Genomic DNA, 72,089 nt, shown 5'->3' with positions numbered 1-72,089 from the left:
AAGCCCTAAAAGGAGCAATATTTGCTCTAAGCCCAGGATCCCAGGCACATGACATATCTGTATCCCTTCATATTTCATGGGAAATGAGGAGCTTCTTGCATTTCCACAGCCTCTCTCCATTAGCATGCATGATTTACTGATCAAATCCTCCAGTCATCTCAGAGCGTGTAAGAAGTTAACATCAAAGCCACGGAGGGGAGGGGATGGTGAGAGTTAGAGAGAGATGTCACATTAGTGTCTGGCTCACCGCATGCTTCTGCATTTTAAACCTTGTTCGTTGAGATTTCAACTTCATCACCGTGTTTCATAGAAAGAAAACACGCCACACATACTTCTAAAGTCGAAACATCCCCCAAACAGCCTCATCTTTTCGGTGAACTGCACGGGTCCTGTACTCAGCGTGCGGCATGCTCTGTGTTCTGCTTTGCAAAGTTTGGCGTTCTGTTCGGCTTCCCGTACTGTGTGGTGTTGGAGCACCCACCAGTAGGCCAGTGAACAAGGGGATTCGCTTCTATTGTGTGTGTCTCTTTCCTTCTTTTTCTCTTCCTCCCCAAATAAGAGCCTTTGCAAATTTCACCACTTCCACCAGGGAGTGCTTGGGAAGGCAGCATGATCTAGTGACCAAGGGAGTAGATTAGAACTCAGACCTGTGGTCTCTACTTGCTTCTGCCAGTGACCCATTGTGTTATCTTGGGCAAGTCACTTCCCTGCTTGTCACATTGTTTCCCCTACCACTCTTTGCCTGTCCTTGTCTATTTAGAGGGTAAGCTCTTTGGAGCAGGGACTATTTCTTAGTATGTGTTTGTACTGGACCTAGCACAATGAGGCCCCAACCTCAGCTGGGTTTAGGTTCCACAATGACATTAATACCCCAAACAAAATGTTAGGATGTATAGAGACAATAATACAGAGGCGGTAAGAAGGACATTATGTAATTCAGTGGTACCCCACGCCTGGAATACTGCGGTCAGTTCTGGTCCCTCTACCCCAAAAGAGAGATGACAGAAATAAACAAGGTTCGGCAATGCCTGGCAAGCTGGTTAGAGTCCTTCTGTGTATAGGACAGAGTGAAAAGTTTGGAACTTCTAGAGAAGGGACATGACAAAGGTATAAAAATAATAAACAGGCTATTTACCTTCTCTCATAGAACAAGAATAAACAGATTAGGAATTAAAAAAAAAAACAGACATTAATCCTCAATCTGCTTAGTGGGGGAATGAACTAGTTGACCTCTTGAAGTCCCTTCCAGCCCTACATTTCTATGATTGTTATGGACAATGAGAACAATCCACATTTAAATGAGAGGGAATGAAAAAATGTCTAAGGGATATACACCCTCCTGCTTTGGGGCATAAACCAATGCAGGGCGTAACTGACAAGGGTTAGGTAGAAACTTTGTGTTGGAGCAATTCTGTAATTGTAGGCTAGGGCCCTGATCCACCAAAGCATGCTTCACTCCCATTGAAGTCAAAACATGCACCAGTGAGGATAATTAACCATTGGGACACCTTACCTAGGGGCATGATGGATTTAAATAAAGGCTGGATGTATTTCAAAACACTGAGCTGTGGATCAACCAGAAGTCATTAGGCAGAGCTGGTTGAAAATTTCCTGACAGAGCAGTTTTCTGTTGGAAAATGCTGACTCAACAAAATTGAAACATTCCGTGGGAACATATAGATTTTGTCAAAACTTTTGCTGGCAAATAGGCGGGCAGGCTAGCTGGCCCTGCCTGGTTCCCTGCCAGCTTGCCCAGCTCCCAGGAGCCCTTACTCCCCTACAGCCCCGCTGGTGGACTGCCTGGCTGGCTGGCTCTCCAGGCTGCCTATCTGGCAGACAGGCGGGCAGGCTGCCCAGCTCCATGGCTCACCAGGCATCTGACTCCCTGGCTCCTCATGTGACCCTGCAGGTGACCCACCTCTGAGTTGACCAGCTCCCTGTGCTACCTGCCAGGCATTCAGCCAATAAGTTGAAAATTTCCATTTTGGTTCTCCAAATCTCTCAGAATTTCTTTCCCATGGGAAATTTGGAATATTTGATTTTTTTGGTCCCAATTTGTGATTTTTTTTTTTGGCACATTTGAAAATTTCAACATAATGGAAATTCCATTTTCTGGCTACGTCTGTTATCGGGCTAAAGGCTGGAATCACAGTCTCTGCCTGTGTTGTGCAGGAAGTTAGACTCGATGATCAGAGGACTCTCCTGACCTTCACATTTATGAACCCTTGCTGATTTGGGACACCTGTTAAATTGTGGCCCTGAGTTTCTTGCACCTTCCTCAGCAGCAGCTGGTACCAGCCAGAGAAAGGAGACAAGGCTATATCAGTCTGATCCAGGCTGGCTGTTCCTAGGCTGATAAGATAAATCATACAGTTCTGCCCTAGAACAAATCATAAATGTTCACTTGTCTTATGCAAAAAAAAAGGGATTTTTGCTGCCATGTTTCAATGTCTTTTGGCTTTGCGCAAACCAGTGAGAGAATTTGCAACAAAGCAAGAAAATACTTCACAGGCTTTTTGCAAATCCCATGATCGGGGGCCACCTTTCAATCCCCTGATGGTGTGTGCACTTACTGAAGCCTAAGAAGAATCGAGCACTTCAACCCAACATCATCCTGCCTCAGACCCTCCCAGGGATAAATCTTTGGCCCCAGCCCCTGCCCTATTCATCTGTCAGACACATGCAGTAGGTTCTGGGATTTCTCCCTCCCCACCAGTCTTTATGAAGGGACACCCATTAGCGCAGAAAGCTGCTTTGGTTTGGCCTCCATGTTACAGTCACTGGGAGATTTATGACCTGAGCAGCTTTGATGTGGGCCTCTGATAAGCATCAGGAATATGTTTGTTTCATGACAATGTCAGCCAGTAAGCTCTGAATGAAAGGAGTTTACGGGCAGCAATGTTTCCTGGAGCTATTCAGTCGGCTGTTACATACCAGGGGAAGGCCGGACATTAAAACAAAATCATAAAAAACCTTCCTGGTAGGCTTTGTAAACAGAGCGAGGCTTCTCCTTTAAGGGAGAGGATAGAGGAATATTTCCATTTCAATTGGGAGGGGGAAGGGGGGCAGCCTGGAACAAGACTACAGAAAGGGCTGTGTAGAATTTGTCAGAGGATTAGCTCAGGAAAAGAGAGAGTGCAGGATTCTTCCCCTTCACACTCCCTCGGCTGTTATTCCAAATTAGGCTGTTCATGTTCGGCTCCGAGGAGGGATAATGAAGACCAGAAGGGCAGCAGCGGCAGGGGCTGGGTGGAAGGGAGGAGGCAGTTTACAAGTCGAGAGCACATATGGAAACTCACGCTGGCCCGGACCATCTCCTCCTGTGATTCCTCGACAACCCAATGCAGGAGACCGTGGCGCAACCCCACGCACCAATGCAACACCAGGGGGCACCCACCACCCTCTACGCCCAGGTTCTCCTGCCCTTTTGAAGTGCCACGGGATCACCACAGTCAGCCTTCTGGTGTGCGTGACCGCCTCGTGGGCAGCCAGGAAGAGGGCGACTGTTATGAATGTGTTAGTGTCCTGCTCCTTTTTTGCAGCTTTCCTGGAAGGCGAGCAATCCCCTGGTTGGGCAATGATATATACAAGCGGCCATGAAGACACATGGGCAGTGATTAGATGGGATTTTTTAGGGGCTGGTTGTTTGATCATCAAGGGAAGCAGAGAATACTCTAGCCCTGGTTCAAACAGTACAGCAACATTCACATCCAAGGAATCTCACAAGAAAACCCAGTGTCATTTTGCCCTCAGCAAACCACTTGGTAACCAGACAGTAAGTGTCCAGCAGAGCTGGAAACATTCAAGTAACTGACACCCGTTTCTCAGCATTACATTTTATCCAATCAGGGAACAGAAAACAATACCATGTGACCTCAGTCCAATCCAAACTAACCAAGCAATTCAAATTTCAAAGACTCACAATGAGCAAGAATTATTTCCCCTTCTCCAAAATTAATTCAGCAAATAATCTCCATTAACAAACAAATCCGAGCATGGCGTAAACATCTCACAAATACAGGAAAAGAGTCTGAAAACACAGACTAAATTGTCCACCAAGAACCACTCCTACCATCCTGGATGCTACCTTGAGCATCATCTCAGGATCCCCGAGAGCGAGGCGGCATACTCTCACACAGCTCAGATGGCAGCTGAGGATGGGACAGGTCATTTTTATCCTAGGATCCTCATCTTCACCTGCTGCTCTCCTTCCCTTCCTACATCCCCTGGTTCCATTTTCTAGCGTTATTTATCATAGATAGATTATTTATTATCTGTATTGCGATAGCTCCTAGGATCCTCAGTCACGGACCAGGTACAAACAGAACAAAAAGACAGTCGCTGCCCCAAAGAGCTTTCAATCTATGTATAAGACAAGAGACACGAGATGGGCACTACTGGATTTCTAGGGTCACTCCCTCACTGAGCTAGAGCACATTTTTAAACAGAGTTCTAATACACTTTGTTCCTGTTCAGCCTGTTCCTGTTCCAGCCCAATTGGGTTAGGAGGCAGTTTGTCCAGAAGCAGGTTTAAACCTTGCCCTTGATCTAGCCATTCCTGAGCCACGCAGGCCTGTGTGGGAGAGGAGCTGGCTCTCCTTGGCTCACTGGGACTCAGGCCTTGTGGTACCGTCCCCAGGCTGATCCGGCCGCCTGCTTTGGAAGGAGCGGTAATTGCCTGGCGTTCTCCCCACACCAGGCTCTGCTCACTGTCAGCTGTTTCCATTTGATTTATTTGAGGTTTACACTCCACTCTGTAATGCGAAACCACGGAGCACATTTCTTCCTCCTCGCAATTAAGGCCCCCTCTCCTCCCGATGCTGCAGCGCACACCTGGCATAAACAGCTATAAAAAAATATATAGCACCAGCCCAATTTAAATGCTGGCCATGTGTCGTGACACCGAGGTGCACATCCAAGAGCAAGACAAAAGGGGGGTGCTGGCAGAACTGGGAACAGCAAACAGGACTGGGGGCCTGGGCCGCCTGACAGCGCAGCTGTGTGACTCTCCAAGGAACCCAGAACGCTATTGCTCTTTTGCACCACAAGGGATGCAGGGGCTTCAAACAGCCACCACTGCACATGCTGCCTAGCACTTTCTCCATTTATACTGCTCTGGCACCCTGTCTGCAGCAATAAAAAGGTGGCTCTCTTTTCTTTTCTTTTCTTTTCTTTTCTTTCTTCACTAGGGAAAGTACAGAGGCTTTCCAAAGGGAGCTAGGTACTTGGTTGTATGCTCAGGACTAGAATCACAGCTTGAACCCAGCATTATAACAATTCCCTTTTCAGTCCCCACCCCTTCCCACTAGGTATACCATACAGCCCTTCCTCTTCACTGCTGAGATTAAAACATGAGACCCACATCTAAAATGAGCTCATTAAAACGCCCTGGGCAGCAGACTAGTGTCGAACACATCTCCCACTGCTGCTGAGACTAAGAGCTGGAGGCACACGGGAGCTACAGAGCATCTACAGCCATTCAGTAGGATAATTCTGATGATGTCGGCCGGTACCTTCATAGGCCCCCATACTAAAGTTAACTCACTTCCTCCGTAATGGAACCAGACAATGCTGGGGAGAGAGCTCACTTCCACTCTAACAGCCATGGGAGAAGTGTTACTAATGTTGAGCAAATTTACCCTGCCTTTGGCTCTCACAGTGCTTGGCTTGCATCTGGCTCTGACATTCCCATCCCCAGCTGTTTCGAGGAAGCAAACGTAGCAAGGAAGGTTCCCTCTGGTGTTCGGGATTCCAAGGGGTTCCAAGCCAGCGGGATTGTCATCACATCAGTGTGAACCATTGGCCTGAGTCTCCATAGCATTAGCCCAGTGCTACGCCAGCACAGAACTGGAGGGACTTAGCAGGTGAATCAGGCCTCTGACCTCCAAAAGGTGCCATTACAAATTCTCCACGTCATGTCGGTTTTCAGCAGAAATGCAGCATCCTACCTTTCCCCTTCCTGCCCCGGTGCTCAGCACCCACCGCTCAAGCAGACTGTGCCAGTTGGAAGTCAGAAGCATCTGGCTTGTTAGAAACTTGATAGGCACTACTCATGGGGAGTTCTTTTCTTACGGGGACTGAACGTTCCTCCTGCCTTCTTGGGAGCACCATGTATCCAAGGCCAAGCTCCAGACTTTGAAGTAAAGTGATTAATGTTGGATGGATTTGAACTTCCCAATGGTAAAGAGAGCTACAGCAATGGTCTTCCTGAACGTAACTATAAGGAGACGAAGCCAGCGTGGATTCTAAAGCATGCTGTCTGCAGGAGGCTAAGTCCACTTGTCAGGGTGCAGTGGAATGAAAGACTCTCCGTACAGTTTGGAAGAGGAGACAGAAGTACACATGCTTCACCAAACCTCTGTGGTCTAGAAATCAGACTGGAACTGAAACCCATAAGAGCCAGGAAACCCATGCCTACAAATCAAGTAGCTAGGGCCAACATTTTCCAACCAGGGTCCTTAAATTTTGGCTCCTAAATCCACGTCTGACCAGCTAAATAGAAAGTGGCCTGATTTTTTTCCCCAAAGGTGCTGAACAATGGGCAGCCCCCAGTGAATTTCCTGTTTCTGCCTGCAAGTCTACTGTGGATGCAAAATTGGAAGCCAGGTAGAGGTCCTTGTAGAAATCAGGAGCACAAAAAAGCAGATGGCAAATGCTGGAAAATGAAATAATGCAACAAAACATCACACGCCGCCCCTCTTCCAACCCCTCCCCCAATGTGTGCCATTATCAGATTGCTTAATACCAACTGTCCCTTCAGCCCCATCACTTCCCAGACTAGAATAGGTGAAGCAGGCTCTATTAAGCAGGTTCTGAGGCAGAAGAGGGGCCGTTTGCATGTTTGTTTCCCTTGTTAAAGCTGGACAAAGGGGCTACCACTCTGCCAGTGGCTTCCTGACAACGATGCACAAACCCCAGCATTTGGGCTGCCACTCACCGCACCCAAAGCAAACAGAGGCCAAGCTGCACAGGAGTTTAAATCCGAGGTTTGCAGAATGGGGCACATGGGTGGCTGGGCTTGCTGTTAGTTCTCTCCTTAGCCAGAGTTAATAAACCCTTGATGGAGTAGAGTCGGGGCAGCTCGTTGTTTTTATGTATAATACAGTAATGCTTCGGGGCTCCATCTGAGATCAGGGCTAGGAGCTGTATAAACACATAGTATGAGACTGTCCCAGCCCCAAAGAATTTACAGTCTAAGGAAGCACGACAAAAGTCTTTGCTGTTCTAGTATCAGAGGGCCTTGTTGCAGTCAGGTGATCCACATGGTCCATTCCTTCGAATGCAGGCGTGCTGGAAATCTGCTGCCCCAATGCCTGGTGAACAGGGCTTTTTATAGCAACAGGGATCTCCAAACTCCAGTCAAAACTGATTAAGTGGCCACATTTCAGCCTGTTTTCAACATGGAATCATAAAGCAGGCACAGTTTTATTCACAACATGGCCCAGGATGGTCATGGACCCCAGCAGTGAGCCTGCACCGAGTTTCAGGCTTGTAATGAAATGCAGTGAGGGGAGTTTTGCACCTTAGGGGTTGTCTCATTGATATCACTTCAGCAGCAAGAAGAAATGGGCGTAAGCCACAGACTTCAACGCTATGTTTCAAGCACCCCAAAATGCAGGGTGTTTGTATCTGGGGATTTCATTCAGAGCCATCCTTTTTAGTGCTCTCTGAATAATATATTGTTCAGATGACTGGCAGTTCTGAAAAATAAAAAATAAATAATTTTGGTCAATCCCAAAACTGTTGGGGGTTTTTTTCAGAATTTTTGGTGAGTTGAAAAGTTAAAAAAAATCCATTTCATGTTGAATGAAAATTTTGTTTCTATTTCAGGCATTTTTAAACTTTTTATAGGGGAAATGTCTAAATGAAATAGCATTGTGACACAAAAGATCAAAACATTTTGTTTCAAAAATATCAAAACAACACATTTTTACTTTTTCAGATTTTTTTTCTTTTAGGTTTTTTCCCCACAAAAACAATTAGCTGAAGTTGACATGAAATCACCAAAAATTCCACCCAAAAAATTCCACCCCGATCTAATGCCTGGCAGTGATGGAGCATGGGCAGTTGCATTTCTAAAGCTCCTCAGATTGTTCCATTCCGGCCAAGCTTGCAAAGCCAGGCCAGACATCTGGCAAGAGCAGATTTTCTCATGAGATTTCTGACAGCTTGAATTCTGCTCTGGTCCAGAAATAAATCCAGTCTGGAAGCACCGTAAGAGCAGGCTCTCTCACTGCATTTTTGGCAATTCCAGTCCTTAGCTGGAAGCTCACAGGGGGGAATAACGTTGTCCCCGAACACCTCAAAACCATTAAGAAATGCTTGGTTTGAGTCTGGTTCTAAAATAATGGACAAAACCTTGGAGGGAGGAGATGTTCTCCTTTTGCCCTTCACGGGAAACAATTGAAAACAAAATAGGAGGCTTCTGAGATGCACCTAATCATTTTGGATAACCATACTTGAAGCAACCTCAAACCTCCAGCAATGGGGCTAAATCCTGAGGGGGTGCTAAGCAGTGCCACTCCAGCTGACTTCAGACCTGGAGAGCTGTGGACTTCAAGGAGATTTCTGATGTAGATCCAGGGCTGAGTGCTGTGACACAGACATGCCCAGGCGTACCCAAGCAAAAATGTTGAATTGAGACTTGTCAGCTGAGGCAAGGTGGGTCTCAGGGCTAACTCAATTAATATTAAGAACAATGGACATTCATGGAAATAGCATTTTGTTTATTGTCTGTACCAAGTGGAGACTGGAGTATTTACAAAGACAAATGAACCCTAGGAGAGTCCTCTGAAGATGGGGCCCCCTGGCCTAAGAGCCAATAGCCTGTAACTGTAGAAGAGCGGAAGAAATGGCACACGTGGCTCTCCATTACAGAGGAGAGAATTGGTTAGTTGGGGTGTCTCATGAGATGTGAATCCCAGCTCTCAGGAAAGGACAAGCACTGCAAGGACTGGGATCACTGGGTGAGAAATACCTTGTTAGACAGGAAAGTCACCTGTTAATAAGTACAGGCTACAGAATGCATTTTATGGTGTTCTTTTGACTCTTACCTGAAACCTTTTATTCCCAAATCCTTACACTTGCTTTTATTTGAATCTTTAACTGAAGGCTTGTTAAATAAACTTCAGTTTGGTTTTACTAATGACCAAGTGCCTTGTGCTAAGGAGAGTGTAGAACTGAGGTGAAACCAGTACTCTAGGGGGCCCTGCTTCCATGAAGGCAGCAGATCAGTGGCCATTGGGGTGTCCAGAAGGCCAAGGACTGGGCACTCGGGGGTAACAAAGTGGTGTGCGTAAACTGCAAGCCTGCAGGAGAAAAGAGTGCGGCTCACAGAACCCAGGACTCAGCACCTGTGTTACAGCCGCTGATGGCTGGGGAGAGCTTTCAATGGTGGGCGCAGAGAGGGCTCCCTGCTCCTGTGAGCAGCTGGTAGTGATTCACACTGTACACCTGGGGTAACCCTGAAAAGTGTTACACACACCCAGGGACTCTTAGGCCAAACTCCTGTCTCGTTGAAGTCAATGGTGGATTTGCCATTCACTACACTGGGAGCAGAATTCCCCCCGGTGCATGTGTCTTTGGGATGTAGTCTTTCTTTACACTGGCCTGAGAGCCATGCAGGCAAGGGAAGGGCGGGTTGCGAGAGGAGCAAGCCCCACAGGGATCTGTTCACCAGACAGGAGAGCGAAGGAGACCTCCAGCCAACTGCATGGCCAGATTTTGTGTCTGGGGAAGCGAGAGAGTCCTCCATGTGCAAAAAGAAATCTAAATGCTAATGCAGGCCGAAAGCAAACATCCAGGGCATGGTGGGGTTTGCAGAGGTAGCGAGAGCAGGCGCCTGCACTGCTTAGCATTGCAATTTACCCGGACAGGCAAGATGTCGGACATTCCACCACTCAGCATAAGGAAATGAAACTTTTTAATTGGACTCCACTTAGCAATCACGCTGGAGGGGTGTATTATATGTACTGCGTCTATTTACATGTGCTGTAAAAAAAAATTACAGCACATGTTCGCCATAGCAGACACATCTGGGCTGCCAACTTCTGCCTGTTATAACCTGAGGGTTTGCAGTACACGCAAGAGGGGGAGAGAGAGGGAGTGTCTGTATGTGTATGTGTGTACATGGGATTGGAGTGAGGGGAATATAGTGCAAACACAAATGCAGAGATGATTCCAAATCCTACCCAGCGAGTCTGCGGTTTTAGTTAAGGTCGCTGCGAGACCGGGAGCCTTTTCAAAAGGAAGTGTGCTGCCAAAGTATTAGCGAGTCCCATGGCCTAGGTCCGGTTCCTGTAAACATTCTGCTATGTGCATTCAGGACCTGTTCCTGACAGGCCAACAGTTTCATTGCTCCAGTCGAATGTCGTTGTCATAACAGTTCACAGCAACGGAGGGAGAGGCAATCTGTCAGGGAGGGCTTTGAATATCAGGACAGAGGCACTTGGCTGGCCAATGTACTCAGTGGCGAGCCAATGCAGGATGATGTGGTTGCATTTTGTGCAAGGGAGTGCAGCTCCATTCCTCCACATGAGTTGCAGAAACCATGCTTGAAGGTCACAAATACATCCATCATCAATGGTGGGCTCTGTGCCTGATAGGATGGTGGGTGCAGGAAAAGAAGCTAGGAATCCTGCCTCTAACCACTCTCATGCCTGCTGGTAATGGTGAGAAGAAAGCTCTTCTGCGTATTGATTAACCAGTATTTATAGTGACCAATAAAAAAAGGCTGCTCTTACCGTATAAATAGGACACAAAAGCTGAATTTGCTTTGAAGAACTCACCCAGCTGAGAAATGGAAGCATCTAATTAAGACTAAATGCTATTTTAAAAAACACACACACATTATTTTTAGAGACTTCGTTCTGACTGTCAAGCCCTTCTGCATAAATTAAAGTGAAAGGAAACAGAAGGCGTGAGGGCATGGAGACTTGTCCCTTTTAAGTGCATCTCAGCCCCGCCCCTGTCGATTTCTTCCTATGTCCTTCAGTTCCCTCCACTTCGTAAATATGCCCAGCTGTCCATCAAACTCATTTATATCATTTGGGCCTAATGCGTTTACCTGGCAGCTTATTCCATATGATTCCTAGGAACTGAGGGAGTTCAGCCTGCGTCCCCTGGTTTGTCTCAGTTTGCTGTTCTTTAGCGATTATCTCCTGACAGTGCATGTGCGCCACTGAAAGAGCTGCCTGCCCGGCAGAGGGTGCTGAGCACAGAGATACGGAGAGCTGCCGGCCCTGGGAGAGTGCAGACTGCAGCTAGCTTTGAGATGTGAGAGCCAAGGCACCTTCCACTAGTGCTCCTCTGAATGACACGGCTCTTGAGCACGTGTGTGGCTGTTGTAGCAATGCTGGGTACTGTTGGTGCAGTACTGGGGTATACTGTGCTATGCAGGGGGGCTGGAACAATGTGTAGAGTGGGGGTGCTGAGAGCCAGTGAACCAAACTGTAAACCCTGTATATGATGGGAACCACTTTAAGCCAGGGGGTGCTGCTGCACCCTCAATCCCTCTGGTGCTATGAGGGAATATTCCCAGTAAGGTGACCCCTGCTCTTATCTAGTGAGCTGACAGCCACCCACACACCCCAGAGAAGAGCAAGCCCGGACAGCAGATATGCCAGCCAGCCCTGCTCAGCATTAAGCTCATTGGCAAGCACAGATTATTCCCCCCCACCCATTATTCAGGGAACAAAACACACAGAAGCGCCAGCCCCATGGGTAATCAAATATGGTTTCTGTTCAGAGTCTAACAAATAAACATTTAATCAAAACATACTCAAGCACTTTACACAATTAACCTTTTATAGCCATTGGGGCTGGCATCAGGCAAACCGAACTGGGAGGGGAAGGAAGGGACACAACACAAGCCAGCTGAGGCCAACCCAGGCCCACACAACCACTCCTCCACCAGGAGACTCCTCCTCCCACTATCGTCTGCCTGGTGTGCATGGGAAGGAAATCACAAGGCCAGGGCATGGAACCCCTGGACAAAAGGGAACATGCCGGTGAAAACCCCTCCCCCAGCTCAGCCCTGCAGGGTTCTAGGTAACAGGTTATTACTGGGAATCGGACACATGTGTGGGACTGTAAATTCACATTATTCTTCACGGCCCGGGCCCATGTCCCACGGCATGTCTGAGAAATGGGCACTGCTGGGGCATGCCCCTAATACCGACATACCATAGTGGTGATGTGAAACAGGGCCCGTGCTCATGGGACTTACACCAGGAACCTACCAGAGCAAGCTACGCTCGTAGTCAGGCCAGGCCCAGCACGATTCAGCCAGGGGAGGCTCTGAGGAGGAGACAGTGGGAGGAGGGATTTCCCAAGGAGGTGAGCTTTATGAAGAGATTCTACGGTGGATACAGAGGCACTCGGCAGGTGGGGCCTGGGAAACGGCGTGGTCCTGCAGTGATGGTGGAAGCCAAGAACAGGAGTAAGGCAAGAGGACTGGGAGGAGCAGTGATAGGTCGACGGGGTACGGAGAGAAGGAGCGCAAGGATGGATTTCATCATCTTGCTGGTAAGGCACTGGACTATGTGTTCAGTTCCTGCATTTGACAGGCTCCTTGTGGAGCTTGGGAAGGGGCCCAAGGGGGAGAGCAGTATGGGATGCTGCTAATGCAGAACCGGAAGGGAGTTCGCCGCTGCTTTAGTGGGGAATGCAGGTTTCCCAAGCGAGGCGCTCTGTCCTGAGGAGCTGTGCTATCCCTACCTGCCCCCTACTTTAACCCCAGACCTTGGGCAAACAGCCTGTGGCCAGATTTCCCAGTGCTCATCACCTACATTTGGGGGCAAGGATTCCAACAGAACTCTGCACCCGGTGTGCTGCGCTCTGTTAACAACCTAGCCATGGATTTTGGTGCCTAGGCGGCGTTATGTTCCAGGCATACACACACACAGAGGTTAGGTAAAAACACAGCTCCTCTTGCTGGAAGGTTGCAATGCCACTTGACTTTATTTCTTCGCTTTCAGAACGATAACACACAAGATCCCAAAACCTGAACGAGAGAAAGCAGGCAGCTCCCTTGCACAGCGAGGCCCAGCTCATCTCACTTTGCTTGAGGCTGACTCTTTCCAGACTGATTCTGAATGCACGCTTTGCTACACAGCCCCCTAGCCTGCAAGCAGGACCAGGAATCTCTCCCTCCCTACCATGGGTAAAGTGACAGCTTGCAATTCCTCCAAGTGGGAGCTGAGCTTTACTGAAAAATCTGGCCTTACCTTCTATGCACCTCAGTTTCTTCCTCTCTAAAACAAGAATAATGACACATCTTCCTTTCACAGTGTAGCTGTGAGGACAGATCCAGCCATGCTATTGTTTATGAGTGTCTCAAACACTTCAGTGAAGTGTGCTGGATAAGTACCTAGGAAGAAGTAGGTGAGGATGAGGTCATGTGATGCTTTGTAGGCTCTAAAACCTGGCGGCTTAGATGAATTAGTTAATCAACAGCACACCTTAAACTGATGAAATTCCAGCCTTAGAGCTGAGCAAATCAAGCCCACTTCTTCTGTAACCCCAAGTATCAAATATAAATCTTCCTTTCTTATAAAGCAGTTTGATCTCTCTATTGATAAAGAAACACAACCTGGCAACCCCTGCACAACAAATATACAGTAGGAGTTCTGGAGCACAGGTGGGGCATTTAGATAAAAGACATGCCAAAAAAAGAATTAAAAAATCTCTTTTTGAGCTAACAATTTTGCATTTGTGTTACCCGTGAACAATCATTCCCATCATAATAATACCTTGCAATTATATACAGTGCTATTCAGTTCAAAATGAACAGCATTTAATATTATTTCACATCAAAGAGAAAGGTGGGGGAATACTATGTAAAGTAGCATTTATTTCTCTTCTATAAAGGACATAAAGTCAGAGGCACACAAGATATCAGAGCTCAGCTCTGTTGTATTCACCTAAGGACTTCTATAGCCCTCATCACCATGGTATCCAAGTGTCTCATAGTCATTAATAGAATTTTATCCTCCTAGCAGTCCTATGAGGTAGGCAAGTACTATTATCCCCATTTCACAGATGGGAATTGAACCCAGCTTTCCTGCATCCTAATCCAGGGAGCCATCCACTAGAGCAGCCTCTTTCACTGAGGACTTGTGGGAATACATGGGATTTTTCTAAACTGTGTTATCCTTTGGCTGCCTATGCCCTTTGGATAACATCCTTGCTGCCTTAGACTCTGGAGTAGCAGACCATACACTTTCATGACCCTTCTCCCTCTTTTGGTGTGATTTCACTTGCACAGGGGCATTGGATTCTGACTCTAACTGCAGTGTGCACAGGTGGTTGAGGGAACTGCCTGAAGACATTATATCAGTCAACAATAATAGAGATGTAGAAGACCTATGAGCTCTTCCAGTCCATCTCTCCACTAGATGAGCAGAGGCAGAGCAGAGGCTGTTCCCCTTGCTTGAGATGATGCATTTTATATTGATACTATGCTTGATCGTAGCCCAAGGTCTAAGGTCTCACTCATTAGTCACTGAAGGACATATTGACTGAGATGTAAGACCAAGGTACTGGCCACTGGGCCACTGAGATCTTCACGCCCATTCCCCCTTCCAAGGCAGGGTAAAGTCCATCCCCAACTATACAATGTTCCGGGGGCTCTACTGATTCCACACCTGATCTTAGCCAAAGGGCTCAGATTTCACCAGTTGCTTATTGAAGGCTTAGGAAGAGGATATCGTAGCAGTATCTTCAGGGGAGATGTAAAACTGAGGTCCTGACTTCTTGGTAGAACCTGGCCACCCTCAAGCTACAGGGCAAAGGGCAATCTCTCATTATTTGGGGTTAGGAGGAAGTGTTCCCTGGGCAGGTTATTCCATAACCACCTACTGCAGGGTTTATTGCACCTTCCTCTGAGGCAGCTGGCACTGGCCAATGTTGGAGCCAGGATACTGGACTAGATGGATGCTATCCTAGTTCCTAAGTCCCTTTGTGTATATGAGGGAGCACAGGTATGCAGAGGGAATGCATTTAGGAGATGTACCAGAGAATTAAACGGGGGAGGTGTATACACAAGGAGGAGAGGCCTGGGGATCTATGTACACCCAGGGCTATTCTGCCCTGTGAGTAGCTGGTGTGAATAAGGGGAGCAGACTGGTTTCCTCATGCTTTGATCATAGGAAATTTCCTGGCCTCCCCATACAAGCAGGACGGCAGGTTAAACAGGCTTGGCAGGCGGTGCAGAGTCACAGGAAGCATTTAATGTCTGAACAAACATTCTCTTTTCTATTCTCGGCTGACGATAACAATCAAATCCCCACCTGCAGGTGACAGAGAGAGCTGAGAACAACAGGATCTCTTCCCCTGGCTTCCACACTGGAGTAGGGGGACCAGACAGCAAGTGTGAAAAATCGGGACAGGCGGGTGGGGGATAATAGGATCCTATATAAGAAAAAGACCCAAAAATTGGGACTGTCCCTATAAAATCGGAACATCTGGTCACCGTACACTGGAGAGGATCCAGCCAGTCCATAGCAAGCCATGTCCTCTCCCATTTCCCAGAGGGAGTGACACCCCAAGCCAGACTCCAGGAGCAAATGCTCCCAAACCTCTTGCATCATAATCTACTCCCCACATGCTCAGTAAAGGTTTGTGACTTTGTTTTAACTAGAGCTGGAGTAAAATTTGAACCCATCATTGAAGCTGTCCTGGCAGCAATGTTCCGAGGTGTTTGCACCCAGCTTTTGGCTTAGGTCCATCTCTAGCTATTTCAGGTGTGGTCCCCTCACGGGCCATTTCCCCCTCTGTTGCTTGTCCTCGGCATTATGCCCTCCCGGTTACACAAGCTCCAGGAAAGTAATGAGGAGGGATCAACTGGTGTGCGGAGTGGAACTCGAGCTAATCTGGGGCAGATGCTCACTTCTAGCATCCCGCTGAGCTAACCCACTTTCTACACCTTGATGTGCCTTTTGCTCAGCAGAGCCAACCCCATGATTATATCATAGCTCGGCTGCAGCAAAAAGAGCTGCTAACACGGCTCATCCGGAAAAAAATAAACACCCCCAGGAGCTTTTACATCTCGCCTCCAATCTTTACCTCCATCCCTCAAAATGATCAGAGGAGGCTTCAGGGGACCTTGCCCTGAAACTGGGAACATATGTGAATTTTTACCCAGCATTGAGCAGGAACAAATCAGCACGTGGTGTGGCTGTTTGCCAGCAACAAAATGCCTCTTTCAAGGGGGAAAATGGACACACCGAGGTGTCAGGCCTCCTCTAGTGCAGCAGAAAACATCTGTTAAGGGCTTAAGTATTAATGACAGGCCTGAGTGAGTGGCATGAAGGCTAACACCTGCATTAGTGCCTGCCCCCCCTTTGAAGGTCAATGATGCCAATTTAAATAGCACTAGTGAGAAAATCTTCAATCAAGAGCTGCCGACTCCATTACTTATGTTCAAACTTTCCCCAGTCATCCATGTAACTGAAATAACGGAGGGGATTTTCTCCCAGTCAGTGCATGGGAAGGGTTGTTTGAGACCTTGTGTATAGGATCTCATAAATGCGCCGGGTTGGGTTGTTTTGTTTTGCTTTGCTTTATGTCAGTGTAAGGTTTAACTTTGGAGGCTTTTTCCCTTTGGCACAGAGATGGTAAGAGCTGCAGTGCAGGGAGCCTTCCTGCAGGAGGCACTGTGAGGACCCATCCTCCCCAGTGCCACGGGCTAGGGGACAGTTTATAATGAGAAAAGTTTGTACAACACCTGCAGTCAGAGATTCCCCAATACGGGGAAGGATTGTCTTGTGGTCAAGGCACCAGACTGGGACAACTCAGGAGATCCGGGTTCTATTCTTGCCCTAGACTCCCTGTGTGACCTTGAGCAAGTCACTTCCTCTCTCTTTGTGGCCTCATGCATTCCTCCTCCGCTGGAGCAGGAGTCATCTGTATGCCTTGCCATGAGTATCGCAAGTAGCAAGGTTTCTGGGCCGTGATGTAGAGCCCATCAGCCTGTGAGCCTGCTGGTAGCAGATAATCCCCCAAGAGCAGAGCACCACAATCTATGTCAACCTGAACGTCCTGTGGTACCTGAGAAGGGAAAAATGCAGAGGGAGGAAGCTGATCTCACACTGATGTAAATCAAGAGTAATTCCACTGGAGTCCACATAACCTGGTGTGAGAGGAGTATCTAGCCAATGGCATTCTGAACTCTGAAGACACCTTCTTGTGGCTTCCCAGGAGGACATGTAAGGCTCCATCCCCAACCAGGAGAACCTGTGGCTACCATAAGGCTTTTCCTGTGGGGCTGTGATGCAATGAAATTCCTGGACAACACAAGCCAGGTACGCATGGAGGAGAGTTGTGCTGTCCAGCGGGTATCCGTTAATCATATTTCACATGGGAGGAGATAACAATTGGGCATGTCACTCCTGAAAACCAGGAACTCAAAGCAATTTTACGTGAACTTTCAAAATGATGAACAAATAGCCCTGTCCACGTTATACAGCAAATAAATCACACCAAAATAATAGTTGTAATTCCCAAAAGAACACAGAGGATTGATTTTTGCTATGACACTCATCGTGATAAACTGGTGCAGTAGCACACAGGCACATCTTAAGTTGCAGCTGGTTAACCCCCGTCCATTTATCTCCCATTCCATCTGCACCATCTGTATTTACAGTGCCATTATCACCACTGTTAGCAATAGTCCTGGAAGCCACTCCAACCCATCCTGACACAGCAACCCAGCCCCGCTGCTTCTCCTTATCCCACAACAAATAATGGAGCAAGGCCCAAGCTGCACTTGAGAAATTGACCACACCACGTAGAACCATTTTAACCTCCTAGCACATTTATACGGCACAGGGGTCAGATCCTCAGCTAATGTAAATTGTCATGTCAATAGGGTATTTTACACTGCAGCTGGGAGCATCCTTCCCTGCGCAGGTAGACAGACACACACGCTAGCTCTGCTCGAGCTGGCATGCTAGCAAATAGCTGTGTGGCCAGGGGTAGCACCTGAGTACAAACTCATAGAAATGACTCAAACACTTCAGAAGTGTGCTACAGACAGGGCTGGGCAGATTTTAGACCTGTCTACACTGAGGATTGTTCAACCAAAAGGATTTTAAACCTGGTTTGAGCAGTAGTGATCTTGAGACTGGTCCAGTAAAAATGGGTCAGACTACCATAAACCACCTATAATCAGGTCTATGCTACAGGATCTAACCAGTTTTAAAAGCAGTTTAGCTAAATTGGTTTTAAAATCAGTTAGAAAATGTCTGTAGTGTAAACAGGTCCTTTCCAGGGCTAAATACTAGTTTAGTCTGAACTGATTTAGTGGACACACACAAGCTAAAATGGTTCAACCTGTCCTCCTGCTACTGTCCCATGGTGCACATATGGCTTAGTGAAATCTCCCAGAGTACACTGTTTCTGGGAGCTACACTAGGAATTGAGGGAAAGGTCCCAAGAGGCCATTTCAATGGCAAAGGTTTAGGACAGCTCTAGTGTGGACAAGGAGAAACCTTCAATGGATCCTAAACAGATTCAACCTGGCTAGCGTGGATATGACACCATGCTTGTGCTTAAACAGGTTCTATACAACCAGACTAGTTCTCTAGTGTAGAGAAGTCCCTGACAACTTATTCTGCCATTCTAATATCATTGTTTGCTGGAGGCCTTTGCTTTCATTGGGACAGTCACCCCCATTCCTGATACTCCGTTCATCAGATGAGAGAAGCAGTTGGCAACTTGGGTTATCTCAAACAAAGGAAAAGGAGCCCCCTTTAAGCATGTCTATGTTCCCTGGCTGTACCCAGTAACTTTTAAGTTCCCAGGCTGGCCTCAGAGCAGAGAGGCAGAAGATGTAACCCAAGTTCCAAAAGAGAATCAAAGGGAGGTCTAAAATTTTCAACAGGAAACTCAATCCCTCCCTGAAGCACTGGGTTGTTCTCCCAGAAAGAAAGCAGCAGTAGTGACTGTGCGATGAAACCAGCTACATGAGGATAACATTGTTTTCAATTTGCAATCACATTTAAAAAACTATACCCCTTTGTCGGAGCCTCACCAGGCCCTCCCTCCTCTCCTTTATTTGTCTTACTGCTGTTGCAGTGAAAATGTATTGGCTTTTCGGTTAGTGATTACATATCATCACCTACCCAATTTATAACACCATACCCCAAAGAACAGATGTAATAAAGCCAGGCCAGGAAACAGCAACGCTATAAAACAGAGCAGGCAACTCAAAGGTCCTCGCATGTGTGCAGGAAAGAAAGCATTACACACAGGGGTTCAGCAGGGTCTCACTTTGTGCTCAGAATGTCAGTATAGGTTGTGTGTGCGCGCTGGGTTATCTAATCCAGGAGCTCCTAGCCTGGGGGTCGTAAACAGGTATCAAGGGGTCACAGCCACCTGGCCTTTCTTGTATTGCTAAATGGGGGGAGGGCTCCAGGGTGATCCCCAGAATGGAAATGGGGGGGGCACAAGGTGAGAACCTCTGATCTAGTCCATCTCCCTGACAATGTAGTAACCAACACACACAAACACAAACACAAACGCAGGAGTCTTTTCTTATCTCCTAATTCTTGGTTTACGTCTCCCTCCCCACACATACCCCACCACAACTCCAGCATCCTCTATATTGCCCAAAAGAACAGCAAATCACCAGAGAGCAAGTAATATTCTATGCCCTGGCCAGGAGGACAGCTGAGAGTGCCTTCTTCCATGGCACCGTCAAACCACAATTGTCTAGTAGGGGTCACTCTAATGAGGGGCTGGCCAGCACCCTTTGCTGGGAACCAGCTTTTCAGCTGAGGGAACAATCAAATCTGCCTGGTTTGGACTTGGGTCATATAAATCCAGAAGACAGGGCTGGGGGGAATAAAGCTGGATCATATATATCTTGAGCTAAATATGGTCTGTACAATTCCTAGTAGAATACATGTTTTAATATCCTGCTGGCTGAACACCCACTATTATGAAGACACCACACTGGAGTTAAGCCCATGATGCGCATTAACTAGGGCCCTTTCTTCTAGGTCCAACGTGCCCTTTACTCTCTTTCAGCTACTTACTCAGCTTTGCTCTAATAATGCTATTTAGCATTTATATCACGCTTCCTATCTTCAAAGCTCTTTGTAATGCACTCACTAATCCGCACACCACCCCTGCGAGTTACTGAGCAATATCGTCCCCATATAACAGGGAAACTGAGGCAGAGAGGTTAAGTGATTTTTTTCCATCTTGGCCATATAAGGAGTCTGTTTTAAAGCCAGGATTAGACTCGCTCCCAGCCCTGTGTTCAGGTCACCTCTCTGTTTCTTAGGTGGCTTGGGATGAGGAGAACTGTTACTGAAATAAAATTAAAATGCAATGCCCTGAACCAAAGAGCTGTTGAATCATGAAAGCCATTTTCCAAGAGGACCTACCCAAAGCAACAATTTATCTTCTATTATTCCTCTTCCATAGAGACATGAAATCTACCAGCACGACTGACTAATAATAACCAGAGATAGACATAAAACCCCTGGCTCTGATAAACTATGCAGAGGCAAAAGGGTTTAGAACAACGTAGCATCTGTGCTTTGATAAAGCCAGCTTAGAAACGAGCAGGTCTCCATTACGGTGATTCCAAGTTTAAAAACAAATGTGAAGATCCTAACATTTTGTTATCTATAACTGTTTGTTTAATAATCCCGGGTAATAAAATGCACCTCTCAAGGGCTTTGCACAGATAAAGGAATGCAAATCAGTGATAAAGAGTTTTGAATCTAAGAGTTTCTATTGTTCTCTTTTGGATCATCGAGGGGGTTAAAACAATTTCCAGCTCTTCCTTTAGCATCCTGGGGTCAGGCTTGCTCTAAGAGGGTTTTTGCTAAAATCCAGGGGCCGGACTGAGTGAACTGCAGAGGAGAGCGAGGCGACATTTTTTGGACAAATAGTTTATTCGAAGAAAAATGCAGTGTCAGTCGACCCAAAACTACTTACAAATTGGACACAAATTGTTTTGACCTTTCACAAACTGGCTGGAGGAAGAGGTGCTGCTGCTGCCACTGGTCCCCCCATAACCTTAGGTTATAGCACTCACCGGGGATGGGAGAGACCTCAATTCAAATCCTCCTCTGGAGCAGACCTGAATTGGACTTTTTCAATTCACTACAAATTCTGATAATTTTCAGATTCGGAACGACCACTGACCCAGCCATTCAGTTATTCACCCAGCTTTGCTGCAGAGACCTGAATCAACGGGCTCCTCTTCACTAGAAAATTAGGTCATGTTAGAGGACGACCCGGAGGAGTCGTGTTAACCAGCACAACCTTGCAGCCAGTGTAAGCAAGGCCGGGTCACACTAAACATCATGTTAGCTCTACTCCGCAAGGTCATATTAACATGACAATAATTTTCTAGTGAAGGGAAGCCCAATGCGAGCAGCCATCTGCCCTCTGCCACCAGAGTTCTAGTCTAAAATGTCCTGCTGTTGCCACCACCAATTCAGCTCCACTTGCAGTAGCAATGGTGGGAACTCCACTGTAGACAGAGGTCCGGGCAGCCACTGGCATCTGCACCTCCAAGGGTGGGATTTTCAAAAGCCTGTAGGTGATTTAGGAGCACAGGTCCCAGTGTCTTCCCTTGAGATATACATTATATAGTCCCACTGACATTCCATGGGGCTTGTGCTCCTAAATCTCTTAAGCTCTTTTTAAAATCTCACCCCACATCATCTAACCCTGCTTATATCAGGTCTCCACAACATGGTGCTTAAAACCCCTCACCTGCAGTAGGGAACCCAGTCTTGCTAGCCTAGTATAAACAAGGCCACTGGGTGTTCTTCCAGGACAAGCTTGAACCAATCCAGCACCTTTCGCCAGCGTGAATTCACGTGAAAAAGTAAACAAAGCAAATCACATAGGAAGGGTCAAAGTCCCTGTAAACGGAAACCAAAACTGTCCGGGATGATGACTTAGGCGAGGAGTGATCTATGGATGATGAAAACAGCCCCTATCGTGTTATATGACACACACATGCCCACATCTGATATAGGCTCTGGGAAAAGAGTCTTATTAAACAGCAAAAAAGTTTGAATAAGTCTTGAGTTAGGGGTCTGATGCATTCATTGACCTAAGCCCTTGCAAATGTTTGGCAAATATGCCCTAAGGAGGTTGTAAATACGATGTAAAATACAGCCCTGTACACAGTACCAACACAAGGCCTCTGGCGCCTGTAAACTGAGAGGTTCTAATTCTGGCTCTGTTGACTTCAAAGGAGCCCGGATATCCTCCATAAGGTCTAAGTAGGACTAAGTGGTACATTAGCCTTCTGTACAGGGGTGACTTTCCCCCAGTGAGGAAACCAGCAACAGCCATTCCCTGCCGCAGCAAGTCCTATCACAGATGCCGACAGGGGGGCCAATCCTGGGGATTGTGTGGGAGACAGGAAGGATGCTCTGTGAGGCAGACATAGGGAGGGACAAGCTGTGGAGGTTCAAGCTCCCCAAATTTGGACTGGCAAGGGAGCCAGCAGAGGATGCTTTGATTTGATTCCAAGCTGTGCAGGGCTCTGCTCCCCGACACCTGTATGAACCATGTCTTGCAGGGTTGGCACGGGCCTAATTAGAGACTGGTCATTGTCCATCTAAAGGGGAAGAGAAGGAAATGCAGGTAGATATACATATGGAGCGATTGGCTGATATTTCATTCGGCCCACCACTGTCACAGGCACCAGTCAAAGCTAAAACCACTTCATCCTTCTGCCCTGGATATACAAGTCGTGTTGGCAGGAACCTCTCATCATGGCAGCACTGCATCAAGCCAGCTTTTCTGGAAGATTGCAGATAGGGGTGACATGTCTGCTGTTACGGCATTGGCAGCAGGAAACAGGGCCAGTAGTTACTGCCAGTCTCTTATTTTAAAGGAATCAATCCTGGGTCATTTGAAATCAAAGCCAAAAGCATAAGAAATGTAAAGTCACTGAAACGGAAAAGAAGCAAAAGTAAGCACTGAAAAATTCACTGCTAACGAGCTCATTATGGGACAGAGTTAAAGCCAAAATTAAATGGGATTATAATGTCCCAAGCAAAGCCTATACAAGACAATGTAAATTATCTAGAAAATATATCTAATCCATGTGCAAAAATACATACACCCTTACTAGACTGACCTGTGTTAGCTACCCTAGTCAACGTTTTCAAACCTGGCTGCCTACATCTGCACCCATCCTTGAAAACAGTGGGCAAAGATTTTTCAAAATTAAGGACCTAAAGATGGCCTCCATGGAACCTTCTGTGTGCAGTGTTTTTGAACATATGGCCACTAGCACCAGATATTCAAGGGCTCAGTACAGCAGATGCATGCTGGATGCTAAACTTTTTTGAAAATCTGGCCCCAATTTCCAGTGCTGAACATTTCAAAATCTGGTCCTGAGCAATTTGGAAAGTCAACACTGCAAACACTGATGCCCATGGTTCACTTTGCACACAAGGAGTCCCAGTGACTAATGGGACCATGTGGATGCATGAAATTTAGCACACAGGTGTTTGCAGGATCAGGGTGTAGTTTAGGTACCTAAATATGGATCTGAGACCCTGACTGTTGGCTCCTATTCTTTAAAACCTCAGCCTTGGCTGGTGTATATAGTTTAGAAACTGACATTATGCAAATTAGTTTGCTTAAAAAGCTAATCACTTTGAAAGGTCAAAACTCCCATTCATAATCGGACTGAACAAAAAGCTAATTAGAGGCCTTTTGTGTGTATAAATGAGGAAGGAGAATTCTGCGTACTCTCAGGAGCTTTGATGTTCAGAAGGGCTCTTGGCAGGATTAATTCCATCCTGAGGTATTTACTAGTAAAACACTCTTGCAGAGTGAGTGGAAATAATGACACAGAAATGGCAAGAGTTTTAAATGTGTATTAATGTAGCATTAAACTGCCATTATGGATTGAAGGCTGAATTTGAGAGAGGCCAGAGCCAAAGCTGGACCTTCGGCTGGGAGTATTGAGGATAGAGCATGGGAGTCACCATTAGAGATGTTAGAGATAGTTAGACACCTTGCCCACCCTCTCTGGCCAGCCCCAGCCCGGTCCCGACACTGTACTCTATCCGGCTCTCCATTACCATAGCATCTGAGCACTTCACAGCCTTTAATGTATTTAAAGACTCTGAGCACTGCTTTGTCACCCCATTGTACAGGTAGGGAACTGAGGCCCAAAGAGACTAAGTGACTTGCCCAAGGTCACCCAGGAGTCTGTGGCAGACTCTTCAGCAGCCGCAGTTCCTGGGAGCTGCTCTGAACGGGAGCTTCATGTCTCCCTTGGGGGCTCCCCTCTGACTGAGCTTGGGGAACCTTTATTAAGTCCAGGTGCTCATTCCCTTTAGCAGGCCAATGCTCAAACCACTGAGCTATCCCTCCCCTCAAAAGATAGGCCAAGCCACCACAATGCTGCTATTTTTAGCTCACACAGACCTAGCAAGTCGGTCTAAGTGCGCCGGGAAGCGCACCTCCAGCTGCAGGACAGACATTGCCCTAAATGCAGTCCCTGGCTTTAGGTAACCCAGCTCAGTGGTGTTTTGGAAAATGTAGCTGTTAGATCCCAAACCTGTCGAAAGTGATTTCACTGCTGTCTCAGGGGGCTGGGGCCCAGCTTGCAGAATTGGGACCTAATCAGGCTGTATTTGCATGAAGGCCAAGTCAGACACGCCCACAAGTTTGGGATGAGGCGTGTCTCAGCAGTCAGAGGAAAGGCTTTTGAAAAGAAAAGATTAAAACATGGGGCCAGGCAGGAGACAAACTGTGCTGCTGTCATTCTCCCAACAGTCCAGCTCACAGCACACAGACCGTTGGGGACAGCACAGGCTGGGACGGAGAACGTTGATCCCCTTGAAATGGGTTTTCACACGGGTGTAGCACGAGCCTTCCAGCTCTCCCCAGCTGTCATGCAGCACTGTCACTCCAGCTGTTACACAGCAATGGATTCCTGTTGCCAAGCTATGGATTTGGTTTTAATAACAGTTAGTGCAAACATTGTAAATTTACTGCTGCTAGAGAGAGTTTTTGAAAACGTCCAACTCTGGCTATAATTTTTCAACCGCACCAGCTGTTTGCGCTCTGTTCATACCTGACATGGTGCTTTGAAATAGCAATCATTGTATTTATAAGAAGGGAAGGACTCATAAATATGTCAGGAGTGGAATATACAACGCCATATTTCACCATTTTCTATTTTAAAATTGTGAGTTATGGCTACAGAAATGTGGACCCATTAAAGGTGATATGATGTATTTTGTGTCTTGTTCAGGAGCCCATCCATCATTGAGACAATAAAGAAAACCGCACTTACTTTTTTCCCCTGTCGTCTGTAATTTATGATGCCCAAAAAGCTGTAACCTTTTGGCAGGCTTTGCAGAAACTGCTGCACTGTTAGCAACTAAATAACCTTTTATAAGGTTTTAAATGTGTTGCTGCAGTCTCAATGCACTTGCCATATCGATCCAGAATATCCTGCAAAAAAAAAAGGGGGGGGGGAGGAACATGATCTATAACAGGATCGATAATGGTATATAGATTGTTGAAAGATGCTTCTAATGATTTTTGCCAGCCATCATCTCTGTGTGTTGCTCCCCGTCTTTTAGGCTTCAGCCTTCGCTCAAATTAATTAACCTTGCTGAGGCTCTCTGTGTTCCAGCATTAGTACAGCATAGACAGGGAGCATTGCAATGTGTTTGCAATGGCATATTTGCAGGCTGGAAATGAACCCAAATAAATAAATAAATAAATATTAATTAATTATTAATGAAAGGAGGCAAAGAGGGCACTAGTCAGGAGAGCTGGGTTCTATTCCAGCTTTGCCACCAATCTGCTGTTTGACCTAGGGCAAGTCAGGTCCCCTCTCCGGGCCTCAGTTTCCCCTCCCCACCTTTGTTTGTGTTCTCTATTTAGACTGCTGTTTTGGTGGGAAGGGTCTATCTCTTGCTATGTGTTTGTACAGTACCCAGCATGATGGAGCTCAAATCTTATCAGGGATCCTTAGGCCAGTGGTTCTCCGAGGTCTTCCAGGGGGTATGTCAACTTCTCTAGATATTTGCCTAATTTTACAACAGGCAACATAACAAGCACTAGTGAAGTCGGTGCAAACTAAAATTTCATAGACAATTTTTTGTTTACATTGCTCTGTATACTAATACACTGAAATGTAACTACAATATTTATATTCCAATTGATTTATTTTATAATTGTATGGTAAACGTGTGAAAGTCAGCAATTGTTCGGTAATAGTGAGCTGGGACACATTTGTATTTTTATGTCTGATTTTGTAAGTTTTTAAGTGAGGTGAAATTTGGGGGTACACAAGACAAATCAGACTCTTGAAAGGGGTGCAGTAGTCTGGAAAGATTGAGAGCCACTGCTCCAGGCATTACCATAATACTACTAATAATTTTGCACATAGGGAACAATAGTTTTATGTCCCCAAGTGTAGCAGGGTGCTGGTGCAAAGACACCTAATTAGCCCCTGCTCAGCCAGCCCCAATCAGGGGAAATAGATTGGGGCTGGAGAGAAGCCTGGTGCCTGGCCGTTAGAACTGGCTGCACCTGTGGGCCTGAGGATTCAAGGGCTATAAAGGCTGGCTGGCAGCCAGAAGAAGGGGGAATGGCCAGGGGAAGGTCAGTCTCCTGGTTGAGGGCAGACTTTGTTTAGAAGAGGCGATTATCAGGCCTGCAAGCTCTGTACATAGCATAACACTGGTGGTGGGAGAACATTGTGTAAATAAAGCCACTGGTGCTGCATAACTAGAAGCCGCTCTGAGCTTTATTGGGGCAACCAGTGGGCCCTAGGAAGGGCAGAGGATGTGTCACACCAAGACGTTTGTTCCAAGATAGTGACTTAGGACCAGTTCAGCCGTGGTACTTGAGGTGCCACTTCCATTTGGACCGTTGTTCTTATGACCCGAGCCCTGCTTCCATTGAAGTCTATCTAGGAACTTGTATGGCCCCTATCATCACAACCTCTCCCAAATACGTAAAAACTGACACCCAGAGCCTCAGCTGCGGCCTAGGAGCATCCAGTAGTTCCAAGTTACCTTTACACTCCACTAATCCTGGGTCACCTGTGAATCAGGCTCATTCTCTACTGGGAGTTATAGCAGTGGCCATTCTAACTTGCAATGGCATTGCCAGGTGCAAAGGAGCCCTGAGCATCCCCTCTTTTCCCCAGCCATGCCTCTACTCTGGCAGGAAGGGAGGGTGGGTGCAATAGATGCTGTTGGTCAGAGATGATTCCCCATTCCATCCTAGGGGCTGCCCTGCCAGCTTTAGAGAGGTGTTGCACTGGCAGTGAGGTGCAAAGCAGAATCCAGCCCAGAAAGTCAAGGGTAAAACTTCCATTGAATTTAATGGGGCAGGATTAGTCCCTTTGCTTGCAGAAGCCCAAATCCTTGATAAAAAGGGAGGTCTTGTGAATAAGGCATTGCAGTAGGACTTTGGAGACCCTAGTTCAGTTCTTGACTCTGGCACAGACTGGCTGGGTGACCTTGAGCATGTCACTTCATCTCCTCTGCAGCAGCTTCCTATCTGTAGAATGGGGGTAATAATACTCTCCTGGGCTATGTAAACTGTCTGCTCTTTGGAGCAGGGTCTGTCTCCTACTGTGTCTTTGTACAGCACCTAGTATGATGGGGCCTGATCTCAGTTGAGGCCTTTAGGTGCTACTAGTATACAAATAATAAATAATAATGAGCATGACACAAAACCCCAAGTCAAGTAGCACAAAATGAACACCTGGCAGAAATCACTGAGTGAAGTGGAAACAATTATGTTCAGATACAGCATATTTTTCCAGACTCTGATTTCTCTAGAGATAGGCCTGAGCCTCAAAGAAAGTGCTGAGCACCCACACTTTGACAATCAGGCTATTTAAGCTGTCTCATGCTGGGCACCCAAAATCACTAGCTTCTTTTGAAAATCTTGGCCTGGTGGAATTCTGCTGCTAAGCTAGGTCCACTCACAGACCCACTAATTTGTAGACATAACAGATCCACTTTACCGGGTTTAATTATTAACACGAGACACTTACAGGTTTTCAAAGCACTGAGTGAAAAGCAATTATAAGGCAGAAGTCGCCTGGTTCACAGAGCTAGTCAATCAGATATAAAAGAGAATACAAAATGAACTGAGGAAGCATGTAGCCATGTATTGACAGTGCACTGCTCCCATAAAGCATAACTCCGGTTACTGTCCCTTTGTGAATTGGTCTCTTTGTCATTTATGTTCTCCCCCCGCAGCAGCCACCAAATCATTATTAACATTATAAATAAAATGAGAGGGCAAGTTATTAAATCTAAAATATGTGGAGTTCTCCTAGAACTCACTGAGTAGTTCATAAATATGATGGCTTAATTTCATCTGTAATCCAAATGGCTGATGAAGCATTACATGGCTCTCTGTTAATTGAAGTTGTTAACAAAGCTGAAGAGAGAGATTATTATGTATAGACTTTTATCCTTCAGGGGTATCATCATAACAGATCATAAATGGAAATGAATTTGTTGCCTTCACATGCCACTGCAGGATCCCTGAACACAGCTTTATCTGAAATGGATGGACACAGACACCCAGCAAGTTTGGTGGATACTGTGCAGCTGGAAGCAACGTCTTTTGGATGGAATGTAAAACAAAGGATTTGGACACTTGTGGTCGTTAAAGTTTGTGAAAAACAAGGTTGCCAGCCCCATGTCCTGACCAACTTCCTTTCTCCCTGCTTATCTTAGCCCAGAAGTTTCAGCTGAATAAGGTATTCGCCTTCATTTACTATCCTAAACCCCTGTGAGTCATCAAAGAGCTGCCTCATTCCACCCCACACATAGACCAACTCTGCACAGGATCACCTTGCAATGCAGCTATCAGACTGTGATGTTTGAAAAGCTCTTTGAGCCCCTTCAGGATGAAAGACTCTATAGAAATGCAAGATCATTGTCATTACAAGGAGTGTACAATACAGGAGTAAAGATGGAAAATCCATTCCAACAGCCCATATACCCTGACAGAACTGTCCAAATGCAATAGACTCCTCTGAGTTCAAACTGGTTAATCTACTCCAGGGCATAAACCAAGTTTTTGTGCTCATTGCATACAAACCAAAAACTAGCACATTTTTCCAATTCATAGACAAATGGTCATTATTATTCCCATCTTAAGTGTCTATATTTTCAGCATGTTGCTTACAGTAATAATTGTTTCACTTCTGCAATAACGGCTTGTTAGTGATGAGCTATTTGTTTTATGGAGAAGAGGCCGCATGCTGTAACTGAGTATTAGAAGTTTATTGATACAACTGTACCTCTTCTAGAAGCTTTTGAATCTTTGTTTCTTCAACTCTGATTCCCCTGGGCACCAGGAGATATTCCTGACACTGAGCGCATGCACATGCCACCACAAAGCAAACTAACTAATCTAATCCTGCCCATCTCTATAGGATCCATAGCTTCTATTTCTATAGACACACATGTTCTAACCACCTAATGAAACCTTTTAAGCCTTATTTGATGTGTTGCATTTATATAGCTATCATGGATTCATATAGCTATATTTGTGTAACAGAGAAAGGATGATCTTCTAGTTAAAGGACTGGAAATCAGAAAATCTGCATTTCAGTTCCTGACTCTGCCACAGATTTCCTGTATGACCTTTGGACAGTTGCCTAATTATTCTGTGCCTCAGTTCCTATCTGCATAATAATGAATAATGTATCAGAGCAGGAACTGCCCCTTGCTCCGTGTACATAAAACACATAACACAACGAGGCCCCAACTGGGTTGGTTGTCTGTCCCCCCTCCCAAGCTCACATATACACCCTGCAAAACACCACACTGTCCTGTCACAGGGTCTCTAGCTGGGCCTGTCAGGATGATACTAATAAAGAAATAATATTGCATCACAGCCAAATGAGTGATCAGGGCATTTCTGCTGGTGGATCCAGGGTACAAGAAAATTATTTAAATAGGGAGGTGGGGGATCTCTCCCTTTACTTATTTAAAGAAATACTCCTGTACCCTATGGTAATGGTTTGAAGCACTTCCGTTCACACTGGTTATAGCTGGTGGGCTAAACGTCAACGAAAAGGCCAGTTTTCCCATAAAGTTATTGGCTCTTAAGAATAGGTGTGTCTCAAACTTTCAAAGTCCAATCCAGCCCCCACCCCATAGGGATTCCTCTTCTGGCCACCTGCAGCTTGCATGTTGGGCTGTGACTGAATCCCATTCCATGCCAGAATTCAAAGTAGGGTGCACAGAGGTGGGGGGAAGGGCCTTTGGCCATAGGATGCAAAGCCATGTATAGATCCAGCCCATCAAATTTGCTCACCGAGCAGAGGATACGCGCCACCCCATTGCCCCATTAGTACTGCCTCAACCCTAAGGTTTAATATGGAGCACAGCAGCCTCTTCGCTGTTACTGCTGCTACTGGTCTGCCATTGTATTTGCAGCACTGCAGTATGTATTTCTAAGCTGCGCCTATTCCAGGTGGTGTTATGAAAACACACAATGCTGTTTCCTTCTCCTGGATCCCGGCGGCTTTTTCCATCCAGCACATTATCCAGGAAATTCTCCTCTATACCTTTGAGGACTTACCACGATTATCTGGAATGTGTTACTTGCACACAGCAAATGCAAATTAACATCGTCTTCACATTTCGCTGGGGCAGTAAAGGGGAATGTTGACATCAGCCTGAAAGTAGAATTAGCTTTTGCATTATGTGGTGCGAGACGGAGGTGTTGAAACCTGCATGTGAGACTATCCAAGTTCAGTAAAGAACTGTTCTGGCAGCACTGCAAAAACATTGTACGGCTTCCAAAAGCCAGAGGTAAGCTGAGCGCTCTCTCTGTTAGAGGCTGTATTATTGCTTTTGCTGGCCTTTCAAAACCCTGCCATTTTGTCTAGTTACTTCTAATGTGCTGCTTGGTTTATTGCAAGCTCATCTCTTTAAGAAGAACAGAGTTACAATGCTGTCAGGCTCTGCTACTCTCTGATAAAGAGCTGCTTTAGTTCTAGCAACATTAGCCCCCAATTACAATCTCTCTAACGACATTTCTTTTATAACAGCCATAGGAACACTTTGAACTAGACTAGACGTGGACTGTAGGGACTACTCTGGGAGTCAGGCGGTTGCAGGGCAGTCAGGCTCAGTAGTCAGAGTTCATGCAAGGAGTCTGATCGCCAGGAGATCCAATCCAAGGGGAAGGTACAGCAGGGCAGCTGGCAGGGGGTCCACGGAGCAACTAGTAGGCAATGGCTTGTTGCTCAGACAAGGGCAGAAGAGAAGCAGGAAGTTTTATGTATAGTCACCAGCCAATAAAGGCCAAGACCATGTGGCCAATCAGGAAGCGGGTTACGGAACCCCAGAAGCTGGACCACCCACGTCTGTGAATTTCCTGGTAATCTAATGTCTTCGTGTGGCACAGAGGCTAAGCCTGCTTTCTGAAAGTCCAGCAGGCCTGGATTTGAGACCAGGGTCCTGACGCAATCCGGCACTGGCGGAGATGGGACTTAATCGATCTCTCCCAGCTCTAACTTCTGTGAGTCTGTGTTAACACCTTGCACACAAAGGTGATGTTTAAACTACTGGTGGCTCCTTAAACCAGGGCACGAAGATACAAGGCTATGAGCTTTTCCCATGGGCATTCATGCACCAGCGTCTAACCTCCAAGATCCTATGCCCAGTCCTGGCAGGGATGGTCTCTTTGGCTCTTCCGCAGTCCTGGAGGATTCAGAGTAGCAGCCGTGTTAGTCTGTATCCGCAAAAAGAACAGGAGTACTTGTGGCACCTTAGAGACTAACAAATTTAGTTCAGCATAAGCTTTCGTGGGCTACAGCTCACTTCTTCGGATGCATAGAATGGAACACACAGACAGGAGATATTTATACATACAGAGGACATGAAAAGGTGGAAGTACGCATACCAACTGGAAGAGTCCAATCAATTGAGATGAGCTATCATCAGCAAGAGGAAAAAAACCCTTTGAAGTGATAATTGAGATGTCCTCAGGACCCCACTGTGATGTAAAGATGCTGGAATGCTAACTCCATCCCACTGAGGGTATTTTCGTATCCCCTGGAAATCAACACTAACATTTGTGTAACAAAGTGGCTGGAGGTTTGGGGCACCCAAGATGAAGCAGATTAAAGGGGACTGATTTGCAGACAATGCTGAGCCCTGACCCTCTGAAAATCAAGCCTCTTTAAGGTGTCTCAAATTGGGAACCCAAAACTTCAAATCACTGTAGAAAATCTTAGGTGGGTAGAAGTCAAATACTTCATGCTTTGTCAAGAGCAGCTGCTGCAGTGAGTGCTAGGCTCTGGCCCTGCCCTTTTGATGTACCGAGGACTTTCATAGTGATGGTGGAATGGACATGTATCTGAAGTCATGGCAGATCAGGGTTTGACCCCGAGCCTGTGAACAGTATTGGGCAGCACTGCCAATGGGCTATTTTCCCACAAAAGTAGGTCAGTTTCAGTTTTCCACCTGCTGTTTCGGAGCCACCAGATGTGCTGCGGGTTTGACATTTGGCTCTTTCACTAATTACACTGAGAACCGCTTTACTATGGCTACATTAGCGCTTCAAAGCGCTGCCGCGGCAGCGCTCCCGCAGCAGCGCTTTGAAGCGCTAAGTGTAGTCAAAGCCCCAGCGCTGGGAGAAAGCTCTCCCAGCGCTGTCCGTACTCCAGCTCCCTGTGGGGAATAACGGACAGCGCTGGGAGCCGCGCTCCCAGCGCTGGGGCTTTGACTACACTGGCGCTTTGTAGCGCCGCAATTTGCAGCGCTGCAGCAGGGTATGTGCCCAGTGGGGGCCAAATCCTCGCTTAACTCCTTGTTTGTCAGAAACTGTGCTCGCTACACTGTTGTTATGGCAGGCGTCACCAGGGGGCACTGTTACACAGAGTCTTACACATTTTTCTTAGCATGCAAGCACTGTTCAGTCTTTGAAGAAATGCTGTATTGTTATTAGTTTTGTTTTTACGGCATCAATTGGAAGGTGCCATTGCAAAAGAGCAGGAGAGTTTGCTCTCTGCCTTAATTCTCCAACTGTTAAGTTCCTGGGGCAGAGTTGCTTCCTGGGTGCCAGGCATTGGTGTTTTGCCTGAGATTCCTGAGAGAGGGGATTGCCTGGGTGTCATTTGTGACCACATCTGTTCCAGGACTGGTGTATATAGTGTAAATAAACAAGTTACACTAAGAAAGAACAGAATTATCAGACACACAGATAAACATGGTAAGTTGAGGAAGAGTCAACACGGCTTTTATAAGAGGGAAATCATGCCTCACCAATCTATTAGAATTCTGTGAGGATGTCAACAAGTAAGTGGACAATGGTGATTCAGTGGATATATTGTTCTTGTGCTTTCAGAAAGCCTTTGATAAGGACCCCCACCAAACACTCTTGAGCAAAATAGACAGTCATGGGATAAGAGGACGGTCGTCTCATGGATCAGGACCTGCTTAAAAGATAGGAAATAAAGGACAAGACTAAATCATCAGTTTTCACGATGGAGAGAAGTAAATAGTGAGGTCCCCCAAAGATCTGTCCTCGCATCTGTGCTGTTCAACATATTCCTATATGATCTGGAAAAGAGGGTGAACAGTAAGGTTACAAAATTTTCATACAATACAAAACCACTCCAAGTATTTAAGTCCAAAGCTGACTGCGAAGAGTTACAAAGGGATCTCACAAAACTGAGTAACTGGGCAACAATATGGCAGATGAAATTCAGTGTTGATAAGTGCAAAGTAATGCACACTGGAAACAATCCCAACTGTAGATACAAAATGATGGGGTCTAAATTAGTTGTTACTACTCAAGAAAGAGATCTTGGAGTCATTGTGAATAGTTCTCTGAAATCATCCGCTCAGTGTGCAGTAGCAGTTGAAAAAGCGAACAGAATGTTAGGAATCTTTAAGAAAGGGATAGATAGCAAAACAGGAAATATCATAATGCCACTACATAAATCCATGGTACGCCCACACCTTGAATACTGCATGCAGTTCTGGTCATCCCATCTCAAAAAAGATATATTAGAATTGGAAAAAGTACAGAGAAGGGCAACAAAAATACAAGGTATGGAACAGCTTCCATACGAGGAGACATTAAAAAGACTGAGACTGTTCAGCTTAAAAAAGGGATGGCTAAGGGGGATATGATAGAGGTTTATAAAATCACTAATGGTATGGAGAAAGCAGAGCCATAACAAGGAATTTTTGCGCCCGAGGCAAGGGCTGGCTCCAGACTCTTAGGTGGCGGGTCCCTGAGTCCTTGTCCGAGGGAAGGACCCGCCGCCGAATTGCCGCTGAAGAATGAATGAAGCAGCGGCAGCAATTCAGCAGTAGCTCCTTCACTCCGACAGGGACTCAGGGACCCGCTGCTGAATTGCCGCCGAAGAAGCGGCGGCAGTAGAGCTGCCGCCAAAGCGCTGCCGATTGCGGTAGAGCTGCACCCCTCCACTTTGCGCACCCAAGGCAAGTGCCTCACTCGCCTCGCCCTTGTTACAGCACTGGGAGAAAGTGAGTAGGGAAGTGTTATTTACCACTTCACATAACATAAGAACTAGGGGGTCAACCTACTAAATTAATAGGCAGCAGGTTTAAAACAAACACAAGGAAATACTATTTCACCCAATGCACAGTCAGCCTGTGGAACTCGTTGCCAGGGGATGCTGTGAAGGCCAAAAGTATAAGTTGGTTCAAAAAAGAATTAGATAAATTCATGGAGGATAAGTCCATTAGTGGCTTTTAGCCAGGATGCAACCCCATGCTCTGGGTGTCCCTAAATCTCCAACTGCCAGATGCTGGGAGTGTATGACAGGGGATGGATCACTGAATAATTGCCCTGTGCTGTTTATTTCCTCTAAAGCATCTGGCCACTGTCAGGATACTGGGCTAATGGACATTTGGTCAGACCCAGTATGACCATTCTTATGTTCTTACGGAAATTCCCAGATTCCATATCACTGACTTCTCTTCCACCAGAAAACTGACCTACAAGGCCACCCCAACATCTGCTACTGATCAGCTCAGGGGTGAGATTATCAGTATAAAGGAGAACGCCTCCTGGTGTGGACTGGTTGCCTAGTGATTCATGTTCCAGTCTGCCAGGAAGCTATGTTGCTGAGTGATTAGAGCCAGGGAGGCAGGATTCCTGCGTTCATTCCCAGATCTGGTACTGACTCACTGTGTCACTTTGGGTAAATCACTTGCCCTTCCTGTGCCTCAGTTTCCACTTTAGTAAAATGAGGACAATACAGTCACACAGCTCTGCCTCACTGCTGGGCGCATTTCACTTCCCAGGTCCCAGGAGGAGGAGGATGCAGATGAAAGCATATCCAGAGCATTCCTCCAGGATGAACTGGGAGCAGTCTTCACACTTTCTGAAGGGAAGCCATATGCAACCAGCTCTAGCCAGACAGCAGGCATCCATCGTAACAATTGGGGCCGAGAGGTTTGTAAATGGGGAAGGAGGGAAACCCAGCGATGCCAGATGCAGGTGAAGGAAATGAAGGAGCATTATGTATAATATTAAATGTAATGCTATTCCATTTTCCATCTCAGTTATTATATTAACTGAGAACTTACGCTTGCACTTAAAAGATTCCTGTCGCATTTTATGAATGCAATGATCTCAGAGTAATTGGTGCTAGAAATATGTCATATTAAATTACAGATACCAATAAACCTTATTGAAACTCATACATGGTAGATAAAGGATACGGGCCAGATTTTCCATTGTCCCACTCCCTACGTAGGTATTTCCATCTGTGCAGAATGGGCATCAAATCAGAGGTAGCATTTCAAAATCTCTGAGCACCAGGGTAAATATCCACACAACTTGTTGTCAGGGTTTGAGGTTCCTTTGCTTTGGTACTTTGCTTCTTACCTTGGGCCACCAGAATGTGTGTGTGGTGACCTTCAGGGCCTCATGTGAACCCAAATCACTTTCACTTTGCACCTTGCGTCATCATTTACACAGTGTAAATTGGGTGTAAAATGTTGTACCATTCAGATGTGGTAGGTCTTTTCACTCCCTTGCACGACAGCACAAGGTGCAGGTCAGTGGTGATTTGGACCCTTTGGCCAACATTTTCACAACTGCTCAGCAACCCACACTTGGGGCCGGATTTCAGAAGAGCTCAGTTCCCATTTAGGCACTTAAATAAGTGGCCCGTTTTCCAGCGATACTCAGCACTTCTGGTGTGTGCTGTGCTCTGTTGACAATCCTACAAATCCAGTCTTTTCTCCCAGGCTTTTCCTGGTTGGGTGGGGCTGAGTAGGATTACTGGGGTTCTGGGGTGGAGATTTTGGAAGGAATGTATGCTATCGAGACTTGCCCTGAAACTGATTTCAATTATACCCTTGGTGTTTATTGAAGGCATTAATTAATTATTGTCTCACTATTTCCTTGTGCTCCCTCATCTATCTCCTTCTGTCTCTTGATTGTAACCTCTTTGGGGTAGGGACTGTCTTTCTGTTCTGTGTGTACACACCTAGCACAATGGGGTGCTGGTTAATAACTGGGGCTGCTAGACACTACCACAATATCTATAATAAATAGCAATAATTAACAATAATTCCCTTGTGCTCAGAGAACTGGGGGTGTCAGATGGCTCTGGGAGTGGCCAGTCTCCTGACTCTCAAAAGGCTTTTCACAGGAATCCCTTTTCAGACATTGCTGTTGCTCTGTGATGGGGTTTTTAAAACTGCATAAGTGCTGGAAGAACTTGAGAGGGACAGTAATAAACCAGAGTAAATAACAAATACCTGTAAATACCCCCCACACACACCCCTGAATAGGACACTTTGCTACAGGAAAGTATAAATCAATCCATTTGATAACCTCCACCTCCAAAGCAAACAGAGACATCTCCCAGGTGCTTTGGTTATCCCTTGGCTGGAATGTCGGTCACCTGCCAAACGAGCTTTTGCTCACAGACTGCACCTTACCTCTGCTGGGAAGTTTATATAGGTTCTAATCAGCATGAAAGTACACCCTTGCAACTTTAAAAGCTCTTATCGCTTGCCATACTTTACCCAGCAACCGGTATCATGATTTGATACCACTATTCTCATCATTCTAGGGTAGGTTGTTTTATCTGCTTCACCAGACAACACAGAACAAAGTTTGGAGCGTCTCACAATGCAGTGTCTGGAGTGGGACATGTACACAGTATTGCTCATATCCATAATCCAAACAGAGCCTGCAGAGGCCTTTGCAGAGGGCTGGCAGCTTATCTGCATGGAGTTCGTTGCTTGATGGTGTGGCAGAGCGGAGTGGTAGCCTGTAGGAAAGTGACAGGCATGGCTGAAATGGGACAGGTGTTCTGAAGGAGAATGCTGGTGGCTGGGGAAATACTGTTTATCAGCATCAAGATTTCATTTCTCCATATCAGAAGCGGAATGATGCAGGGCTGGGCCATATTCTGTGTCACTTCCAGGGGCGTGAATCCAGAAGACTTCCTGTACTGTGCACGCTCATTTGCACCGGTGCAAATGGGGTGTTAAACACCAACATTCTGATCTGGTAGCATTTCACAGCCGTTTGCCTTGGCATCATGGATTCAGACTCCATTAAAGCTCAGTGGTCTTATTCTGAATTTGCACCAGTGGAAGGGAGAGCTGAGTTTGGGTAGTTGCTGTTTCCTGGCCAGACTGAGGAATGCCAGAATCCTTTTCTTTATTCCATTCCTGAATCACATACCGAGATCTTGTCTAGATTACAAATTACACCAGTTTCACTAATGGCATGTTTTGTTATTGATTTACCTAAAATCAATAGGTACACTTAAATCTGGTGTATTTTAGGTTTAAACTAATTTCAGCACGGCCCACACGGACAGCTTCACCAGTTTAACCAAGGGCTTCTCTACACATGGAATTATTCCAGAATAGTTATGTGAAAGTGGATTAAACTAAACCAGATCAAAGCACTCTTAATCCAGATTGAGAGATTCCACACATAGAGTTACTCTGGAATAGCTATTGCACCTTAAATTCACACCCCACCTTAATCCAAATTAACTTTCTAGTGTAGACAAGCACATAATCAATAAAAAAACACCATTAGTGAAACCAGTGCAATTTATAACCTAGACAGAGCCCTATTCCCTCATTTCCTCTCCCCGTCACTCATCAAACAAGACAAAGCTCACCCTGCCTCTGCACTGCAGAGCTCTTGATACCATTCACTTTGGGTTGCTTTAGGGCAAATGTAATATTGTCCTTGTTAAGAAAGTCAATTCTTATTAAATAGAACATCTTATCAATTTTAAGCTGCCAGCTCCTGCTCACTGCATGGCTCTCACTTTCTTTTTAGCATTGTTCCTGGGACGAAGGCAAGCAGGATAGGGCCCTGTGTTGTTGTTAATACTCAGCACTTTATCATGCTTTAAACATTCAGCTCTCTCAAGCATTGTATCATTAATCCTCCTAGCAGCCCTGTGGGGTAGGTAAGAAATAATTATTATCCCCATTTTACAAATCGGGAAATCAAGGCAGAGAGGTTAGCATGTGTCTTGCCAAAGGGGACACAGCATGTCAGGGCAGCACTGGGCGGTAGACCTGAGGAATTCCTGGCTCATTGTGGAAGCCTGTGTTGCTGGTTGGGAAATGGGCGGAGGGGAAGAGGGAAATTACAAAAATGTTCCCCTCCAAAAAATAAATCCACAAAAATGTTCACAAAATTGCCATTTTTCATTGAAATTTAAGTTTCCAAACCCCTCTGCTCACATTAAGTTGTGCTGAATATAAACAGTGAGGCTTGATCCTCAGCTGCCAGAGCTCCACTGACTTCAGCATTGCTAGGCCGATTTCCACTGGCTCAGCATCTGGCCAGTGAGTCAAGGACCCGATCCTGCACAACTGACACTCCCACTGAGGACCAGATGGGCATGAAAAAGAAACACCTAGAATGTGACTCTTAGGCATTGATTATAAAGACCTTTAAAAGAGTAGCTGCTTGCTATGGTGCTCTCTCCTCCTTCCCGCCCCGGAGTTATTTTGCCTGCTCTCCCAGCTGCCTGGCAATGCAGCATGCTCTTCTCCCTGCGTCCTGACGGTGGTGGAAAATAATTGGGTGCAGCAGCACATGTTGTATGGCTGCTTTAATCCTGATCCAGGTGGCTGCAATCCAGTGCATGATTTACATTGCCCTGACCCTGAGCTGTCAAGAGGGAACAGCCAGATTAATGGGGTGGGCGGGTTAGTGTAATAATCGTTTGTTTGATGTGACAAGCCTGATAGGCGTTGATTTACTTACAGACTGATAGGCTTTTAATTGAGCACCTCCATCCCAGTCACATCAAAGGCAGAGAAGTTGACAAGAGGCCCCTTCTACTGAAAGCTCTCAATGACTGACAGATCCTGTATGCTAATTATTCAGGGGTTCTCAGGATTGGCCAAGCCATAGTCAGAAAAAGCCCCTTTTCTTGCAGAGGGTGTGTCCCTCCCCGCATTATCCAGTGCCTTCTAGTAAAGTAACACATTCTCTGTGTAACTCAGCAATAGCCTTTTGTCAGCTTCCAAGAGGGCTTTTTAAAGGCCCAGTGTCTGTTTCCTGCTGCTAGGAGAACAAGATGGATGTGTGGACAGGGAGTGGCATGACATGATCAGAAACGGTGCTATGCTGTAAACCCATGGATGGTGAGTTTATTTTGACACAAGCAGGAGTGGCAGCTGCCACTTGTTTGCAACTAAACTAATACACATGAGAGTTCTGATAGGGGGACGAGGCCAATCGGAAGTTTTACCCATAAACTATGTACAAGCTCTGAGTATTGGCTGACACTTCCACTAAAGACTAGGGAGCTTACACCACCCAACAGTCAGGCCCTTGTGTCTTGTTATTTGCTGTCTCCAAAAGCTCTTTGATTTTGTTTTTAAAAGAGGATTCAGTTTTGTACTATTTGGTGGTCACTTAATTCTTCCCTTGATACGATGGGGCAATGTTTTCTGTAGGTACAGGTAGGTCTTATCTGCACTGGAAAGGGTTTCCTGGTCTAGCTATGCCAGCAAACCCCCCTGGTGGAGATGCATCTGAAAGAACTTTGTTCCCAGTATAGTTTATAGCAGTTCCCCAAATAGAGTAAGCTATACCAACCAATGGATTTGTGCGTGTGTCGTTATTGACCCTACACTGGGGCTTTTGAGGGCAGGCCCGTCGGTCAGGAGGGGAATAAAGCCCACCTCTGACTGACAGCGATGGTCCTTTGCCTGGGTAGGGATTGCCACTTTGGGTTTATTAGGAGCCTGGTTTGGCTATCCTTATGCAACCAGAGTAGTCCCATTGAAGCCTCTTCTCAAGCTGAGTAAGAGTGGCACAGTATGTAAATATGTGTTTTCCTTATGCCCATCAGACAATATCACTGTGGCTCTGGAGATATTTAATCCAAGAGCACACCAGAGCCCTGCAGCCAAATCAGAGGCCTGGCTCTGTTCTGAGAGAAGTTTGTATCCTTCAGCATGAGGGGTCATATTAGTGTTTAGAACCAGAGTTCATGCAGTAGAACACAGTAGGTACCTGAGGAGTATATACTAGCCAGTATTGCCAATCCCAAACATTCAAAAATCATGAGATTGGCTTAAAAAACTCATGAAAGTGTACTTTTTATTTGTCTTCCTGTCTTTGAGCCTTTCGGAGGTCACATTTTCAAGCTTTTCTTCACAACCATGAGAGCTAGATAGGTACTCTTTTTAAACGACAATGCAAGCCAAGTTTCCCATGTAGTACAGACGCTCCTCTGGTTACGCAAGACCCGACTTACGCAAATTCACACTTACTGGAAAAGTTCCATAAGGCAGAAATAGGATTTTTGAGTTTGTGGAAATTTGTGTGTAACGTACGGGTATACGTTTCCAACTTACGCAAAATTCAAGTTACGCAAGGCTTTCCGGAATGGAATGATTGTGTCTGTATCATGATTCCATGAGCTGGAGCTTTAAAAAAAGGCCAAATATCATGAGACCCACGAGAGTTGGCAACGTTTGTGAGATCACTCTGAATACTTCAACTCAGCCCACGGAGGGACTTTAAAAATGTCCCATAGAAATATTGTGTAAAAATGCAATTAGCCAAGAACTTCTAGACCTCGGTAATCTGACTCTCCCCCCCGCCCACCAAATTGAGCCAGATGCTTGGGTTTTTCTCATCCTTCACTGATGTATTAAATATTTGACACAAACCCAGTCGCCCCCTAAACACGGCTACGCTTGTGGTTCCATCTGTATTAGATCATGAACAAAAGATGGTTTAAAGGATGTGGAGTGGGGGGCAGGAGCCAATATGCAGTTGTTTTATAGCTGATTTGTTATGTATCAGTTACTTTAATCTTTTTTATCTGGTGTATAGTATTTGTTGGGATTTGGTTACTCTGCTGAAAAATAAGTATTGTGAATTAGCTAGAGATAGGTAAAGACAAAGAAAGTAATACTGTATCTGTAAATGAGAAAAGTGTAGGACTTTAGTGCATGTATACTTTGTGTGTTCATGTGCAATGTGTCTATGTGTACATTTTCATAAAGTACTGAATGTGGTCTAAAAAAACCAGATACTTTATGTGAGACTTAAGGGAGATTATACTCTTACTGGGAAATTTAAGAAACTTGATATAAATCACTGCTCTTTTATCTAACCTACAGTACAGTGTATGCCTGAGTCTTTGGGGTAGGATTAGCTATGGATATTTATGCTTTAAAGTCTGATGTGTTTTTCAGAATCTAAATATAAATTATTTTTACTGTATCAATGATTAAATATTTTTCTTTGAGATCACAGAGTCCAAAAAAACAAATGTTTCTGAAAAGGCATTCAAAAAAACAACTGAGAGCCTCTTTTGTCATTGGCAACCAATAAAAATGCCTATTGTTATGAAGGGCTCATAAATAATCTGATTTTGGCATGCTTTCCTACCATACAGAAAATGAATAAATTAAACTTGATTTACAGCCTTTTTCATTTTTATTAGCACTGCTCCAAACATTTTATGTAACAAACATGCCAGATGAGCTATGCCAAATGGTTTAAGGCTCTGGTATTGATATTGTATAAATTAATTTGCATAGTTCAATTAACTAGTCCTGGCAAGGAAGAAAAGAAAACCAGAGGTAACTGCCTCTTTGCATTTGAAGACTAGAGGAACTCGCTGAATCAGAGAGCCCCAAAAGCATTTCATTCAGCTTCAGTCAATCCTTTTAATTTCTTTTCACTGTACTTGGTTTAAGTGTCGTTACAAACTTTGGACCAGATCCAGCACCCGTTGCAGACAACAGGAATCTTTTCCATTCGCTTCAGTGAGCTTTGCACCGGGCCTTTTGGACTAAATACCAAGAGGTGCCGAGGACCTGCAACTCCCATTGACTTCAATGGGACTATAAGTCCATCGCTGGATCAGGGCCGGTGTGCCTTGCAGGATTGAGCCCTGCTTGCATTTCAGTGAGGATCTAAAATGTCAACATTTTCCTAAATAGGCATCCAAGATGTCACAAGATTTACTACTAAAGCTTTCCAGCTGACAAATTCCACCTCTTATCAGAGAGCAGTTCTAGAGCAGATGTGGTTTGGAGAGGAATATTCTACCATCCTCTGACTTACAGCCCCCACCAGACAGTGAACTCCACACAGACAGGGACCCCAGGCACTCATGTGGAGCTGAGTGCATGATCGGGGCCATAATTAGTTTAAACTATGAGACGCAACTCAGCAGGCTGCCTCGTGGCTGTAGCCTGAGAGTTTTGCCCTAATTGGGAGAACAGGATGACTCCTTGTTTTTCAAGAGCAACAGTAAAACTGTAACTAAGCTGAAACAATTTTTTACTCATTCCAATGGTATGAACAGTAAAAGAATAACCACACACCTTCCAAAGCATGCCATCTGCTCAGTGCTGTAGTCTGTGCATGACACTGAGACTTGGATGTTAAAATTATTGCGGTTTCATGCATGGGCTTATCAGAGATTGCCCACATTATGAAAACGGAGGATTTCTATCCAGGCAATTACCTTTTTAGTTGGTATAGGCCAGGGTTCTCAAACTACTACTATCTGCTGGCCCTCAGAATGAAGGATTTTAAAATCAAGCGGAAAACATTCTCGTTATGTAATGCATAATTGGCCTGTGGAACTCACTACCACTAAATGTCATTGAGATTGAGAGCTCATTGGGATTCCAAAAAAGATCGGACATACACAGGTAACAAACATATCCACAATTATGTTAGATGTGTGTGGGTGAAAGGGGGGAATATATAAGGGATATAAAACCTCAAGCATAACCAGTCCCTAGGTTAGGAAGAAACTTATTTTTGAGGCAGGTTATTCCATAATTGTCCATTACAGGGGTTCTTAGCACCGTCCTCTGAAGCAGCTGGTGCTGGCCACTGTGAGAGACAGGATACTGGGCTAGATGGCACTGGTGGGATCCAATGTTTCTAAGCATAGTGGGTTGGGAGGGGAACTGATCCATGTGAGAAGAGCTCTTTCATTAGACGAGGAATGTGGAGAACCACCAGCATAGGCCATTTGGAAATGAATTTGAGCCAAAAAGTGAGACGTTCAATTAAACTTCTAAGGGCTCAGTGCTGCACATTTAGCACTGGGTGAAATTTTTCACTGGAAACTTTTTTTTTGCCAAAAATTGCTGATTAGCGTTGATCAAAACAGTTCATGCATTTGTTCAGATTTCAGCAAATTGTGTTGGTTGGGGGGAAGAAAGGGGTGTAATCAGAAATGTCAAAATGGTTCATTTCCACATTTTAAAAAAAAACCCAGCCCTTTTTGACTATTTGGGCTAGATTCCCAAGTGGACTTAGGTGCCATTCACAAAACTAGGACGGCGATGCCTCCTTTGTGCCCAACAGCACATTTTGATTTCAGGCAGACTCCAGACGATTTTATTTTGGTGACTTTTTTTATTTTTTGTAACTGCCAGCAAAACTAAAATCAGTATTAGCTCAGCTCTGTACGCTGTATTCTGTCTGTGTGTGTGTAGCTGGGGGCTTGTACTGCATGGTTCCATTAACTCTGGAAACCAAATGAGTTGAAACCATTTTGTGGATGTATTGGGTATATGGAAAGCTGTAAATACTCAGGCAGCAGCAGGCTTTCTAGCTCAGAGGCTAAGATGGCACTTTGAGCTTCTCCTCCTTTGTCACTCAGCACCTCCTTGCGGAGCACAAGCCCAGGGGCACTTCCTCTTGCCCCCACCCACTCCACGCCGCCTGTCTGACAATTTCAGTGGAGCCCGGTCTACAGCACACGGTTAAGTTGACGCAAGGCAGCTAACATGCATCACCCTAGCTGTGGAGTGTCTACGCTTACATTTTGCTCCCATTGACATAATAAACCATGATTTGAGGACTTCAATGGCTCAGATATAGGTTAGGGGTTTGTTACAGGAATGGGTGGGTGAGATTCTGTGGCCTGCATTGTGCAGGAGGTCGGACTAGATGATCATAATGGTCCCTTCTGACCTTAAAGTCTATGATTCTATGAATAACACCACCTCCCCGAGTGGTGTAGAGTCACGGTCGATGTAGTTAGGTTGACACAGTGTCAGTGTGGACACTGCGTTATTTACCTCAGCTGTTACTGGCCTCCAGGAGCTGCCCTACCCGGACCTCTGCAGCACCAGTACAAGCGCTCCTGGTAAGGACGCACACCGCCGGAATGGAGTGTCCAGATGCACAAACCATGGAATAACTGCAGTGGCCGTTTGCCAACGTAACGTAGGTCGACATAATTTTGTAGCATAGACCTGGCCCAAGGATGGCAATTGCTATTGTCTTCTAACGTGTTCAATCCCTTGTCTACACTTACAATAGTACAGCTGGAGTGCTGCAGCTGGGCCACTGGAGAGCTTCTGTGTAGATGCTACCTACGCCACTGGGAGGGGTTTTCCCATTGGTGTAGGTCATCCATCTCCCCCAGAGGTGGTAGCAAGGCCAATGGAAGAATTCTTCTATCCACCTAGCACTGTCTACACTGGAACTTAGATTGGCTTAACTATGTTACCTAGGGTGTGGATTTTTCACACTCACCAGAGATGTAGCTGGGTTGATCTAGTTTTCTAGTGCAGACCAGCCCTCCAGCTTAGCAGTAGAAGGGAAGGGGCCCATTATTCCTGCCTGTTCACACAGCCCGTTAACCTTTCAGCTCTTTAGCTCACTTGATTGAGCTTTGAAATCTGAACTCTGAGATCCATAGTGGAAATCCCTCATGTTCCTTCCCCCTCCATCCTCTCCACCCCTGCCAACTTGTTTCCGTCCTGAAAAGCCCAGCTGCCTACCATTAGCACCCTCTTGAAATCCCTGGCCTTCCCGTGAATTAGAGAGATTTACAAATTACCACTGATCAGGCAAGGGGTGTTTTTGTTTTGTTTTTTCACACTTCCTTGGTGCAGGTTCTAAAAGGTTTCTCCGAATATTGCTGGAAATGTATTCGAGGCTGAAGTACTCCCGGATCCGGCTCCTACGGAAGTCAATAGGAGACTTTCCATTGACTTCATGGGAGTTGTATAAGGCCCATATGAAATATACAGAGTTTGGGTTTTTTTGTGAAGTCCAGGAAAAGTGGTCACATGGAGGCTATGTTGTCACTGCCCAAAAAAGGTGAGATCAGCACAATACCCCTTACCTGGGTTTGACCTCCCCTCGCTACATTGCAGTAAAAATTACCTGTGCCTTTTCTTCACTCGAATTTTACAGTGAGAAAGTGAACGTGTTTTTAAACTGCTGAACACACAAGGTAGTATAGAGTTTACAACATGTTAAGGTGGTTGGGTTGAGTGGGAAGAGAGACAATTTGCCCTGTCTCCATTAGAGTTTTATAATGCATTGGCTACCACCTGCAAACACCACACCTTTAAATCCTACTCAATTCAAGCCCTGTGAGATTAAGATCTAAAACTGTAAACTCTTTTGGGCAGGGACTGCCTTTTCAATAAATAATAATGCCAAGCTCTTAAAGAGCACTTTCATCAGGCCAACTCAACACACTATACAAAAGCAGCAAAGAGTCCTGTGACACCTTATAGACTAACAGACATATTGGAACATGAGCTTTCGTGGGTGAATACCCACTTCGTCAGATGCATGCCGCGAAAGCTCATGCTCCAATACGTCTGTTAGTCTATAAGGTGCCACAGGACTCTTTGCTGCTTTTACAGGATCCAGACTAACACGGCTACCCCTCTGATACTTGACACTATACAAAGGATGTCAGGGTCATTATACCTATTTTCTAGAGGGGGAAACTGAGTCACAGGGTGGTGACGTGACTAACATATGGACAGCACCTAAATACATATAAGTAATAATACACTTGGATCATCTGGGGGAAACAAATCTGAATTGCATTCAGCCAACATAACACAAACCATTTTTCAATGAAGAACATCATTTTGCTCATAAAAGGCCCTTTAAAATAAGTGAGGAAAAAATAGTATTAACTACTATCACTGTGACCCCATGTCAGCCACTCAGAGTGTATTTTGATCTGCTGGCCATCTCTGCAGAACAGAGGAGTGGTGTCCCCCCAGCACTTTGATAAGTGTGTGAAGTTCTCCTCCCCTTGTGCAATTTATCCTGTAGAACTTCACACCAGGAAACAACTTCATTATATCAACAACAGGAAGACCCCACTGATTTGTCACAAAGTAAAACAGCTGTTAGTCACACATCAAGGGCATGAAGGGGGTGGGGGAATGGGCATTTACCTTTTTTTATTTTTTAATGTTCACACAGTTCTTTAATGTTAATCACTCTGAGGGAAGCAAGCTACCAGGCTATTCAAAAAGTAACCATGATCCAAGTGTGCATCAGTTAATATCTAAGTGTCTTGCTGTTTTTCCTGCTACATGATTGCTTTAGAAATAAAGATCAATTCCAACTTTAAAAAAGAAAACCCTATTTTTATCATTGCCAGAAGTCTATACGGTTTAAAAAAAAAAAAGAAAGCACTTGCTTGTCGTTTTACATCTTGCAGTTTTGTCAGTTGTTTTAAAACATGTCTCCTGTAATAAATAAGATCATTTCTAGGCACTTGTTCTGCAGTTACAAAGGAGGCCTTTAGATTGTGTAACTCTAGCAGTAAGGTGGTACTTTGAAAACTATGGGGAGAAATTGCTGACTTGTACAAATTTTCTTCCACAGAGTCAGCTGAAAGGGACTGTTACAGTCTGAGTACAGGCTCCCATCATCTCATTTACAGGGCGGCTAATAGATTTACCTATAAAATAGCAGGTGCATAACAAACCTTTTCTTCACTCTGTTATGTCAGAAAGCCGCAATGGATCACTCCTTGACACCATGCAAGGCACTGCATTTAGCCGCATGGAGTGGAAATCCATCAATCTCATGAAGAAACTTGCACAAGTACAGACAGATATCATCTTCCTTTCCAAATGCAAACGGGTGGACATCATACCTAATGGCCTGAAGGTGAAAAATCCATTGCTATCTACATACTGCACAGACCACAATGAGAGATTATGCCATACACTATCAAAGAAACCGAGGAACCACCTGATCAGCATCCTATACAGCAAACAGGAAAACATCAAAAAAGAGCTCTCCAACCTGGAGACTTTCATAAATAACCAACCTTCCATACAAACGGACTTTACTAAAATAAGACAGGAGATCTACATTACACTCTTCACCTCTCTACAAAGGAAAAAGGACCATAAGCTGTCTACAATCCTACCTGCCACATGGGGCCACAACAGTAGTACCCCTAACTCACCCAGCAATATCGTCAATTTATCCAACTACACACTCAACCCAACAGAAGAGTCTATCCTATCTCAGGGACTCTCTATTTGCCCCACCACCCCCATGAACATGATACAGTTCTGCGATGATCTGGAAGCCTACTTTCCCTGTCTTCGGCTCAAAGAATACTTTCAAGATAACACGGAACAGTGCACTGATACACAGATACCCCCACACACACACCAACAGCACAAGAAGAAGAACTCCACATGGGCTCCGCCTGAGGATCGAAATGACAGTCTGGACCTATACATAGAATGCTTCCGCCAACGTGCACAGGCAGAAATTCTGGAAAAACAACATCACTTGCCTCATAACCTAAGTAGTGCAGAACACAATGCCCTCCACAGCCTCAGAAACCACCCTGACATAATCAAAGAGGCTGATAAAGGAGGGGCTGTTGTCATCATGAACAGTTCATTCACCTGCACGTCCACCAATGTTATATTCGCCATCATGTGCCAGCAGTGCCCCTCTGCTATGTACATCGGCCAAACTGTACAATCCGTACGTAAAAGCATAAATGGACACAAGTCAGATATTAGGAATGGCAATATACAAAAACCTGTAGGAGAACACTTCAATCTCCCTGGACACACAATAGCAGATTTAAAGGTAGCCATCCTGCAGCAAAAAAACTTCAGGACCAGACTCCAAAGAGAAACTGCTGAGCTTCAGTTCATTTTCAAATTTGACACCATCAGCTCAGGATTAAACAAAGACTGCGAATGGCTTGCCAACTACAAAAGCAGTTTCTCCTCCCTTGGTGTTCACACCTCAACTGCTAGAAGAGGACCTCATCCTCCCTGATTGAACTAACCTCGTTCTCCCCAGACTGATTCTTGCCTGCATATTTATACCTGCCTCTGGAAACTTCCACCACATACGTCTGACGAAGTGGGTATTCACCCATGAAAGCTTATGCTCCAATAGTCTATAAGGTGCCACAGGACTCTGTTGCTTTTTACAGATCCAGACTAACACGGCTACCCCTCTGATCCTTGCCTCCACTGTCCCTGCCCCCTCCCCCATATACACACACTGCCGCCTTCTCCTCCTCCTAGCCTAGACCTTAGGTAATAAATAATAATAGGAGATATACCAATCTCCTAGAACTGGAAGGGACCTTGAAAGGTCATCAAGTCCAGCCCCCTGCCTTCACTAGCAGGACCAATTTTTGGCCCAGATCCCTAAGTGGCCCCCTCAAGGATTGAACTCACAACCCTGGGTTTAGCAGGCCAATGCTCAAGCCACTGAGCTATTCCTCCTCAAACCTTATTCTGCAACGCTCATTCAAGTTAAGATACTGGTATTTCCACCTTTGCTTGCTTTCTTCGCCATTGGGCCTGATGCAGATCTTACGTACACTAGCATCAGTCCATGGACCACAGGGCCGCTACTCCTGATTTACTCCAGTGCAAGCCAGCATTTCTAGCAGGGAGAATGGAGGTTCACCCATTTTCTTGGCCATGTCCCCGAGCCTCTCCTTTCATCCAGGCATGCTGCCAGTGCATCTAGGACATGGGCTGCTGCATCTCCAATCTTCTTCATGATCGGACCATTTCGTCTTCAAAACAAAAAGGTGGAATATGAGGGTGCAGCATTTCCCACTTTCTCTTCTGGGCCTTCTCTACAAGTAGCCTCTGTTCCCATGAGGGAGTGAAAATAGATGATACACACAAAGCCCCAGTATGGCTGCCTTAGCCCTAAAGCTACAAGTGCCATTTCTCCATATTTCTAGTACTTTAGCCCTTGATTAGGATGACGTTTAGGGCATGATCCAAAGCCCACTGAAGTCAGTAGGAGAACCCCTGCTAGTAAAATGGGCTTTGGAGCAGCCTTTAAACACATGCTGGAGTCCATCCTGAGTCAGGAAAGCCTCTTAGGCATGTGCTTAATTTGAAATGTGCTAAGTCCCATTGAACAATGTACTCAGAGCTAAGCGGGTCTTTCCCTGGATACAGAACGCTTTCCTGAATTGGGGCCTTTGTAACAACTACAATGTATCTTCCAGCCAGCGCGCTATACCCTTTACCCTCTCCTTTCTTTGCAGTCTCCTGGGCAAATACAGTTCTCCTCTTTTGGCCGTTCTTCTAACCACTAGGGGACTGGCTCCATGAGAGGGTCTCCTGATATAAGTTTAGGGTGTGAATGTAAACTGAGCAGTATGACTCCCCTGTGGACTCTTATTTAGCAATGAGAGTGGATTTTTCCAGTTTAGCTTAAGCAGCTTCCAAAGCGACACACTAAATTGGAAAAAGACACTCATAAGAGTGTGTCTCCATGGGGAGTTACACCAGTATAACTATAGATGTTTAAATACACGCTACCCCTTATATCACTATAACTTCCTATGTGGACAAGCCCTAACATTCAAATACCTCTTCCCCTGGTTCCAAATCTGGGATTTGTTATTTAGCTAACTTGTTAACTTTCCACAACTCCACCCATCGGTTTAAGAGAAAAATGCTTACGTCATTAGCTAGCACAAATCCAAACTGCAGTAGATGCAAATCTTGAAGCTCAGGGCAACATTCTGCATATCAGCAACACAGGAATACGCTGTAAATGTCAGGGGTTCCTTGTTGAACGACAGGGCGGACATACAGAATGAAAACGTCCAGTTTGAAAACTCTGTAATCGGTTGACTGAAGCTATGCAACCTTATTGGCTACAAAAGCAGGTAGGTAAGTGAATATTGTTAAGACAGTAAGCAACTATGTCAATTCAGTTATTTATTACCGCTACAGAGTGGAGGCCAGTGACTACCTCAAACAGTAATTTCTGGAAGTCAGGATTACTGTCCTATCCATCATAAATGACGTGCTTCCTATGTTAGTAACTCTGCAGACAGGTCTGGTATTCAGGGAGTTTTTCCAGTAGTCCCTGTACATCACTCACTTCCCAGTCTGCATTTTTTGATTTTTGCTCCCCTCCCCACAATGTATTATATTTTTCTTTCCTTTAGAAAGCATGTTGGGGTTTTTTGTGTGTGTGGGTTTTTTTGTAATGTCTTAAACTGCGGGGACAAGGCCGGAAACAAGTACAAGGAGTGATGGACGCCCTAATCTATGTGTTTAACAAGAAGACTTGCCAAAGGGTAATTACAAGTTGCTGAAAGATCTTAAACACAAGAGGAAAACAAAATTCCCTGTTTGACATACATACTTTGCAGTTTGTAAATATATAAATAGCTGCACAGGGAGATATTATTGCATGTTGTTGGTATTAGAAGGTGTGTGTTGTTGTGGATTTGCAAAGAAAAGATCAAACAATACAGAGGGGAACACTTTGACTAATATACATTAAAGCTCTGATCCTGCAAATACTTGTGCACATTCTTAACTTTACACACAAGTAATTCCATTTATGTCCTTCAGCGGAACTACTCATGTCCATAAAGTTAAACACTATAGATTAAGTGTTCTCAGAACTGAGTCCTGAGCTAATACAATTCATCATAGAACAATATCTGTTGGAGCCGATTTCCTGGGTGTGAAACTTTATTTAAACTATGACAAACACCTAAATATTTATGGCCTACATTTTCTAGAGGTTTTAGGTGCCTCCATTTTTGGGTGGCCAGATTCAGGCACCCTTTGAAAATCAGGCCCCTTTAAAGGCACCTCAGTTTGGGCAACCAAAATCATGGCACCCAAAAATCATTATCAAAATCCCTTGCCCTAAATTCCCAAGAAAGCCTTTTTTGTTTGTTTTTGTGTCACTGTTATTCAAAACGTTTCTCTTTATTTAATGCTGTGTGTGATTCTTTTTCTTAGCAAGTATTCTTGTTTCAACTTTAAAAATATAAAATATATATATCTTGAAGGCATTTTTTTGTGGCACAATGTGACTTTTTACAGAGCTGAAATGAATATGAAATAAGATCTTATCCCCCTTCTCACCCCCCTCCCCCATTAATGATCTGCTTAGGGAAAATAGCACCCAGACAGATTTAAAAACCAAGAGTATAATCAGAGATAATAAGTCCCCATAATATTAGAATGTTAAACAGGACTCATCATTACCTGTGATGATCTTTTGATGACGTTTTATTCCCGCAGATACAAGTTTGATCTGGCAATTTTGTTTCCAATGTACTGATAACTGCCACACGCTATTCCTGCTAATGCTCCCCTCGCTCTGCACTTGTTCTCTGGCTTAGAACATTTAGAAAGAAAAATAGCCCCTGCTTGAGCCTGAAAACTGTCAGTACAATTCAAGCGTTGGAATGCAGCACCTTAATTATCTTTAGAAACTCAAATGCAATCTATATAATAAACCCTCACTTTGGGAAGGGGAGAATTTATTTTCTCTACTAACTTGTCTGGTTGGGATTTAAAAAAAAAAGGGGGAAAACCTTGTGTATTTCATTCTGTGGTGCTGATTCAGCACTTCATTTACTCTAATATTACAATGGCATAACTCCATTGACTTCAGCAGGCTGCATCAGCATCCAAGCAGAGTTAAAGCAGGGGCAACCTAAGCCCTGTAATATTTCTGGGGTCCAGCATATACAGTCCTCAAGATACCATATCTCTGCTCCCTAACTTCATTTGTTTGTTTGTTTGTTTGGAGAGACATTCTTGCAAGTGCCCATTGTAATAGCTGCTGAATCCCAGCCCACATAACGAACTAAAATAAAATAAGGTGGGACGTGTGGTGTTGTTGTTGGCATACAACTTGAATTACTTGGCGGAAAGGTTTTTTATTTCCTTCTTACTTGAATGGCTCCTTTGAAAGGCAGACCTCTCCTTTTGCATTTTTTGTTGTTCGGATTGAATCAATCTTGCGGTCAGCTTAGGAAAAAAAGTCTCACAATGAGGCAGAATTGACAGGTCTGACAAACAGAGTGATTGATTGTGGTTGGGAAAGTGGTCCTTGAAGTGAGGCATGTAACACAGAGATGCCTTCACTCCACTGGGGGAAATCCAGCAAAGCTTTTTTTCCCAGAACACTGAGCACACAGACTTTATAATGGGTGGCCGTATGAACTTAATAATAGCAACATTGTTGTAACATAAAGCATCTGCCAGGACCTAATATGATTAATTATACGTCTCTCTCTTGTGCTCTCTCTCTCTTTTTTTTTTTCCCTCCAGGTAGCTGGAATTTGAAAAACACTCTGCAAATGTAAAAGTGTAACTGTACTGCCGAACTCTGGTTCCCAACAGTGAATTCCCCTGGCCAGTAAAGTGTATATACATAGTTAAGAAACACACTGCTGAAAGGTTGTTCATTTCCATTCTCCACAACTATGCAGCAAACAATTGCCATGCAATGTACTATTGGCAAATTATATGCCTTCAGCCAGAAGTACATGAAAGAAAACATGAAAATGTCAAACATTCAGAGTTATAAATATGTTAGTGATATACTATGCCAACCAGAGAGGCAGGGTTACTAGTTTTTCAATAAGTAATTTGTTCCAGATAAACCTTGTTTTTAATACTGCAGCAATGACATCACCCAAAATGTACTAAGTGAGTGGTTTTCAACCTGTGGTCCACAGACCACTGAGGGGCTGCAGACTGTCTAAGGTTTCCACAGGGGCCCACACCTTCATTTGAAACTTTTTAGGAGTCCACATATTGAAAAAGGTTGAAAACCACTGTACTGAGTAGTTGTTCCTTGGCTTTTCAGCACATGACCTGTCTGTGCAGAGAACACACAGCCTTTAGTGGGTTTGGTGATTGTTTCATTGCCTAAACAAATGGAAAATAAATTATGACGGCTGCCAAAAATAATTAGATAGATAATTGGAATGTGACTTCCAGTTAATTCTAAAGAAATCACATTTTTGTTCTATTGGCCAAGACAGGCCTCTCAACTCAGGCCTCACTCAAATCCTACAAACTCTCATACAGGTGTGTTGCTTAAATGCCAATCCTAAAAAGATTTACATATGTGCATAACTTTATGTAGGTGAGAAGTCTGGACTATTTAAAATTAAGCACCTGCATAAATCTTTGCAGGATTGAGAAAGGCCCCAGTCCTACAGACTAACTTGCTTAATTTTACTGCTCCCACTAGTTACCTTGATGTAAACTGGAGTACTCAAAGTAATAAAGTTTTTAGTAAATTTGTAAGTGTTGGGAGGATGAGAGCCTTACTTTGCCTGGTTCACTGGGCTATGCAGTCAGTGCATACACCTGGATGATTTCACATGTAATGATTACATAAATGTAATTATTAGTGAATGTTTGTCAACAATCTGAAAACAATAATAATACTTGGTGTTTATATAGCACTTTATGAAGTATACTTTAAATGCAGCGATTGCATACTTTATTTTATACATTATAAAACAAACTCCTGTACAAGATTGCACAACACTACACTAAATCCAATAAACCTAATTACTGCACCGATTTGCAATTCGGGAATTAACCTGGCAAACAAAACTGGAAACTGTAAATAAAGCTTGGCTTGGAATGAAAAACCTCACAGCATTCCAGAGAACAGCCTAGCAGCCCATCGAGGTGACTGTCACTGCTCCAATTACTAACTCAGGGTGCACACTCTTAAAACTTGACATTGTCTGGGGTGTGCCCTGTTGCAGTCACCTGCTCTGTACCTTTTCGGAGGGTTATATTTCACCACCTGTCCCAGGCATGGGACCGGGGCCTCTCTAAGCCAAAAAGCAGTACGCGCGCCCCCCCCTCCGCCCCTCCTTTTAGCGCTGTCATGATCTTGATTAGCTGGGATGGGATGTGCTTTTAAAGGGGGGCGTGTCTCGTCCCTTCTATGGGTGGAAATAGGTCTGGTTCAGCCTGGGATCTGGCATTGTTAGAGCTAGGGAGAGGAGGGCCGCCCAGGGCCCTTTAAGTATCTCCCCTCCTACCACGCTAAGCTCCCCCCACGGCGTCTGATCCCGCCCCGGGGTCCCTGGCAGGTCCCGGATTGGTGGGGAGGGTTGGTCCCTTTGAAGTGTGGCTGCTGATCTGGGCTATTTGACGTGTTGATAGGGGAAGTGGAAGGTTTTTGTCTTACCGAGGCCGGTGCTGCTGCTGCCGCCACCGCCCTGCTCAGCTCGGCAGCACTGCGGAGCTCGCCCCGCAACCCCCGGAGCTCGCCTCCCTCCCTTTCCCCTCCCCCCTCACCCTACCCCACCCCGCCCGGCTCTCTCCCCCTGCAGCCTCCTCCAAATGAGCGGTTCGCCCGCTGGATCTAACCCAAGGACATCGCAGAGCAGCGGAGGGGAGAGCGCACCGTCCCCTGCAGCAGCAGCAGCCTGTCCGGCACTCTCTCACCTGCCCCCGGCGGACCCCCTGCGCCAGGCGAACCGGCTCCCCATCAGGGTCCTGAAGATGCTCAGCGCCCACACCGGCCACCTCCTGCACCCGGAATACCTGCAGCCTCTCTCCTCCACGCCCGTCAGCCCCATCGAGGTCAGTCCCGGCCGGGGGCCCCCAGCCATTCTGCCTACCCGGGGAGGGCAGAGCGCGCTGCCCCGGAGCCGCGCCTTTATCCTCCTGCCCCGGGCAGGGATCGCACCCGGACCGGTCCCCGATCCACCTGGCCAGCCCCGGTCCGCTCTGCTCATCGGAGCCGCTCCTCGTCCCTTCCCCGGTCCCTTGGTACGAGCTGGCCGGTGTCCCGAAGCGCTGCCCTGGGGCAGGGCGCACAGTGCCTCCCCGAAGTGCGGTGCGCCTTTGCGCGCACGCCCCGCAGCTTGGGATGACACCGGGCCTCTTCGCTTCCCTTGTTTCTCTCCCTCTCTCGGCGCTAGGAAGCTCCGGGCTCCTGCGCCCTCCTGGGGGCACGCTGGGGTGGGTCGCCCCGCCCTGCGCCTCTCTGGGAGAGCCTACGGAGTCCGGGCGGCTCACACGGCACCGAGGTCCCTCTCCTCGATTTAGCTGCCAGGTTTCCAAGCGAAGTTCCGGAGCGGGGCGGGTGGAAGGGGCAAAGCCTCTTTACCCTGCCGGGGGGTAGAGCAGCAGGGCGAGCCTTCCCTTGGCGAGGGTCCAAAGGAGAGAGACGGGGCTGGGGCTCCTCCTGCTGGGGACCAGCAGGGGCTGAGAACCCCGAGACCACCCGGAAGGGGGGGTTGGGAAAGGACTTCGCTTCCCACCCCAGTCTCTACCCAGCTGCAGGGTGCCAGTGGGGCTGTTACCGCCAGGGTCTCCCCGGAGCTGTGGGGGTCTGAGAGCGCCCCGGGGCTGAGCCCTTCTCTGTCCCCGGCTTTGCGCTTGGGAGCTGCGGACACCACCACCCCCAGACTCCGCCCGGCTTTGGGGGGCTGTGCACGCGGCTCGGTGTGAGCCGCAGGGTGCGAGCCCCGGCTCCCCGGAGCAGCATCACTGCGCCCCGGGCTCACCCGCGCTCTGACCTCTCTCCCCGCAGCTGGACGCTAAGAAGAGCCCGCTGGCGCTCCTGGCACAAACCTGCTCGCAGATCGGCAAGCCGGACCCGCCGCCTTCCTCCAAGCTCAACGCGGTGACCGCCAACGGGCTGCCCGGCGCGGACAAGGAGTCGGGCGCCCGCTCCACCTCCTCCGCCCTCAAGCAGCTGGGCGGCGGCGGCGGCGGCGACTCCCCGGCCGAGGACAAGTCCAGCTTCAAGCCCTACTCCAAAGGCGGCGGGGACCCCCGCAAGGAGGGCGGCTCGGCGGGCGCGGGCCCCGGCGCGGACAAGGCAGGGTTCCGGGTGCCCAGCGCCACCTGCCCGCCCTTCCCGCCGCATGCGGCCGCCGCCTCCTCCCCGGGCGGGTCCCGGGGCAGCTCCCCGCAGCACGGAGACTGCAAGGGCCAGGAGGACAAGAAGGAGCCCGAGGCGGCGGCCAAGCCCAGCCCCGAAGCGGCGCCGGGGCCCGGGGGCAGCGGTTTGAGCCGGCCCGGCGGGGGCGCAGGGAGCGCAGACACCGGGGCGCATGGCGAGGCCGCCTCGGGGCGCAAATCGGAGCCTCCGGCCCTGGCGCCCGCCGGCCACGTGGCCCCGGTGTCCCCCTACAAGCCGGGCCACTCCGTCTTCCCCCTGCCCCCTTCCAGCATCGGCTACCACGGGTCCATCGTTGGGGCTTACGCCGGCTACCCGTCCCAGTTCGTGCCCGGCCTGGATCCTACTAAAGCCGGCCTGGTGAGCAGCCAGCTGCCGGGGACCTTGGGCTTGCCCGGCAAGCCGCCCAGCTCCAGCCCGCTGACCGGGGCCTCCCCGCCCTCCTTCATGCAGGGATTATGCCGAGACCCCTATTGCTTGAGCTACCACAGCGCCTCCCACCTGGGCACCAGCAACTGCTCCAGCTGCGTGCACGACCCTGGCAGCCTGAAAAGCGGATACCCCCTGGTGTACCCCACACACCCCCTGCACTCCGTCCACACCACCCTGTCCTCCAGCGCCACCCCGAGCCTGCCCAGCCACCCCCTCTACACCTACGGCTTCATGCTCCAGAACGACCCCTTACCCCACATATGCAACTGGGTGTCTGCCAGTGGACCCTGCGACAAGAGGTTTGCCACCTCGGAGGAACTGCTCACCCACCTACGGACCCACACGGCTCTGCCCGGGGCGGAGAAACTCTTGGCTGGCTACCCTACCTCTGGTCTTGGCTCAGCGGCATCCTGCCACCTCCACCTCCCACCCACTGCCCCAGGGAGCCCCAACACTTTACCGGGATCCCTGTCTTTGAGGAGCCCACACACTTTGGGACTAAACAGGTACCACCCTTATGGCAAGAGCCACTTGCCCACAGCCGGTGCTCTGCCAGTGCCCTCCTTGCCAGCAGCTGGACCCTACTACTCTCCATACGCGCTGTATGGCCAAAGACTAACTTCAGCTTCCGCGCTTGGATATCAGTAACTAAAGCACCCCCTCCTCATCCTCCCTCGCTCACCTTCCCTTCCTTGGACTGTGTATTTATTTACTGTATGTTAGCTTAAAGCTGGGAATATTAAGTGCATTAATATACCAATGAATCAATGGTAGGCAAAAAGTCTGTGTCTAAAAAAAAATCCTTTCCTTTGCAGGTGTGGGGCTTTTCTTTTTCCTTTATTTTCCCTTTTCTTTCTTCTTTTGAAATTCTGTTTTATTGTGTCCCCTCCCCAGGAAGTCCTTGCATGGCCTCTTTTAACAAATACATTTTCCCCTCCCTCGTTTTATCATTTTGAAATTCTGTTTCTCTTTGTTTGTACAGTTAACAGAGATGTAATTATTTTTTTTGTAATGTATTTTGGGGAAGGGGCAATGGTAGTGGGGAGGGAGGAAGGGCAGCTGGGAGAACGTCTATGGCAGTGCTACCCCAGAGCTCTCTTCATCCCAAAATGTGGCACTGTCTGCAAAAGCCAAGGAGACCTACTGATCAGGACAGTGGGTGGACGATCCCTGCTTCTTTCTATGGTTTGGAAAAGGACATAGGAAGTGCCATACTGATTCAGACCAGTGGTCCTCCATCTAGTCCGGTATCCTGTCTCCTGCTCTCCCGTGCTTGGAAAATCTGCCTTGCCTTCCAGCACCAGTGGGCTCCTGTACAGACCTAGAACTAGTCTACCAGTCAGCCTGGTCTCTGGACTCCCCAGATAATACTGAAGGAGTCCACTGATGTCTTGGGATGAGCTGTAATGGCTGCGCCACTGCAGATGACTTGCTTTCGCTCGCTGATCCACCACAGGGCACCTGATCAAAATTAAAAGATGTGGATTATGAATTTGGTGTCCGTGACTCGCTGATGGGGGCGGGGGAGAAGAGACCCTTCACAGCCGCAGAAGTAGCTAGGAGAGAGCTGCCCAGCCTGGTACAAACTGGGTCATTTAATCCAGCGCCCAGGGCCAAATCCATCTTGATCTGATTTCTACAGGCCCAGTCTACATACCAAAAACCCCCATCCCCAAGCCCCAGCTTTTCTTGACCTACAGGAATGAACCATGAATGGGGTGCAGAGCCTGCCCCCCTCCCATCCCCAATCTAACGCAGCAGGGAAGGCTGCGGATCATTTTGGGTGAATAGAGCTCCATCTTGGTAAGTCTTATTTTGTTAATAAATGAATACTTGGTTATATTCACCCTGTGGTGTGTTCTCTCTTGCATTTTCTCGCCCATTTCCCCCACCCTCTTGTCTTTATACAAATCGCCTCCATTAGCCAGGCACTTTCTTTGCAGCAGCCGGAAGGTTTTCCGTGAAAAGTGAGCCCACTAACTGGCCACAAATGGTTTGGGGAAAGAAGGGGAAATCCCATAATGTTGTTGTGAATGTCACTCCTGAGTGCTGCGGCTTTTGTTCCCTGTAACAAATGGAATGGTGTTTGGTGCAGTTTTCATACAGGCAATACGAAAAATGAAGGGCAAGAGATTGTAACTGAAGAGGAATAAGAGAGCTGCAGAAGCAGCTGGTGGAGGGTTTTTTGAGAACGGGGTGGGGAAGAGTTGGTGGAGGTGGAGGCTTGAAGGGTTACAGCACCACCTAGTGGCAGAGAGACGCCCAGTAGCGAATTTATTTCTCTACCCCTTGTCCTACTTACACCTATTCTACCTGCACCGCAGTGATGCACCTGGAAAAGCGCAAGTGCAGCAAATGAATCCCTGCTGGCACTGCCTGTGTGCTCGTCTGAGTAACACCAGTTATAACGGTGCCTAGCAGCTTCCGAGTACAATTTATATGACCCTATACAGCATTTTACAAAAAAATTTTTGATCATCTCAGCAGCACGCCGAGTTAGAAAATTATCCCCAATTTGCAGATGTTGGGCTGGGGGAGGTCAGGGGTGAGAGTGCTTAGTCCTAAATTGAGTAGACCAGTCCCTCCTGGGACTAGATAACTGAATCGAATTAGAGTCATGGAGTCCCAGGCCAGAAGGGATCATTGTGATCTAACACAGGCCATTGAACTTTTCCAGAACAATTCCTAGAGCATTAGGGTGTTAAGGATACCATTATCACCATTCCTGGCCCGATTATAACGGTCATCACTGGACAGTATGGAGCTAACCGTGCAGAAAGGGATGTCTGGTACCTTGGTTCATTATTAATATATATGCTCGTGTGGAGGTTTTGCTCATGTCATACCAGGCATGGTTATAGAGAAAAGGGGTGGGAATGCTTTTAAGAACCAGGAGCAGCTGTATGAAGATCCAAAGCCCCTCAGAATTTCTCTAGCTATTCAATTCCAGATCATCTCTGTAACTGCAGCCATGAGAAGGAATTTATATATGGCTGGAAAAGCAACATAAACGTGTTCCCATATCTGTTCCTATACCTCGGTAAATGTAGGTGCTGCAGAGAGCGATTTTTCAGTGTGCAGGCAGAGCGAATGAGAACAGGTTTGATAAATGAGTCTGAAATCCATATCCTTCCCATCCCCATCCCGCTTGGCAGAAAAGATTACAAGCTGCCCAACAGCATCTGCGCCAAGCTCGGAGCAGTTTGCAAAATGGAAACCTGGGTTGTTTTGGAAGGAAAGGGTGGCTAGTTGGCTGGGATGGGAAGGCAGCACCTGCCTCTGCCCCCTCTTCCTGTGGTGGGGAGATGTTCTGCCTTTCCAGGGAGAGAGGCCTGTTTCTTAGCTGATCTCATCAGGTTTTAGCAGTAGTGGGATCTCCATAGAAAGATCTATCTTGCTGCACCTAATGTGCGTCTCTCACCTGCAATGCACTCCGTCTGAAGGCTTTTATCCTGTTGCATAGGGGTGAATCATGGAATTAATTTTAGTTAATTACTCTCTGTAATAAGTGTCTTGTGCCCTGTATTTAAATTTCTGGGTGTTCCTCCAGCTGAAGAGAACATGCTTAAACGGGCTGCTCGCTAAACGCAATCTTGTAATTCCACTATTCATCCAAATTGTGCTGCGGGCAGGCAGCAGTCTGAGCAAGAGAGCACACAGAAGCACTTGAGATACGCTGGGGTGTGGCCAAGCTGTCATTCCCCCTGCTCCCTGATTGCTGGCCATAAGAGACTCCAGACAGTTTCCCATGTCCTCACTCTAGGGAACACCACCACCCCTAGGCCTTTCAGGGACATCATGGTAACTTTGGGGCTTGGAAGACCCCAGACACACCCTGCCTTTCCTTACTGCAGGAAGGTTTAAATGTGCTTACGAGAATTCAGGGGCAGGAGATAGCTGAATAACTACAATCCCAGGGGCTTCCCATCTGTAAAGCTGGCCCAGTTCCCCCCCCCCCCCCCGCACTTTGAGCTACATTGTCTTGCTAAGGCTTTGCCTAAGGAGCTGGGGAACTGCCCACGTGAGAGGAGGTTGTAACTTGCCAACCACCAGGACTGCAGGTAGAACTGATCAGGGAACAATGACCCCAAGTCAGCACTTGGTTCTGCAGTCCTGTGCAATGTGTATGCTGTTACCATCAATAGAGATTAGGTGTATGCACCCAGGCTGCAGGACAGAGTGGGTCTTTCCTGCCTGCCCCATTCACCACAGTCCTTCCCCCAAAGGATTTCCCGCTGCAGCTGCTTTTCACAGGGCCAGGCTGGTAACAGTTTAATGGGAGGGTGGCTTCTCTTCCCTTTCCTTCTGCTCACATTTTCCCTTACACCCACCTTCCCTCAACTTGAGCTCTGACTACAGGTGAATAAACTGCCTGCTGGTTCTGCTTTCTTGCCTTCCCCAGCTGATGGCACAGAGGAGGCCACAAGTCACTGGAAATAAAGGGGACCCTTAAAGAGGAGACTGTCATTGCCCGGAGGGCTGGGTAGAGAGAAGGTGTGTCATGAGGATGGGCAGCATTCCAGCCTGGGTCAGTTTTCAGTGATGTGGCCCAGGTGCTGAGAATTACAGCATGGACACTTTTTTCCTGATTGTTTTTTCTCATCTCTTGCTGCAGTCGGGGAAGTGGATGGGAACTATGGGGAAGGGTGAATGGTTTATCCGAGTTTTGATTTCAGATTAGTAAATTCCATGGTGTGCCTCTAAGGCACTGGAGAGAGACTACGCTGTTGGCTGGACGGAGACCAGTGCTTTGCGCTAGGCATGGCCTGCAGCTAGACGTGCCTTCTTGGGAGTGGTGCAGCAGCACGTGTGTGTGTCTGTAAGAGCCTACAGTCCCAGTCCTGCATATGCTGACCTTTACACACCAGAGCTGCTCTTTGAGGGTAAGGCATTTTCAGGATCAAGGCCTCTGTTTGCCAACCATGATGCAGGGCTCATCTTTTCAGCAGAGCGATCACCTGAGCTTGGTCTGACTGTGGAGGTTTTCCCTGGATCCAGTGGGAGGTGGGAGGAGCTGCTGGGGCTGTGCAGGGTGAGCCATGTTGCTAATGATTTGTCAATGCCGTCTAATCATCATGCCCTGATGCCCCAGCAATGGGTATGTGATATATGGTTAAATAATAAGGAAGCTGTGAATAACTGCAAGAGGTGGGAGGAGGGGGGCTGAGTGGGAAAGGGTGTGAAGGAGGAACAAACTGCTTTGTCTGAGCATTTGCACCATCATCTCGGGCACAGCACATGGTGGTGGTGTCTGACCATGGGCCTCTCCCTCCTGCCCCAGATTCTCCTCTGCCAGGAGCCTGCAAAAGCTGAAGAGCCCATGATCTTGCTACAGCCTTTCTGTGTTGAGCTACTGGGGTACCCCACGAATGGGGGCTTGCACAAAACCCCAAGAGAGAAGGGGCTTCATAATCCAGGGCTCCTGCCATCACAGGCTTTTACTACAGGCGTTTTATTCAATTGACTCTCCCCACAGTAACAAGGTGCTTTAATTATTGCCAGAGCCTGCAAGTGAAGGCCCCATCCCATTTGCAGCAGCATCTCATCATGGCAGGAGGAAGTGGATCAATGAGAGGACCTAGAAGGAGCAAAACCCAAATGATCTCCATGATTAGCACAACTGGCAGGAGAGTTCCCAGTAGGACAAGGGAAAAGCTGAACTGACCGGGGCCCTGATTCAGAAAGGGATGCCAGCACCTAACTAACTCTAAACAGGTGAGTTGTCTTACTGAGATCAATGGGGGTGCGTCAGGGCTGGCGACTGGGAGGTCTGAAAGATCCATCCTGTAGGAAGAACAAGCAGAGCTGCTTTAGCTCCCTGCCAGATCAGTCCATTCCTTTAGGAATAATTTCCCAGGTTAATGGGATGGAGAGAGTGGGGCCAGATGGATTAGCCCTCTGCAATGAAGTTGCCATTTTTCCTGGTTCCCTTGCAGATCTGCCCTTTGGGGGACATTAAGCCCCCATTTGAAAATGCAGCCGACTTGAAGAGTTCCTTCTCGAGTTTAGACGCCCCATACAATTCAACCACTGGGACACAGTTCTGATACGTCCATACACCAGGATTGCAACTCTCTAAATTCCTTGGTCTTCATGCAGGAAAATTCCCCATGGCAGTTGTTTCCTAAAGACTGCAGTACTGGCCCAGACTGTGTAAACACTGCAAAGTCTCCTCTGATGCCAGTCAACACTCTGTGACTTTCTCTGCTAGGAAATGATTGCGTTGCCAACTCCCCATCTAATGTACGCCCTGGTTACTGCAGAATTCATCTTCTAATAAGAGCTCTGGGATGCACTTTATTAATTATTCTAACAATCTGCACTCCACAGTTTCAGTTTGATTTGATTTCATCCTGTCTTTCTGCAAAATATATGGCTGGGTGCATCGGATAACGTATGGCTTAATTTAGAGTTGTATGGGTTTGAATTACCATTTTCATAATGTGCTGTGCATTAATGTGTGACATCATTTACACAGAAAAATGTGCCTGGTTTCAAACTTACTCTGAAAGCAAAAACCACCTAAAGGCAACACAGTGAACCAAAAATGAGCCTTTCAACCCCAGATGGCAGTGGGTTTTGTTGGAGGGGAAAGGGGGGAGAATGTTGCACAGATAACACAGGTGGGTGTTAGGACATTGGTAAATGCATGTTTGGATCTGTATTGGCAGCAAGCAGCTCGCCTCATTATTGCATAACAACAACTTTTCCAGCTCGCCCTGAATTGCAGGAGACCTCCAGTGGTTGACTCTCAGTTGACCCTGCTCCCAGCTCTCTCCCATGAATGGCTATAATAACACCAGCTGTCCGTTACTCAAACTCTGACTGAGGAGGAAAAAGCACTGATTATCCAAATACAGTCATTAAAGGGGAAATGTGTTTTTAGGACTGTCAGAGTGATTAATGAGGGTTAGCAATCCTTGCAAATGCACTTGTTTAGTCTAACTGGCAGCCTCTATTTTCCCATTGATTTATTGCAGCAGTTGCTGAGGCCACAGCGTGTGTGTGGAAAGAGCCAGGACACTTCACAACTGTGTGCTATTTAAACAGAAAACATGCAAGATTTTGTTGCCGGGGTGGGGGGGAGGAGGATCAAATGAAAGGCATGGTGCGTTTTTGCTTTGACTCTGCCTCCGACCCAAAGTGAACAAAGGCAACATTATACCTTGTGCTGGAAAAGGAGCGACTTGGATGCACATGCAGAGCAGTTCCTGCATGCTGTGCTCCTTATAAATATCCCCATTGGTAAAGGCTGAAGTCAAGCTGACCGCAGAATGATCTGCCCACCTAATAAATATGTGAATGAAAGCGGAAGGCGTATTTTTTTTCCTCTCACTTCTGCACACGGATCTCTGGTGATTTTCAGGTGAGGCAGCAGTGTCTGCCCACAAACGCACACAGCATTTCAAAGGACAGAGCAGGGCACAAAGTTATGTGCCCCTCAAGAGCGTCTGACACACACATGCCAAGTGAAGGACACACGGGGATGCTGGGCAGAGGCGAACGGGGGAAGACTAGGCGTTCTCTTAGCCACAGAAATAAGCTTTTCTTTTCTTTTTTTCCCCCCATATTAGTCCTGGTGGAAGCAGCAGCCCTGGAGACTAAAGTCCTGCATTTATCCCCAGAAGTGGGACAGGGTGGACAATGCCAGTCCCATGCCAGGGTACCCCCAGTGCTGACCTAGAAGGGCTATTTCTAAGGGGCAGAGGGGAGATCAGTCTCCAGGGTCCATTCAGTCCTCTACTGATGCTGCCAACAGAGAGGACGCTAGTGCTAGGCATTGTGGTGTCTTTATAGGCCAGCAAACATTTGCCCATTGTGCTGACTCTTTGGTTGCTAAACTCACGGGCCCATATTCAACTTGGTGGCCTGGAGCTGATCCGAAGAAGCTCCACATGTAACAAAACAAAGCACCCTGGAGATAACGCGGACAGGAGGGACGTCCTGTAGGTGGCCCAAAAGGGAAATAAGACCCCTTGGCTGCAGTGGTGCAAAATGGCAGTGTTCTGTGCAAGTACCCGGAAGGTCAGCATGGCACAGTGCCACAGCTGCTGCAGTGAGCGTGAGTCCTTTGCCGAGCTGCACTGGAGCAGTTGATGAAAAGCCGAGAGGTACCAGAAGGAGTTGGGCTCCCAGGACCCCTGGTTACAGGGAGCAAAGCAGGTAAAGTGGCAACACTCAAGGGAGTCCTGGCGGCAACAGACAAGTAAGGAGAGGGGGTGTGTAACAGCCAACATGTAAATTGGGACTTGCTTAAAGGACAGAGAATTCCGTTCCTCCGTCAAGCGGGTGTGTAACTCTCGTTACCCTTAATGGGAGCTGTGCGTGCCATGGGGAGAGGGGACTAGACCCTGTGGTTTGATGAGTACAGGAGCATATTCCTGACAGAGCCACACCCACAGTGGATGTTATACAGGGTTAGCACATGTATTATTGGCCACAGAATTATCTAAGATCAAGGCAATCGCATCTCATGCTTCAGGGCTGCAGGAGACTAGAGGAAATCCCCACCCAAGCCCACAGCATTGCTGATATGGCTAGCTGGGCTCATCTTCAACCAAAGCACCACCCACTGTCAGAGACAGGATTCTGGACTAAACAGATCATTCACCTGGTCTGGTAAAGGCTTTGCTATGTTCCTAGGTGTTTAGGGGTTCAAAGGTCTGAGGGTGGGGGTGGGATACATGCCTGTGTTCTACTTGGGTCTGTAATTTGGAGTAAAATAGGGTTCAAATATGCACAAAGCCCTGCAGGACTGGATCTGAGCATAGCAAATCTGGGGAGACTGTAGGCAGGGCTGGGGCTGAGTGGAGCTGCATGCACTAAGTGCAGGCACAGAGGAGAACTGGAAAGCAGTCAGTGACTTATTCAATGCCCAAGGGTTTGGGCGCAGCTCATTCCAGCTGCAAACACAGCATGTGGATGGAGAAGGAGCTGCAAAGAGTAAGCCATGGAAGAGCAACAAAAAGAACCGGAAGGGACAAAGTCCAGAAGGCAGCGGTGAAGGAGCCATGAAGACAAGGAAAACACGGAGCATGTAAGAAAGATTTCACCAAGGCTTACTGGGGAATGGCTACTGTCATTTCCTTGATTAAAACAGATTTATCAGATGGATTCTTGGCATGTGTAAATCAGCATAGCTACACTGAAGTCAGTTGAACTGTGCCAATTTACACCAGCTGGGGATTAGACCCATTGACTTGATAATGATAATAATAGCACTTAGCATCAGGTGATCTCACAGTGATTTACAAAGGAAGTCGGCATCATTATCCACAGTGTGCAGAAAGGGAAACTGAGGCCAGTGATTTGGCCAGTGTCACTGATCGGGCCAGTAGCAGAGAGGAGAACATAACTCAGTCCAGTGCTGTACCATTAGGCCACACTGACTTCAGTGGAGCGATCCTATTTACACCAATGGGGAGTCTAGCCCATTGTTCCTTCAGAGGTTGCAGATAGAGTCACATTACATGTGGAAAAAACAGCATTGGTATAAACATGCGTCTGTTAGGATATAAATCAATCTCAGGGTTACTGAGAAACAGCCCGCGGGTTAATCCATAATTGTCCTCGCTGCGGTTACTTGCACCTTCCTTTGAAACATCAGGGACTGGCCCCACCTGGAGATAGGAGACTGCACTAGACAGGCCACTGGTCTGACCTGGTATGGCTGTCCCTACAACAGATATCTGTCCTTTGATGCAGTCATTCAGCTGGTGGCAGTCTGGAAAATGCCATTGTCTGAAGGGTTAAGCCAGTGGTTCTCAAACTTTTGTAGTGGTGACCCCTTTCACACAGCAAACCTTTGAGTGACTGTGAGACCCCCACCTCTCCCCGTAAATTAAAAAAAACTTTTTATATTTAACACTATTATAAATGCTGGAGGTGAAGCAGGGTTTGGGGTGGAGGCTGACAGCTCACAACCCCCCCAAGTATTAACCTCATGACTCCCTGAGAGGTCACGACCCCCATTTTGAGAACCCTGGGGTTAAGCTAAGAGGACATGGAGATAGCATTACTACCCTGTTTCTCTGCAGAATGTAGCCTTGTTAGCTTTCATTCAGCTTTACACGGCAATGTTTGTAAGTGATATTGTTCATTATTGTGATGCATGGTTAATAGTTATTCCTCTGTTTACTATCATGACAAATAACTGAAGAGACGTAATTCCATATATACAAATGTCTCAGCTAAATGCTCACTAGAGATCTCTGGGGGAGACATTCAGCTGACAGCTTGGTTTACAAAGTACTGTATAGTTCTTTAGCTTAATTCACAATAACAAACAGATTTCCACAGACCATAATATTTTCTAACATGGCAATTATGAAAACTACCCAGAGAAGCTTCGCCATGACTTCATACCACCTTAGAGCATGGGATCTGAGAAGCTAAACCAGGGCTTGCACGCTACATAAACCTGGCAGATCTGGCCTCTGCAAAGATGCACTAACCTCAAAGACACCATTGTGTCACAGGCTGTTAGAGGCTCTGGTGGTGGGGCCCAAGACAGAACTTTACTGACGTTGCACCCGCTGACAGCCAGACTGAGCATTGTCAGCCAACCAAAGCAAGGTCCTACACTCAATTTGATGGCATGTCTCTGTTTGGATATTGGGATGTAATGTAATAACATTTGAATGCCGCAGCCAATTGAATCCGAAATTGTAGAGAATGTTGTAGGCATCAGTGGTTTTGATTTTAGTGAAAATCGGAGAACTGGAAGGAGGAAATGGAGGACGCACAGAGCCCTTGGCATCTGGTTAGCAGTCAGCAGCTTCAAGCAGGTCTATAATTGCGCATAGGTCAAAGGCCCGGCTGCTGGTTCCATTAACACCCAACGAGTAAACAACAGCCCCATCTCAGTAATGCCCATTCTCCCAATAGAGTTTAGCATGCTGACACCCTGAATGACTTACCGCCAAGAAAGAAAGAATAATGGAAGTGGGGGAGGAAAATGGGGAACCCCAGAATAGAAGGAGGGGGAAATGGGGGCATACAGACCCATTGGTGGGGGTAGGGAGAATGGGGGACCCTGGTATGGAGAGAAAGGGGATATGGAGGACACACAGAGCCCCGGCATATGGTGGAGGAGTGGATGGGGGTTGCAGAGCCCCTGCCATGTGGCATAGATGGAAATGGGAGGGGGCACACAGAGCCCCTGATTGAGGAATGAGGTTCACGTGCGGGCACAGAGAGCTCCTGGTGGGGTAGCAGGACAGGTGGTGCACAGGCATCCTGCTGGATGGAGAGATGCCAGGAGCCCCTGGTGGGCAGAAAGAGCCTGGCTGACAAGCTATAAAGCACACACCGCCTAATCATTATTATTTATCTTACCGCAGCCCCCCGCAGCCCCAACAGAGACTGGAGCCACGGGAGGTCAGGCCACAGCGAGTAAGCCTCTGCCCAAAAGAAGCCTGGTGTCTCAGTGGAGGTGATGAACAACGGCAGGGAGGGGAAATGGGCCTAAAGAGGGGAAGGGACTTTCCCGAGGACACAGAGCCAGGCAGCAGGAGAGTCAGGAAGGGAAGCTAGGTGTCCTGGTTCCTAGGCCAGAGGCTCACCCGCTGCACACGCTGCCTGCAGGGGTCAGGCTAGATGGTCCCTGCTGGCCTTATCAGCTATGAATCGCTCACTAAGGAGATTTCACGCCTGCTCCTTCAAGAGCCAGGGATTCCCAGTGAGAATGCAAGGCTGTAGCTTTAAAGAAGCAAAGCCTGGTGGTAGATATAAGGCCTGCTTTCTGCCAGCATCTCCCTGCTGCCGAGGGACTAGGGGAGGGAACCTGGGACGGCAGTGCTGAGTGTGGAGGAATGTAGGGACTGGAGCCTTCATAGCTTTTATTTGCTTTTCCTTGTTGTTGTTTTTTTTGTTTGTTTTTGTTTTCTAAGAGCAAAACTCTTGGCTTCTTTTGTGTGCTACAACTGCTGACTCTGCTCTTCCTGTTTACTCAATCTCTTTCCCTAAAGCACCCACAGCCTATGGTTTTAATTTGGGGGGGAGAAGGGAACAAACTTTCTTATAGTAGCTGGTAGTTTGCTGAGGGAGAGTGCGCGAATCCAGCTACACCTCTACCCCGATATAATGCTGTCCTTGGGAGCCAAAAAATCTTACCGCGTTATAGGTGAAACCACGTTATATCGAACTTGCTTTGATCCGCCGGAGCGCGCAGCCCTATCCCCCCAGAGTGCTGCTTTACCGCGTTATATCCAAATTTGTGTTATATCGGGTCGCGTTATATTGGGGTAGTGGTGTATTTATTTACTGCCAGGGCCTTCCTGCTAGCTGACTGCACCGGTTTTATGAGTGGCTGTAATGCATGCATGGAAAGGCCAGCATGGGTAATAATTAATGGGTCAGTGGTAGGTAAAGGGCTAATAGACTGTCCACCATGCCTACAAATGTCAGATTGCTGGGTGCAGAGCCAGCCATGCTGATGAAAGCCATGTCTTTACTAGCGCTCAGATAAGTGACTAATTGTTGCTGAGGTGATTGTTACCTTTGTAGCTTCTCGTTCCAATTATCTGCACAGTTTCAGTGACATCTTTTGGTCTGGAAAATAAGAGTCCAGGTTTCCTCCCCCCCGCCCACCCCCAAGTGGAAAGAGTCATGAGTAAACTGCTGATTTGTCCCAGACACAAGCTGATCTAATGCTGTAAGAGTGTTCTGGCCCACCCCAGAGAGTGAAGCCCTGGCCTTCCAGGGGTGGGAATGGAAAGTTTTTATCACAGCAGCCCTTTGGGAAAGTGACTTGAAAAGAACTTCAACCCCCTTTGGGCTGCAGATCCTTTTATTAGGTGATGACTGAATTGTATGTTGGAAATGTTTTCTTGGTGTCTGTCTCACTAACGCTTCCAGCTGTACAAAAGTATTGTGTGCTCATGCCATAGCATCAGAATGCTACTAGTCTTCATCTGCGTTGATGATGCCTGAAGGTTAGTGGCACAGAGAGGGAAAAGGATCCTGCTGTCCTTTCGAATTCATTCTGGGGGCAATCAGTTGTGGCTCAGTAATTCACGCTGCATCCACATTTCTGTTATAAGCCCTCTTTTCACCTCCCTCTCTAACCCTCTATTGGAGTAATATGAAAGAGAGAAGATAGGTGAGGTGATATCTTGTACTGGACCGTCTTCTGTTGGTAGAAGGGAAAAGCAGTAATACATATATATGTTTTTAGTTTTACAGAAGGTAATACTTAAAATAGGAGATGTACCATGTTGCCAATTTGTGTGATGTTTGGTGTTTTTCTTAAAGCTCTGGCTTGGAGAGCTATGTTATTTCCCAAGAATCTTAGCTCCTTTTTTGGTAAAGGACATCTCTAGCCCTTGTGGTTGCAGAGACAAGCTTGAAAACCTGCATTATTCTTTTAAATCTCTTGATTGAGGGGTGGGGGGAAGGGGCAGACTCATGATTTTTGAATGCTTGGGATGGGCAATACTTCAACAAGAAGAATTGTTTTCATGAAGATTTGATAAGTGCTCATCCACTCCCTCTTCAAGCAGCTCATCCCTCATGTTCTCTCCCCTTCCGTATCCCTCCTTGCCCTGCTCACCCCTGCATCGGCCAGGTTTTATTTACCATTGTACATGTCAGATGAATGGCGCAGGATGTGGACCCAGGTGAAGATGTGAATGGTGGCAGCAGGGAAAGGCGGGGATGAGCTAATGAAATGCAGTCAGATCGCTGGAGGGTCATGCCACACTGTAACCAGCGAATGGAAACACTCCGTGGGGTGGGTAGGGGCTGGATATGGAGAAGCAACTCAAGGGGAGCTTGGACAGCAGGAGTGGAAACACCTGGCCCCCTTTGCATGTTGTTTGTTCCCAAGTCAGTCTCTTATGGAAGGCTTTAGCCCAGTTACCAAACATTGGTCTGGTCTGAGCAATGAATTGGAGCCGGGAGCCTCACTCTCTGCTGACACCAGTTTAAATCATGCATGCTGAAATCAGTGGAGCGAGTCTGCAAGTCTCTAAGCCCAGGGGCCATCTCTTTGTTATACACGTGAACAGTGCCTAGCACACTGTGGCTGGGGCCTCCAGTGGCCCCCAGTATGAACAACCCCTAAGAGACTTATTACTGGTGCAAAACCTGCGTGAGGAGAATCAGGTCCCATGATGGGGTCAGTTGTCTCACCACCAGGTTCCCCAGCTAGCACGGCCATGTTGTAATGGTGACCCAGCCATTGCCTGTTCATGCACATCTGTGCAAGATGATGTGCCAGCCGCTATCTCCCTGGCCCCTTGATTTTTGTCATTAGTATCTAAAACGGGAGTCACCCCTGCTGGAGAGAACGGAGGAGGAAGCCATCTCGCTCCATTATCCCTTTACGAAGACCATTCCTCATGTCCCGCATTGGTCAGCTCAGCCGGACTCCCCTGCCAATCACTCTCCGCGCAAGCCCCTCTCCCTGCACTGCCCCTGAGCTCGAGAGGTGTATCCTGTTCCCCCCACCTTCTCCGACCCTCCCTTTGTTTCAATGAACAGCCCTTTTATCTATTCTGTAGGTACAAATGAAGCTGTCAAATGTGATCAGGCCCTTGATATGACAGGTTGTGGGAGTCAGGGCCCCTCGAACAGAGCGGGCTTGTCTGTCAGAGCTGCCTGACATGCCGCATAATGGCCAGATTGATGAGACTCTGAAAGTAAGGCCCGGTGCGTTTTCAACTCTATTTTGGGTGAAAACACTTCTTGAAAGATCTTGAAAGGAGCTGGCAGTTTAGTAGTTCGAATGATTAATGAGCACTGGCTCTGCTGGGTGGATTTCTCTCTCCGTGCCAGCAGCAGGCCCTCTTCCAACAGGCCAAAACATGGTGCAGCCCCCCTCCCTGCACACAACGCCCCCCTTGTTTTCCCGGAAATGACACTAAAGCGACAGGCCCCGCATATGGAAAAAGTTAAATATAAATTACTGCTGAAAGAGGCCTCGCTGAGCCGCGTTAGTTAAAGATGTTTATGGATTCAGAAACACGGGCCTGCATATGTATTTAGAGATGATAAATGTGATTCAATAAGTAAAGAATTTCTCTGTGGGCTCAGGCAGAACCTGGGGCGGCTCAGGCGCTGGTTAGGTCTCTCTGGCTGACTCTGCCACTGCAGCTCCATAAATCTGGGAGACAGGCTGGGTTTATTTTTTCCTTCCCCTTTTAGGTAGGGCTGGGTTTATTTATTTATTTACTTCAGCG

At 46.8% G+C, this 72,089-nt stretch overlaps 1 protein-coding gene across 4 annotated transcripts; it reads left to right on the top strand.

Moving 5' to 3' along the window:
- Window positions 1-39,618: 39,618 nt before the first annotated feature.
- ZNF703 (zinc finger protein 703) lies at window positions 39,619-64,199 on the top strand. 4 transcript variants are annotated; one of them, XR_006577337.1, is made up of 5 exons: window positions 39,619-39,635; window positions 54,896-55,148; window positions 56,104-61,790; window positions 62,410-62,622; window positions 62,844-64,199. XR_006577337.1 is itself a non-coding variant. In XM_045007398.1 (3 exons), exons 1-3 carry the CDS (start codon window positions 54,505-54,507, stop codon window positions 57,553-57,555), a joined length of 1,719 nt encoding a protein of 572 aa, XP_044863333.1. In that variant the 5' UTR covers window positions 54,501-54,504; the 3' UTR covers window positions 57,556-62,403. The 4 variants fall into 4 exon arrangements, 1 of the variants encoding a protein (XP_044863333.1); XR_006577335.1 differs by lacking the exon at window positions 39,619-39,635 and adding an exon at window positions 54,501-54,518; XR_006577336.1 differs by lacking the exon at window positions 39,619-39,635 and adding an exon at window positions 54,501-54,518 and having other exon boundaries at window positions 63,888-64,196.
- Window positions 64,200-72,089: the final 7,890 nt, after the last annotated feature.

This window comes from Mauremys mutica, chromosome 2 (assembly GCF_020497125.1).
Source record: "Mauremys mutica isolate MM-2020 ecotype Southern chromosome 2, ASM2049712v1, whole genome shotgun sequence".
In the NCBI taxonomy this organism is placed as follows: Eukaryota; Metazoa; Chordata; order Testudines; family Geoemydidae; genus Mauremys; species Mauremys mutica.
Note: the sequence above shows the minus strand (reverse complement) of the source record. Positions and strands in the feature narration are given on the sequence as shown.

Excerpts from the sequence above, each read along its gene's own strand:
- ZNF703 (XM_045007398.1), top strand. Across the intron at positions 55,149-56,103 it reads CGCCCGTCAGCCCCATCGAG|CTGGACGCTAAGAAGAGCCC; the intron begins GTCAGTCCCGGC and ends CTCTCCCCGCAG.